The following is a 71,777-nucleotide window of genomic DNA, read 5'->3' as shown; positions in this document are numbered from 1 at the left end:
TACATTCTGCATATGGAACATGTGCGCATGTGTGTGTGTGTGTGTGTGTACCTTTAGACTTGTGAGGGCTGGTTTTCTCCTTTCATCACGTGGCACCTGGGGATAGAATTCAGGCCATCAGGTTTTCCATCTTGTCAGCTCCTGCTGGGATTTCAAAAGTCCTAAGTGTCTGTCCCTAGGATTCAGTTCTGCATAGTAACCCAACCTACCACAAGCGCTTCTCAGCTCCTACACAAACCAGCAAGGCCAGCAGGCAGGGCAGAGGGGGCTCAGCACTGTCATGTGACAATGCGGGAGGTGACGTCTTTGGGAAATTTTAAGCCATAAGTATTTTGCCCTTTTTAGTGGACATATTTTTTTGAATTTTTTATTAATTAAGCTATTTATTTACTTTACACCTATTGCAGCTTTCCCTCCCCTCCTCCTCCCAGTTCCTTCTTCTTTCCTCTCCACAGGCCCCACCATTTGCCCCTCCCCACTTTCTCCTCAGAAAAGAGGAAGCCTCACATGGATATCAACCAGCCTTGGCATATCAAGTTGCAGTAAGACTAGGAGCATCTTCTGCTATTGAGGTGAGATGAGGCAGCCCAGTTAGGGCAAAGGGATCCAAAAGCAGGTAGTGTAGTCAGAGGCAGCCCCTGCTCCTGCTGCTAAAAGTCTAACCAGAAGACCAAGTTCATAGCCTTTACATATGTGCAGACAGCATAGGTCAGTCCCATGCATGCTCTCTGGTTTGCGGTTCAGTGAACGTGTGTTTTTAAAAAGGGTTTGCAGTAAAAGTCCTGTTCTTGTTTTGCCTTTTTAACCTTCCTTCTTTTCTACAGTGTTAAGACAGAACTTGTCCCCACCTAGCATGTGGAGTTACAGCAGGAAGACGACACCTTAGAAGCAAACAACAGACCTCACTGGACACTAAGACTTCTGGTCCTTTGACCTGGAACTTGCCAGCCTCAAGAACTGAGAGGAATAAATTTCTGTTATTTATAAGTGGCTGAGTCAGAGCTTTTGTTTCACCCCCACCTCTGTCCCCACACAGACTAAGACAAGTCCCAAGACTATTTACTACAATCCCATATTTCTTTTTATCGTACTAACAACTCGTGTGACCTTTGAAAAAAAATCCCTTGGGTCTCAGTGTTTTTCATTTTTAAAATTAGAAGACACAAACCAGGAGACACAAAGACAATTTCTGCTTTCATGTGGCCATCTGTTTCCATATATCATATGAGGAGTGTTGGTATTCAGGAGCAAGGAAAAGGCACAAATAGCAGAAACATGGATGTGAGGGCAGACCACACTCCTGTTTGGATTTAACAGAAATGCTCTGTTTCATTGGGTTTGCATTGTCCCGTGCCAGACAGCACTGTGGTTTTGTACTCATCACAGATGTCAGAGAAATTTAAACTTCATCATGACCTAAGAAGACCAGACCACTTCAGTGTGGGTTTGAATTCGCTGTTTCCACTGGTTGCTCTGGTCCTCATTCTAAGGGATATAACATAGTTGTATGATTTACTATACTTCCTAAGTATTGAATACTACCAAACTTCAGGAAATAATCCAATTCCTACCACTTAACTCCCAGGGAAAAGAACAACAATTACAATAACAACAATGGACACACCCATTTCTCTTACCCGAATCAAATTCCCTTCCCCAAAGTAGAGTCATCTTCCACAGAAATCCAGGGGGATGCCTACTGTGGGAGGACACAGGCCGCGAATTGTGGAAACAAACCATGCCTTCTTGCATTTAGAGCTCTAAAGCATAGTGGTGGTCTCTCTCCCACCCCAGCCAGGTGAAGTGAAGTCAGCTGGGGAGTGATCCCGCTCACATACCCTGAGCTCACACATGGCTGTGATGGGCTTGTGCCTGATCAAGCATGGGAAAGACACAGAGGGGGAGGAAAGGAGAAGGAAATGCACCATGGTGCATGCACTGGGGCTGGGACAGGCTGCGATGAGGGACTTGAAGAGACCCATTCCTGGTCAGAAGAAATCAATTTTTAAGTTTGTGTTCTCAGAGCATCAAGAGGTATTCTTTGAAGAGCAAAGGCATTTCATAAGAAAAAGGGAAACAATTGTAGAATAAATAACCCTTAGCATAAGAAGCAATTGTTTAAATTAAACACAAACCAGTGAATGGCTGGAAGTTAAATACAGAAAACCAAGACAAGGAAACAAAACACATCATATACATAAGTGTAAAAAAGAGAAGGTACCGAAGAACAATGTATGAGGTTAGCACCTGCTGAGCAGGAGACAATAAAAGTGTACATTCCTCATACCTGAAGCTGTCAAAGAACAAACTCCATAAAACAATGAAAGTACAGAGTGGAAGAAATTACATAAAAAGGAGAGAAATTGAAAATTTTGCAGAATTAAAGGACAAACGTTAGACTTGAACTATCCTACCGAGTTCCCAGGGCCAGGAATGAGATAGGCTCCAATACATCCGTTGTTCCAGGGAACTAAGAAAATTAAGTACACAGAAAGGAGCTTCCTGTCAGCAAGAATGGGTTTGAAACAAGTTCTGCCATCATCCACAGTGAATGTTAGTGGTAGTTGAGTGGCTTTCTCCAAATTTTGACAATAGCAACTTCAAATTGAGATTTCTTTACCCAGCTTAACTATCAGAAAGATAGGAGAACTTTCTGTATTCAGATAAACTAACAGCAAATCATGAAGGAAGTGTTATACAATATGAAGTATGTACAGACTTAACATTTTACCTGTCAATGCTATTTCCTAGACACAGACTTTTATACAACTGAAGCAAGAACTAAAAAACGTGACACCAACATAACAAGTTTTCCCCAGTGAAACTCCTAAAAAATGAGGGTTACTAGTGCTTTTCATTGCTGGGTCAAAATACCATATAAGAAGCAAGCTTTACTTTGCCTCATAGTTCAAGCTGATCTGGTCAATGATGGCAGGAAAGGCACAGTGGCAGAGGTGTGGGGCACAGCACACTTTACCTTCATAGTTAGAAAGCAAAGAAAGGCTGAGAATTGGAACCATCCTCAGAAACCACAAGGCCCAGCTCCAGAGACATATGTCAGCCTGCCAGCGCCAGCCATGGTTCACATGTTCAAATGTGAGTCTAAGGGGATATTCCATATTCAGCCCACAGCAGAGGGTATGTGGCCTGGAGAGATATCAGAAGCCAAGTAGAAAAAGGACCTTCTAGAGGCAGAAGAAAACTTGGCTAAATAGAATAGATCATGATGGTTTGAACAAATAACAAAATAAACGATGGAAAAGAAGTCAAATCCCTTTAAAATGAAAGCTACTAAGAATGTTCAAGGCAAGCAATACCTATCCTAAAAAGAGAAATGAGACCCGCTATTTGGCTCCATAAACCCATGATCCTAATCTTAGCAAGACAACCACTGCAGCTGGGGCATCATGGCACACTGCTACAGTTCCAGTACTCGGAGGGGCAGAAGCTCAAGGGCTTCTTCATATGGTGAGAATGAGGCTACTGTGGGCTGTGAGAAACGTAGCCCTATCTGAAAACACATGTATATGTGCACATACACACATACGGGGGGGGGGCAGGAAGGAAGGAAGGAAAAAAGGAAGGCAGGAAGGTGCCCTTGGTGGAACATTTGCAATCATATTCCCAGCAAAGCCTCTGAAGGGTCCATGAAGGGTTCACAGAACAGGTGTGAGCTGTGACCATATCTTACAGCATGGGTATATGTTTTGGGGTCAGGACATAACTTTTTAAGAGGTGGAGTAAGGGAGGATGATGTATTATTTTTTCCAAAGGAAGCAGCAGGAAAGTTAAGATGGTGATACACTTGACAAAGCACAGCGGTGAAGGGCTTAAATCAGGCTGTGCGCATGCTTTTAAAGTAGTCCATCGATAGGTAACACCTTAACCCACAGCTAAGTCATGTCAAATATGAGCACATCACTCAGACGCCATCATCTACTGAAGATCCAACAATGAGTACAGCCCACAGGGCTCCTGGCCAGGGGAACAGGAAGCCTAGGACACAGGCTACTGCTCTTTACATCTTCTTATATTGTTCCAAGTCTGTTCTTATACACTATATCATAGCGAAGTTTTACAGCTTTTAACAGTATCATACCATACCACAGCCATGATACCATGCCACACTACACCGTACCATAACACACCACACCATACCACGCCACAGCATGCCGTACCACATCGTGTTATGTCACACCCAATAACAAGGAAACCTCTGCCACCTTCCTGTGGGCTGCAGTGGGGGCAAGCGGGGAGACTGTCCCAGAGACTCGCCGGTGCTCTCAGCTCTGGGTGTACACACCATCCCTCTTTCCTCCCCGGATGATGCTGTCTGCAGGAGGCCATCTGAGTCTTAGGCACAGGAGTCTGTCCCCACCAGTCTCTTCTGGGGACACAGCCCTCATTCTATTTTCATTCCTAGATGTTCAAGAGGATCTGAAAGTTAGGTCTTTCCGTGCTTGCTGTTGAGTGAATAGTTTAAGAATAAAATGAAGGACCCTTTTATGCCAGTATTTGGTGGCACACTCTCTCATACACATTCACAGACACACAGACACACAGACACACAGACACACAGACACACAGACACACACACAGACACACACACACACACACACTCTGGGAAAGTGCTAGGCATCTCGTGGATCCTCCAGGACATGACCTGAGGGGACTTCTCCAGTTCTGTCTGACTCACTCATCTGCTGCACAGGCCTTCCCTGCAGTAATTAATCAGCTGCAAGTTTCCTGAACCTCAGCGCTTCTCCCTGGGAGAGAATCTGGCAAGCCAGACAGACAAACCACGGGCCTGCCTCTGCTGCTCTACTCTAGGGCCTGCTGTGGAGCGGAGCCTGTCACCAGCAGAGGAAAGAGGCTGGGGCTGCAAAGCTGAGCCTGGCGATGACACAGAGAAGAAAGGAATCATAAAGTTAATTACAGTAGTATGCAAAAACGCCTGCCATAGATTACTTCTTTCATGGTGTGTACAAGAAATGTGCCCAACTCAGCATCTATAAATAGTACTGAGTTTTGAGAAGTGCTAATTTACCAGCTCAAGGAATTCGAAACCACATGCTACTCCAAAAATGTGGATCTGAAAAGCTGGGAATTATTACAGAGTGTCATGAAATAGCCACCTTAGGATGGATAATTGAACCAGCGGTGTATATTAAGTTGGGGTCTTTGAGATGACAGTGGCCAGGCACTTTGTAATGGTTCAGTTTGCTGCTGTGGTTAGGTGTGGGGTTGTTGTTTACAACTTTCATCAAAACCAAAGCTGAATACATTTAGCAATGGGCAGGCTCGTGACACAGAGTCACTTCAGCTGGGTGAAGGTCAGCACGGGAAGGGGGAAAGAGAAACAATAACACAGGCCTTTGGATTATGATGATGCCACTGGGAATAAGTCTGTATACATACAGACACACAACTATACACACATATGCACACACACGATACACACAAGTATACACACACACACACACACTGTTGGCTCTGATCCTCTGAAGCATATTGGTAAAATCTAGCATAAACAGAATGTCACATGTGGCTCAGGGAAGCACACAGTGATCAAAAGCATTCCTATTTTTGAATGTTTAATTGTAATTACCTATTTCAAGTTTATGTATAAAAACTGTACATTTTGCATAACATATGCAATGTGATGTTTCCATACAATGCATACATTTAGTAATGATCAAATTTGGGCAAGCTTCATGTTTCCAAAACCAACGATCATTTCCTTATCATGGAAGCACTCAAAATTTCTTTATCCAGTTTTAGAAATATACTCTGGGTCACTGCTATCTAACGCCACCTAAAGCCACCCTGTTTTGCAAGAAAACACCAAAACGTCTCTCTCTTAAGTTTTTACTCTACGTTTAGAAGAGAACATATAAAGGGTTGGAGTGCAGCTTACTGGCAGAATGTTTGCTAAGCATGTGCGAGGTCCTGGGCTCAATCCCTAGCACTGAAAAGGAAAAAAGAGAGAGTGAGAAGCACATGGGTGCACTCTCTGCTTCACGCTGAGGATCAGGGCTGAACTAGGCAGAGGTTTGGCTCTGGCTCTGGTTGGGTGAGTGGCCATGCCCTTAGGGCATCAGGCTTGCTGGTATGTGGGTTTCCGTGTGAGAGAATTTGTGTCTGATCACCAGGGACTTCTGTCATCATTCTGTGTGGTATTTTGCCAGTTTTCAGAGGAGTGTACCGGGAATTGGGAGGTCAAGCTACCTTGGTTATCTCAATTACGAGTGACAAGGCAGATCCGAAATGCCAGCCACCCTGCCCATGGCTGTCCAAGGGCTGTAGTTTGGTGATGTATCTCACAATGCCACTCACCAACCCTCCTGGTGAGCACAGTCTACTCTCTCGGAGTCAGGATGCCTCACTGCTGTATTGCAGGGGTGTGGAGGGAGGGGCAGTGTGTCCCATTGCAAAGCTTCTAGGGCCTGGAGAATACAGTCCTGGAGAATAGCTAGCCTGGAATACCCACGCTGGGAACAGATGCACAGCTGAGTGACACTCAGGTGCAATCATGGTGGGAGGGACTCTCCTAAGTGGGAGGCAGGTCCTTCCAACGTCCAGGAAGTGAGCCAGAGCAGATGCCAGGGCCTCTGATTACATCTTCGCTCTGGTCCCCTGCCTCTATCTGCATCAGAAAAAATGGTCACAATATCCATGTCTCAGCATTGCAGCTCTGGGGAGTGGTGTGCCCAGTCTCAGGGGTGGGCCATGGGACACACCCCAGGCTTTGGAAGTGAGTAGGCAGACATGTTCATGGCTGAGCAGAGCTTTGCATGTGATCCTCTGACCTTGCCTTCTAGCTCCTGCTTCCGACTATGAGCCCAGCGTGTCCCAGAATGGGGCTGTCCTTTTTGCCTGGGTTCCAACAGGCCAAGCTGAGTTGACCACACAGACCACATTCACAGCAGGAAAAAAAAATATTTCCAGCAAGCCAGTAACATGCTAAGGCTGGTTGTTGACATAGCCAAAGCTGAATAATAAATAAAAAATTGGTGGAAAAGTCTCTTTGACTTAAGGTTTATTATTTCTTTTCCCTGGGTACAGCAGCGTATTCTTTTCCTGCTGCTCTGACAGAATAGGCCAGAATGTGTGAGCAGAAGTTTATGTGGCTCGTGGTTTCTGAGACAGTGAAGGGGCTATGGAAGGGTTAGCGTCTCGTGAGAGCCTCTTTTCAGTTGCTTTTGTCTTTTAATTAATTGTATTTTTAAAATTAAAATATAATTATACCATTTCCTTTTCCTTTCTTCCCTCCGATTGCTCCCATGAATTCCCCCACTCCCTCTCAAAATCATGGCCTTTTTTCTTTAATTATTATTGTTATGTATATATGTATGTGTGGGGGGATTGCACTGCATTTTTAGGGCTCACTGCGAAGGTCTTCCAGCTACACACATGCACACACATGCACACTTACACCCACATACTCCCCTCCCCGCCCTTGTACACCCTGCTCAGTTCACCCTGCTCAGTGTGGCTTGTGTGTATAACGATTTCAGAGATGACCACTCAGTACTGAATAACCAATCAGTGGGTTCTCGCTGGGGAAGACGACTTCTCTCAGTTCCTACAGTTCTTTGTCTCTGCGTGAGGCCTTGTGAGATTTCTCCCTTCCATGTTAACATGTCTGTTGGTGTTGTCCTTGTTCAGACTTCATTTTGGCAGGCATATTGTTGCCTCATAGTACATGGTACATGGTGGAAGGCACTGAAGGTTGAGCGAGATAAGTGGGGGAAGGATGGAGAAAGAGAGACAGAGATGGGAAGAGACAGAGAGAGACACATAGAGAGAATATGCGTGAGTTCCTGAGGGGCTGAACTTTATAAGAAACCATACCCCCAGCACCAAACCCGCTTCTGCGATAGCAGTGTGGACATTTTAATGAAGACACAGCCCATGCCCTTTTAAAGTTTCTGTATCTACATGGCAGATCTTATTTCCAACAGACAGACTTATTTAGGCCACATCAGCAAGTGTCTCCCCTGGAGTCAATGTCAAGTCCATGTCCGTTTCAGTCCTCTGGGTGGCCCATATCCACAAACTCATGTATACATTTGCCACAGAAAGTCTGGGGACTGGAACTAGGGCTTCAGGCCTCTGCACTGTAAAAGAGGCTAAGAGGTATCCATGTTGGTTCTGTTTCTTCTTATTCTTCTTTATTTTTTTATGGTATGTATAGATTATAAGAATGGGTTTTATTATATTTTAACAGAGATGTAATATATTTTGGTTGTATTTATCTCCATTGTCATCAGTGGTAGTTTGAATGAGAATGACCCCCATAGGCCCATATGTTTAAGTTCTTGGCACCCAGTTAGTGGACCTGTTTGGGAAGGATTAGGAGGTGTGGCTTTGTTGGATGGAGTGGGCCTTGCTGGAGAAAGTTTGGCACTGGGAGTGGGCTTCAAGGTTTTGAAAACTCACCCCAGGCCTAGTCTCTTTCTTTTGCCTGCTGTCTGGATCAGAATGTAAAGCTCTCAGCTGCTGCCCCAATTCCATGCTTGCCTGCTTCCCACCATGGTAATTATGTGCTCACTCTCTAAAATTGTAACCAAGTCCACAATTAAATATTTTATTTGAAAGTGTTGCCTTGGTCATGGTGTCTCAGTAGAACAGCGGTTCTAGATAACATCCCTTAATTCACCCATTCATCAGATTCTCCCTTTCCAGCTGTTTGTCTCCTTTTCCTTCAATGTTTTCCCCTCTAGATGACACATACACAGAGTGTGTGACATTTGTCTTTTGATACTGGCTTATTTTGCCTAACTTGATGGTGTTCATGTCTATACAAACAATATGACTATCTATGGTTGAAAAACACTCAAGGGTTTCTTCCTTCTACCCCTCCCCCTCTCTCCTCCCCATTTGGGATTACGAAGTTAAAGAGAAACTTGAGATATAAGTCCCAGTCCTCCCTCTCTCATGTTTCATCAGGCATAGGGACACTTGTATTAGTGGCGTCTCCTGCTGTGTCTCTCATGGGGTGTCATTGCTTAGCACTTCCCCCGGTCTTAAGCATACCTTGGTTCTCTCATGGGGTGTCATTGCTTAGCACTTCCCCCGGTCTTAAGCATACCTTGGTTCTCTCATGGGGTGTCATTGCTTAGCACTCCCCCGGTCTTAAGCATACCTTGGTTCTCTCATGGGGTGTCATTGCTTAGCACTTCCCCCCAGTCTTAAGCATACCTTGGTTCTCACCTGCCACATGTCCATAACGGTCACATGGTGAGAAAAATAAGTTCCCTAAAAAGTTTGATCTTCTTGCTAGGCCTTTGCTGTGCTGTGTCCATAGTCAGGACAGCATGGGAATATGACCGCTAACCACTTGGCTTACCCACAGGGGTATTATCTTAATATTCAGTGGTCCATTCAATCACATCCTATAAAAAGAGATAAAGAGAATTCAGATTCAGAGAAGGGGAGATTAAAACAGGACACACATGGCCGACATAGTTGGAAGAGTCAGGGACCAGATCCTACTCTGATGGCTCAAGAAGGAACCAGCCCTGATGTCTGAGAATCTAACTCACTACATTTGTATCCATTTTTTTTTTTTTTTTTACAGTGGCCACAGGAGATTTTGACATTCCCTTCAGAACCATGATAGTAAGAACAACCGTTGTGTTTCAGCTTATCAGGAACTATGTTATCCTTTGTTGAGAAGCCGGGAAGATAAAGGAGATGGAGTTCTAGCCTCTGATTGCTGTCCATAATTATAGTTTAATTTTTCAGTGTTGTGGGTTGAGCCCAGTGTCCTGCACATGCCAAGAGATACTCTGTCATGGATCCCTGCCCTTCATGTCTTTCTTTGTCGAGCTGCTTTCAATTGCCCCTTCTCTCCCTGTGCAATTTGTTCCTACCCTCTCTTCCTTCCTAGGTTGTCTCCTGAGGCCTGGGCATGAGAGCCACCTTTAGTGGCGCTAAGGTGACAACCAGGTGACCCCAGGAAGCACGCCTAGACTTCGTGGTGATTGCTCTTGTTCTCTTGATATGTCTGTTCCAAATCTCCAGAGATGAGCAGGATCAACAAGTCCACAGGGCATCCTGTCTTCTAGGCTGCGGAATGTAAAACAGGCTAGACCAATGTCCACTCTCTGTGCTGTGGGCAGGAAAGAATAGATATATGGCCAGAGACACCAAAGTTAACTGCATCTGTGATAACACCTTGTTTCAAGCCCCCTTCCACTTGGTCCTGTTGTTTTCCAGGGTTGCTAGAGAAGGTCCCATGTGTAACCACAAACCCATCACAGCAGCTGCGTGTCCCTGTGCTGTGAGGGGTGGAGACTCCACTTGCACATTCTCTATGGAATGTCAACACCTGAGAAACAGGACCTCTGGTAGGCATCCCTTCACCCTTCTCCCTGAGTTCTGTCCTTTGCTAGGATACAAAGTGAAAATTTACTTTAAAAAATAGAGGAATTCTATGTCTATGGCACTGCACTCTGCCCCAAGTCCTGTCTGGTGGCTCTGCAGTTCTGGTTCATCCTGTGCTAGCCACTGGATCTCTGGGTACCACATCTGCTCAGTTTCTCATCTTCTGGCCCTGACCTCAGGAAGCATCCCAGGCCTGCCTCTCTCCCAGAAGACTGTGAATGACACTCCCTGCCAGGCTTCTGTTCTATGGGAGTCAGGACAGAGTGCTGAGCCTGACAAGGCTCCCAGAGTGAGCTGTATTGCCACCATGTCTCCCACCAGTCCTCAGGGACATGTCCTTTAAAGTAGCACTGAGTGAGCGTGATCCCAAAGTGTCTCCTGCCAAAGGCCTGGTTGAATGAGTCATCTTGTCTGGCTTTGTCTGGCCTCAAGTGGTACAAAAGCTCTTTCATTAATGCTGGAAGAGCAGGTGTCCCTCAGGGAGGGTAGGGGTGAAAAGGGACAGAATACCTTTGTGTGGAGTACTGTCAGAGCATCCTCAGGGTGTGACGCCAAAGGACATCTCAGAAGCAGCATTTCAGCGGCTCAAGTATTGGGTTTTCAGGTAAGCCAATCCTCAAGGTGTTGCTTCTTCTCTCATGTCTCCACCCATTTGTGGAGCGTCATCTTCACTCCGGGCAACAAAAAGGCGTCAGTCTCCAGCCTCGCAGCACTCTCAGGGAGTCAGGTAGACGACTACTGAGTCAGCAAAGTTTCCCCAGGAATCAGAGCCAAGATAGGCTGGTGCTACAGCTCAGTTGGTGGAAAGCTTAACCAGCATGCACAGAGCCCTGGGTTCAAGGCCCACCACTGTATAAACCAAGCATTGTGCACACCAATGATCCCAGCACAAGGGAAGTGGAGGCAGCGAGGTCAGAAGTCAGCTGCACTGTGAATTCGAGGGCAGCCTGGGCTGAATGAGACTGCCTTCAAAATAAACAATAGTCACAGTTGTGGAGTTTGTAACACGGGACAAAGTTGCACCTCATTTATTAGTGTCAACTTTATTTTTTGCTACAGTTATTATTACTGTTATTAATTTTTTATTTTTTATTGAGTCTTCGTGAGTTTCACATCATGCACCCCAGTCCCACTCATCTCCCAGTCCCCTGGTACCCGCCCGCTGCGCTTGCAACCTCCCCACAAGAGAAAAAAGCACATAAGCAAACAAACAAACAAACAAAAATAAAACAAAACAAAGCATAGAAAACATCTCATTATAGAAGCTGTAGTGTGTCCCACAGTATACCCCTTTGTTCACACATCTTCACTTGCAAATGTTCACTGCACTGAGTCATTGGTCTGGTTTGAGGTCTCTGGCTCCTCTTACATCAATATTGGAGCCTCATGGGGACTCTACCCAGTTATCCTGTTGTTTCCTGCAGCATAGGAGTCCTGCAGCTTTGAGACAGCAGGATTGGCCCATTCACGTACCCCAAAAGTTCACAGATAATGTAGATTTTCGGGTGGGCCTACTCAAAGCCCTGGATCTGGGCTTGGGTGGCAGCTGAGCTGGTCACCCCGATGGTTCTCTCTCACCTACACCACCAAGGCAAGCTCTCCAGCACTGCTCTGGTTAGGCCACCATCGGCAGGAGGCAGATCAGCTCTCCTCCACCTATGCCTCCAAAGCCAGTTCCACTGTGCTGTCCAGTTAAGGCATGAGGCCCTCTCTCCTGCTCTTATAGCCTCAGGCTGGCTCACCTGAGCCCCCCTCCGTCAGGGCCGGCTCTACTGTGCTGATTGGGTAAGGTGCAGTGTTCTTCCATGAAGCCTGTTGAGCTGTTTTTCTCACACTCTGTTCCCAGCCTGTGTCTTTGTGTTGAGAGAAACAGGGTCTATCCTTTTTGGGAGCCCTGGGACTCTGCTGCCGGGGGGCTTTGCATTTGAGGGCCCCCAGTGCTCTTAAGTCTTTAGAATTTCACTGCAGTGGGCCAGACTTCCAGTTCCCTCTCCCATCCCCTCTCTTCTTTTGGGGGTCACCAGCATAGTACTTCCATCTTCTTTTGTTCCTTCTGTATTCTCTCTGAGGCTTATTTTGTCTAAAAGTTTTTGTTTGATGAAACTCATCTTAAAATGTGCTTCTTAGGGGCCTGAACCAACTCGATAGCAGCCAATTTCTGGGAGGTGAAGAAGGGGAGCTTCTCTCCTGCTTGCTAATAACCAGGCCTCTGTTTATACTTACGCAGACATTTATCAGCCCTTCCGAGCCTCCACTCTCCATGGTTACATGTTCCCACTGAGTGTCCTGGAAACAAAACAAAACACAATGCCATAGGTGCCTGCATCAGCTGCCCCTTGTTGGAGGAGTCCCAGCTTGCCGTTTTCAGGAATCAGACCAGAGCAGGCGACCTGGTCCACGTGCGCCATGACCTTCTGCAGCCTTTGCTTTCTGGGTCACACAATGGGAAGAACATACTACAGCATGTGTCATTTCTTTTCTGAATGGCTAAGGTAAACTCCAACGTCAGACGGACATTTAGTTTTGCAAAGGACCAGGAAGTGTCAGGGCTTAAAGCACAATGTTTAAGGCCCTTGTAGGTTAAAATCTTCTATAAATTTCAGAAAAGTTTGTTCTTTTGTGTGTCTATATTATTTGACCATATCCTATTTCTGTAATGTATTTTGTTGTTTGTTGTCTCTTTCGAAATGATGACTTTTTTTTTTTTTTTTTTTTTTTTAGCAAGAACTTGATAGGTCAATTGTACACTTTGTTTGCGGATTGGTCCACAGGCCACTCAGTCAGCTGTGCTAGTAATTTCTGTATTTTTCTTTAAGTCCTCCTCATGTAAGTACTGTTATACAGAATTCAAAGCAGAGCTACAGATACTACATGTAAAAGAAATAATGGAGAAGTATCACTCTTAGTGCTTGCAGTGTATAAATAGATGCAATTTCGATTTCTATTCCATATATCACAAGCTTTCACTTGAGCTCCATGAATGACCTGGTGCCTCATGTAATAGACACAAAAGTGTATTTGTGTAGTCATGTGCTACATGGGTTAAAAATATCTTCTAACGTCAACTAAATTATTTGACCTTCAAACTCTACACTTAGGGAAAATGGCTTAGATTTGCACAGGAGAAACTCATAATTGCTGCATCTTAGGGCTATAATGAATAAATGAGAAAAATCTGTAGAATACGCTAAAAATGTCAGACTGTAGACAGTATGATACTGTTATCACCACTATCATCATCACCATCGATCAGCATTACCGGGTGGCCATGACAGTGTTACAAATCTCATCTTCTGCTGGAACTGCTAATGTGGTGAAAGCCACAATGAACAGCAGAAACCAGCTGCCTCATTCTCTTAGTAGGAAAACTCTTTTCTGTTTCTTTCTTGCTTGCTTGCTTTTTTTCTTTCTTCTTTCTTTCTTTTCCTTCCTTCCTTCCTTCCTTCCTTCCTTCCTTCCTTTCTTTCTTTCTTTTTCTTTCTTTCTCTCTTTCTCTCTTTCTTTCTTTCTTTCTTTCTTTCTTTCTTTCTTTCTTTCTTTCTTTCTTTCTTTCTTTCTTCAAACTTAAGTGAAATGGGTTCATGGGTTCTTAAAATAACTTAGAATGAATAGAAAAAGATATTCCAGTTGACAACAGTAAGGGCTGAGAGTGCTGATGGAGCAATTGTCTTTACAGGAATGGAGAAAAAAAAAAGAGCACACAGTCCTCAGATTCCAAGGTCAGGAGATCAAGGTGAGTCCCGGAGGCAACTCCTGGAAACTTCTGAGGTACAGCAAGCAGACAAAGCTGTGGTCAGCATGGAACAACAGCTTCCTATGTGCACTATGTCCCAGAGTGCCTTTTCATTTACTGGTAGTTCCCGGCCTTAATTCCACTTACTTTTGCAACCCTGTATTACTTACTTTTCTGTTGCTGTGATAGAACACCATGGCCAAAAGTAACTTATAGAAGAAAGACTTTATTTGGGCTTGTGGTTCCAGAGACATGAGTGGACGAATGGCAGGCTGTAGTTTAAAAAATAATGGTTTCAGAAGACCACCCTGCCTCCATCCTGCCGCCCTGTTTTGTTATTTTTTTTAATAAAATGATTTATTATTTATTCCATTAAGAGGTTGAATTGCTTTTCCTATCCCGGGATTCTGAATGTGCCATGACTATGGTGGGACATCCAAGGTAAGATCATGACAGGTGGGTGGGGCTACTTCTACCTGCTTTTCTGAAGCAGAATGATCTATCATCCAAAACTACGAGGTGAGGATGTCCCAAATCCAACAGGGACATCTGCCTTCAGGGGAACTACGGTCTTCAGTCTGAGGTTCAGCTGGTATCTACTAACATGGCAACACTAGAAGGAACCAGAAAGAAAGTTCCAGTGACCTGTGGTGATGCCAACTCAGCTGAAAGGACATGCAGCAGAGCAGGTTGTGGAATGCCACATAAAGCCAGGTGTGTGATAAAATGAAAAACGAAGGATATAAAACCACCAAGACCAGAAGATGTTTGCTGCACAGCGATTTATTAAAAGTTTAATACTTTGCAACCACTTTCTTTTAAAAACATATTCAGTTATTTTAAAATTTTATATGATGATATATTATATACTAAGCATACTCTCCCTCCACCCCTCATGATAGCTAACGATTTGTTTTCACCTACTAAGACCAGCAGTACATCTTCACTGTTTCATCTCAAGGGTATATTAGCTCCCCATCCCTGTGTCATAACTTAGCTCAAAGGGATCTTAATCATCTGTCTCTTTCACAAAATATCACACTGGTCTACTTTATGGATGACATTGCTAATTGGATCATGTGAGCAGAGGTAACAACCATTTTGGACTTTCTGGTAAAGGATATACCATGCCAAATGATGGAAATAAAAACAATCAAAAGTCAAGGGCCTTCTACATTACGGAAATACCTAGGAGTCCACTACTGTGGGGCATGTAGAAATATTCCTTCTAAGGAGAAGAATAAGTTATTGCACCTGGTCTCTTCACTACCGAGAAAGAAACACAGTGCTTAGTGGGTCTAGTTGAACTTTGGAGGCAGATCATTCCCTTCTTGAGCGTGTTACTCCAGTCCAAATACCAAGTGATTTAGAAAGCTAGTAGTTCTATGTTGGGCCTGAAACAGGAGAAGGTTCTTCAACAGGACCATGCTGCTGTGTAAGCTACTCTATCATTTGGACCACATGACCCAACAGACCCAATGGTACTTGAGATGTCAGTGGCAGATAGGGATGCTGTCTAGAGATTTTTGAAGGCCCCTAAAGGTGAGGACACCCTTGGGATTTTGGAGCAAGGCTCTACCATCCTCTGCAGATAACCATTGTTCCTTTGAAAGACAGCTCTTGGGATGCTTGGCCTTACTGGAAACTGAGCATTGGATAACGGCCCAACACACTGCTATGTAATCTGAGCTGTCCACCATGAGCTGGGTATTATCTTGTCCACCAAGCCTTAACATTGGATATGCACAAGTAATACAGTCATCAAATGGAAGTGATATATACATGATCCTGAGAACACAAGCAAATCACATGAAGAAGTTGCCCAACTGCTCATGGTTTCTACTTTTAGTCTGAGCACCAGCTATGGCAGCTTTCCTCAGGATGCTCATGGCAGGTTGACTACATTGGGTCATTTCTTCCAGGAAAAGGCACTGTTTTGCCTATAATGGATGGGTACTGAATAAGTAGCTATGACTTTGCCTTTACGTCACGTGAGGCTTCCTCCAAAACTACGGCAGGTGGAAGTCCACCTTCACGTGTTGCTCACAGTGTTGCTTCTGACAAAGGGATTTACTTTATAGCCACAGAATCCACTTGTCTTATCATGTTCCCCATCATACTGAAGCACCAGGCCTGATAGAAAGATGCAATGGTGCTTTGAAGACACAATTATAGTGCCCGTTAGGTGGGAACAGCCTGGAGGCTGGGGCAGCATTCTCCACAGGGCAGCAGTTTATACTTTGAATCAGAGTCCAATATATGGTATAGTTTATCTCCATGATCAGGATTCTAGATCCTGGAATCATGCAGGTAGAAAATGGAACAGTTCCACTCCATATCACTCCTAGTGACCCACTTGGAAAATTTTTGTTTCCTCTTCCCATGACTTAAAGTTCTGCTGGCCTAGAAGTTTTGATTCCACAGTGGGTAATGCTCCTACCAGAAGACACAAGTATTCCTTTCAACTAGAAGCTCATAGTTCCCCCTGGCCATTTTAGGCTTCTGATAGGATTAAGCCTAAGAAAGGAAGAAAAGTGTTAGAGGGGTGATTTATTGAGATTACCAAGGGGGAACTGGATTGCTTCTCCACGATGGAGGTAAGAAAGGTTATGTCTGAAGAGCAGTCAGTCTTTTAGGATATCTCTTGGCATCAATGGTAACATGGGTCCTGACTTTAAAGTCAATGAGAAACTACAGAAAATCAGTCCAGGCTGGATAACAATGGTCCAGACCTCTCAGAGATGAAAATTTGGGTCATTTCTCAAAGGAAAGAATGAAGACCTGCCGAGGTGCTTACTGATGGTGGAGGAAATACACAATGGGAGAAGAGGAAGATGATTATGAATGTCAGCTAAGGGCACATGACCAGTTGCAGAAATAAGGATTATAACTGACCTAAGATAGACATGAGTGTTTTTGTCCTATTTTGTTAACAACATGTTTGGTCATACATGTATTAAATCAATATTTGCTTTTCCCCCTCTTTCATTATCATGTGATGTAAAAGCGATTGAGCTAGCATCAGAGGTCAAATGCTGTAAGTGTATATTGTCATATTTAAGTTATGAGACATTAGAAGACTAAGCATATTTCGAGGAGTACCGTGAGATATTATAAAATATGTAGTGTGTTTGCAGGTGTGCATGGGATAGTTATAGCACGTTTGTCAGATTGATTATGAGCTAGCTACTGTTTTCTTTTGTAAATTAAGCATGGCATAAGGAAGTGTAATTATGTATTAAGTTGACAAGGGGCGAACTTGTGTTGGTTATCTTGGTTGTTAACTTGACTGCCTTTGGAATAAAGTAAAACTTAAACTGCTGGGTACTCGATTGAGGGTTTTCTTTCTTTTCCTCTGCTCCTTTTTAAGATAGGGCCTCACTGTGTAGTCCTGGCTGTTCTGAAAATATCTATGTTGACTGGGCTTGCTTGGTCTCAAACTCACAGAGAATTGACTGCCTCCCAAAGCTCTGGGATTAGAGGTGTGGGTTGCCAAGGCCAGAGATGTTTCTTAATCAGATTATTAAAGCACCCTGAGTTTATTTCTTCCATATTGTATGAGCAGCTCATACAATATGGAAGAAATAAACTGCTTTTTACCTGCTTGCCTTCACTCTCTCTGGCAAGTTAATCTCTCCTGTTACTGGAGCCTGTACTAAATCCAACCTCCTCAGGACCCCAACAAAGACCAAACCCCAGTAGCTCTTCAGGAATCCTCCGCGACTCCAGCAACAGATTGACTGCAGAGACGTGCAGCCATATGGGCTGCACAACCACTAGGTTCGCAGCCTTTCCACTGTGAGATAGCCGCTGTTGTACTACCATGCCCACACCCTGTCCACCAGTGTAATACCCATCCACGGAAACATATACATGCATTCAATAATAAGTTTTGGGCATTTAAAGAACTGTGATACTTGACTGCCAACTTTACTGTATATGGAATTAACTGGAATCCAGAAATAGAGGGCACATCTGTTACAGAAGTTTTTTGCTTGGTTTGAAGTGAATGGATCCATTTAAGGTAGAAGACACACACCTTTGATCCGTAACTTGAGGTTGGACTTTAATCTGGGCCACAACTTCTGCTGGAAGCCTTTATAAGGACATGGAAGAAGGAAGCTTTTGCTCTTTGCCTGCTTGCTCTTGCCTTGCTAGCACACCCATCCCACCACTGGCATCATAACCTACCTTGGGGATTCCAGCATACACTGAAGACCGGAAAGACATCCAGCCTCATGGACTGAGCAACTACTGGATTCTTGAACTTTCTGTTCATAGGCAGCCATCATTAGATTAGCTGGACTGCAGCCTGTAAGTCATTCTAATAAATTGGGTTATATCTATCTATATCTATATCTATATCTATCTATCTATCTATCTATCTATCTATCTTCATTCTATAACTTATATTTACTTATATTTCCACTTCTTGTCTTTCAGGATTGATTTTCACATCAAAGTCATTATACCCTCTTAATTGATCTGGGAAATACTCCTTTTCTAGTCCCTAAAAGTGTCTGTGAAAGTTTTAAATAATTTGTTCTTTAATATTTGATTAATTTAAAAAGTGAGTTTAAAAAGCAACAAGGAGTTAGCATTCTCTTTCTTTTTTCTTTTTGAAAGAGATTTTTGTCTCCTGGTAGTTTTAATGAGCACGGTTCTATTTTGATTTTCCAATGTAAATACATTTACTTACTATGTGTTTTGTGTCTGTGTATGGAGGAAGGAGGACAACCTGTAGGGTTCTGTTCTCTCCGTCGACCATGTTGGGTCCCGGAGATTGAACTCAGGTTGTCAGGCTTAACGGCAAGCATCTTCACCCACTGAGCCATTTCACTGGGCCCAGATATTTCTTTAATCTTTTAAAGAAAATTGCTTATATCTCCCAAGCTTTTCAGATTCTTTATACACAAGGTTCACTGTAACTAAATTATATTCCTTCTCTCCAGCTCTCTTCTTTCCTTCCCTGATGACACTTGCGCTTTGTCCATTGAAGGAGGCGTGGTACCAGCTAAGAGTTTTCGTTTTCGTCCTTTATTTTCCTCGCCCCTTTTACATACACTTCTGCTGTGTTTTCTCCACTCATTTTATCATGGACTTCAGCCTCGCCCCGCCTCCAGTGACTAGGCCCCGCCTCCAGCAACTAGGCCCGCCCCCGAGAGGCCCCGCCCCCGAGGAAACGGAAGTAGGCTTCCGGAAGCCGGAAACGGGCGGGCACGGTTGAAGCGAAGTCGCTGTAAGCTGCGGCTGAGGGCCGGGTGGAGCCTACGATGGCGGAGAAGTTTGACCACCTGGAGGAGCACCTGGAGAAATTCGTGGAGAACATTCGGCAGCTCGGCATCATCGTCAGCGACTTCCAGCCCAGCAGCCAGGCGGGGCTCAGCCAGAAGCTGTGAGTGGCGGCCGGGCGGGAGCGGGGCTTCGCTGCGGAGCCCCTGCCCTCTGGCTTGGGGACCCCACTAAGGCCCATTGGTGTTCATGCCTGGGCCCCGCAGTGTAGGCAGGCTCCGTACTGACTGGACCCCACAGGGGAGACAGCTTCTGTCTCGATCCCCCAGAGGAAGCCTGCTCCACCCTGACTCCACTGGGGAGCAGGATCCTCCCTGACTCCACTGAGAAGGAGGCTCCGTCCTGACTGCACGGGGGTGGGGTATCTGTAGCTCCATCCTGACCCCATAGGGCCTGGCACAGCTCTGGCCCTACAGGTCAGGCTGTGACTACACGGATCCCACTAGGGGAGGTAGGCACCATCCTCACCCTACTCCCCCCAACCGGGCAGGCCGGCTCCACTCCTAACTTAACAAGGAACATGCATCTTTGGGGGGTCCAGAGCCACCTCCTGCATAGGCCTGACTGTGGAAGAAGGCCACAGAGGGTTGATTTCTTGCCAGTATCTTGTGCTGGCCATGCAACCTGGCTTTGGAATGGTGGGACGGGGTTACACAGATGTTCAGAAGGTCTTATAGGGAACCCCTTTCTGGGCCTTGGGACAGCTAGGTATTCTAGAGTGGGACTGGACGGAGCTGAGGTTTAACCCTGTAGGAGTGGGTTTCTTCCTTGAAGACTGGGTGCTGTACTCCAGCCGCTCCATGCAGCCTAGCCCGAAACCCGATTCAGTGACCTGTTTCCCAGAAAGCTTTGCTCTGTCTCCACCTCCTTTCTGAGTTTAGAAGGAAATGTTAAGTATTTGAGAGAGTTTTGTAAGTTGAGAGGTGTCCCCAGAATCCTGTGGCAACTTAGGGTCAGGAGTGAGCAACACAGGTCAAGCCTGTTAAGACTGGGGGTCTCAATGCCCTCCGATCCTAGCCCCTGCAGCTATAGTGGGTTTTGTGCACTTGAGGGGAGCGTTATAACTTGAGGGCACAGGTCGAGCATGCAGGTAGTCAGGGTTCATCTAGAAGGCTGAGAAGAAAGGGAGCACACCCCCAGCTGAGACATACTCAGTCCAGCAGAAAGGCAAGGCCTGCCTCTAGTGTCTGGATATGAAAGTCTGTTCCCTGTCCCCTTCTGTAGCCCCCTTCCTCCAGGGGTGGGGTCTATTTCTGGAAGGGGAGATTGCCCTAGGAGCCATCCTTACCCACAGTTCAGTCTTTTAAAGCTGGCTGCAAGGATGTGTATAAGCTGAGGTGTTTAGTAGGGTAGAGGGCAGTGGCATCTTGCTGTCCTCGAGGGCTTTGTGGGATGTGAGCAGGCTGGAGCATTGCCTAGACCAGAGCCTGCTAAGACCACCTTTGTTGTTTTTCCCAGTCCCCATCATTCTCTTATCTAGTTGGTGTGCCTCTCTCATACCCAGCTGCCACCTTAGTTATCTGCCCTGGAGTCCCTGACCCAGCCATCTTAACCCTCATGACTTGAAACTCAGTGATCAGTGCCAAGTTGGGGCTCTGCCTGCACTGTTGTTTGAACTAATCACTCTGCCTTTCCCCAGGAACTTCCTTGTTACGGGCTTACAGGACATTGACAAGTGCAGACAGCAGCTGCATGATATCACAGTGCCTCTAGAAGTTTTTGAGTAAGTATCACTATGATCACTATGACCTGGTTAGCTGTGAGTGTCAGGAGCCGGGGAGGGAGGCATGGCCCAGGTGCCAGTCTTCAAGGGTGGCAATGGGCTGGTGGGGTTAACAAAAGGGTATCACTCTAGGGTTGTGTTGTTGAAAATGGCATAGACCCTTGATCCCAGCACTTGTAAGGCAGAGGCAGGCGGATCTCTGAGTTTGAGGCCAGCCTGATTTATAGAGAGTTCCAGGATAACCAGCAATAGACAGAGAAACCCTGTCTTAGAAAACAAAAACAAACAAGAGTTTTGTGTGAGCTATCATACAAAATACAAAAATAGACACACAAAATATCTGGAGAAATAACTTTGTCTGGTCTTTGAGAAGCTTCCTGTGGTGAACTGTGCTGGGGAGGAGGTGGCTCTTCTGTTGGGAGGAAGGAGATCTCAGTCCAGGTGGCTGAGGGGGATGTGATTCTATAGAATGTCCTGTAGACCAGCCACAGCAGAGGCCGGAAGGACAGTGCCCTGCAAACTCCGAGGAGCAGGTGGCTTTAGCTTATTCACAGACAGGCTGTGAACACAATGTGGGAGCAATCTCCAGGTTCCCATGACCTTACCAGCACAGTTTGATGGCCACACAGACTTTCCAGAGCAAGATAAGATAAACTCTCAGTACTTCAGCCAGTGCTCAGCGTTGTCCAACCACGGAGGTCGGAGGCAGCTTTTGAGTCTTAGAAAGCATAACCTCCCCTGGCTGTTGAGGAGCTGATTGTTTACTTAACACACGTGAATGATAAGCTTTTCATGTTCTTTTATTTGAGATGTTTGTTTAGAAGTAACCAGAATTTGCTGCTTTCATTACATTATTAAAAAAAAAAAAAAATACAGAAATGCAGGCAAATGGTGGAAACTAGAAAAGATCAACCTGAGTGAGGTATCCCAGAAGCAGAAAGACACATATGGGATATATTCACTTATGAGTGGGTATTAGACATATAGGATAAACATACTAAAATCTGTACACCTAAAGAAGCTAAGCAAGGAGGAGAACTGTGGGTAAGATCATCAATCCTCACTCAGAAAGACAAACAGGATAGGCATTGGAAGAGGGAGAAAACAGAACAGGACAGGAGCCTACCACAGAGGGCCTCTGCAAGACTACGCAGCAGGGTAATGAAGCATATGCTCAGACTCATAGTAAAACTTTGGGCAAAGTGCAGGGAATCTTATGAAAGAAGGGGAAGATGGAAAGACCTAGAGAGGACAGGAGCTTCACAAGGAGAATAACAGAATAAAAAAAAACTGGGCCTAGGAGTTTTTCCTGAGACAGATATTGCACACAAGGACCATGCATGGAGATAACCTAGAATCCCTGCACAGATGTAGCCCATGGCAGCTCAGTCTCCAAGTGGGTTCACCAGTAAGGGAAACGGGCTCTCTCTGACATGACCTCAGTGGCTGGCTTTTTGATCACCTCCCCCTGAGGGAGGGAGTAGTCTTACCAGGCCAGAGAGGAAGACAGTGCAGCCAGTCCTGATGAGACCTGATAGAGTAGGGTCAGATAGAAGGGGAGGAAGACCTCCCCTATCAGTGGACTTGGAGAGGGACATAGGAGGAGAAGAGGGAAGGTAGGTGGGATTGGGAGGGGTTGAGGGAGGGGGCTACAGCTGCCACAAAGTGAATAAACTGTAAATAATAATAATAAGTAAATTTAAAAATTACATAGAAATGATATGGAAAGTCTAGAGATTTAGGTATTTTTGTTATTTATCAGAAAGGCAATGCATATTAGCCTGAAGTGATTTAGATATTTTTCTTCTTCTTCTCTGGGTTTGTTTTCTTTTATAATTGAACTTGCTTTGATGGTGGTCTTTTTCTATAAGGAATAATTAATACAGCTGAATGATACAGGTTTACCCAGTACACAGAAATATGCAGATAGTCCTTGGTAAAATCTGGATGTCGTGGGCAGTGGGGTTCGTGACGTTGGGATATGATATCATTTTGACAGTGTCAAGAGATAGTTTTGTATTTTTGTGAAACACTGGAGAGAAACACCCTGTTGTATTAGGTCACTAGAGTGTGTAAAATAAGGCAGTATGTTGACAATCCTTTTTCCACCAAGTGGACACTGTGTGTCCTGCCGGTGGCTCCCCTGCTCCTCCTTTTTGGGTTCCCTTCACAGCATGTCCTGAGCAGCCAGGCTGGCCTGAAGTAGATGCCACATCTGAGCTGTGCTCGCTACAGGTCTGAGGGCTGCACTGCATGTAGCGTCAGGAGCTTCTTTATCATGCAGCTGCACTGCATGTAGCGTCAAGAGCTTCTTTATCATGCAGCTGCACTGCATGTAGCGTCAGGAGCTTCTTTATCATGCAGCTGCACTGCATGTAGCGTCAGGAGCTTCTTTATCATGCAGCTGCACTGCATGTAGCGTCAGGAGCTTCTTTATCATGCAGCTGCACTGCATGTAGCGTCAGGAGCTTCTTTATCATGCAGCTGCACTGCATGTAGCGTCAGGAGCTTCTTTATCATGCAGCTGCACTGCATGTAGCGTCAGGAGCTTCTTTATCATGCAGCTGCACTGCATGTAGCGTCAGGAGCTTCTTTATCATGCAGCTGCACTGCATGTAGCGTCAGGAGCTTCTTTATCATGCAGCTGCACTGCATGTAGCGTCAGGAGCTTCTTTGTCATGCAGCTGCACTGCATGTAGCGTCAGGAGCTTCTTTGTCATGCAGCTGCACTGCATGTAGCGTCAGGAGCTTCTTTGTCATGCAGCTGCACTGCATGTAGCGTCAGGAGCTTCTTTGTCATGCAGCTGCACTGCATGTAGCGTCAGGAGCTTCTTTGTCATGCAGCTGCACTGCATGTAGCGTCAGGAGCTTCTTTGTCATGCAGCTGCACTGCATGTAGCGTCAGGAGCTTCTTTGTCATGCAGCTGCACTGCATGTAGCGTCAGGAGCTTCTTTGTCATGCAGCTGCACTGCATGTAGCGTCAGGAGCTTCTTTGTCATGCAGCTGCACTGCATGTAGCGTCAGGAGCTTCTTTGTCATGCAGCTGCACTGCATGTAGCGTCAAGAGCTTCTTTGTCATGCAGCTGCACTGCATGTAGCGTCAAGAGCTTCTTTGTCATGCAGCTGCACTGCATGTAGCGTCAAGAGCTTCTTTGTCATGCAGCTGCACTGCATGTAGCGTCAAGAGCTTCTTTGTCATGCAGCTGCACTGCATGTAGCGTCAAGAGCTTCTTTGTCATGCAGCTGCACTGCATGTAGCGTCAAGAGCTTCTTTGTCATGCAGCTGCACTGCATGTAGCGTCAAGAGCTTCTTTATCATGCAGCTGCACTGCATGTAGCGTCAAGAGCTTCTTTATCATGCAGCTGCACTGCATGTAGCGTCAAGAGCTTCTTTATCATGCAGCTGCACTGCATGTAGCGTCAAGAGCTTCTTTGTCATGCAGCTGCACTGCATGTAGCGTCAAGAGCTTCTTTGTCATGCAGCTGCACTGCATGTAGCGTCAAGAGCTTCTTTGTCATGCAGCTGCACTGCATGTAGCGTCAAGAGCTTCTTTGTCATGCAGCTGCACTGCATGTAGCGTCAAGAGCTTCTTTGTCATGCAGCTGCACTGCATGTAGCGTCAAGAGCTTCTTTGTCATGCAGCTGCACTGCATGTAGCGTCAAGAGCTTCTTTGTCATGCAGCTGCACTGCATGTAGCGTCAAGAGCTTCTTTGTCATGCAGCTGCACTGCATGTAGCGTCAAGAGCTTCTTTGTCATGCAGCTGCACTGCATGTAGCGTCAAGAGCTTCTTTGTCATGCAGCTGCACTGCATGTAGCGTCAAGAGCTTCTTTGTCATGCAGCTGCACTGCATGTAGCGTCAAGAGCTTCTTTGTCATGCAGCTGCACTGCATGTAGCGTCAAGAGCTTCTTTGTCATGCAGCTGCACTGCATGTAGCGTCAAGAGCTTCTTTGTCATGCAGCTGCACTGCATGTAGCGTCAAGAGCTTCTTTGTCATGCAGCTGCACTGCATGTAGCGTCAAGAGCTTCTTTGTCATGCAGCTGCACTGCATGTAGCGTCAAGAGCTTCTTTGTCATGCAGCTGCACTGCATGTAGCGTCAAGAGCTTCTTTGTCATGCAGCTGCACTGCATGTAGCGTCAAGAGCTTCTTTGTCATGCAGCTGCACTGCATGTAGCGTCAAGAGCTTCTTTGTCATGCAGCTGCACTGCATGTAGCGTCAAGAGCTTCTTTGTCATGCAGCTGCACTGCATGTAGCGTCAAGAGCTTCTTTGTCATGCAGCTGCACTGCATGTAGCGTCAAGAGCTTCTTTATCATGCAGGCTGTTGGAGAGTCTAAAGGTACTGTGTGTATGTGTGTTTTCTTTTTCTTTTCACATAAATGCATTTTGAACTGTAAGTGCTGAACAGATGTAAAGGAATATGGCTTGTGATACTGTCTGGGTTTCTTAAGTGATCATTACTTGATTTCATGAGCTGCTAGAAGAAATAGAAGGAGATGCTTGGAGAAAGTCAATAATTTAAATGCATCTGGTTCCTGGACTGTGTCCTGTGAAGGTGTATCTACTCTCATTCTTTTTCTCTATCTCTCCCTCCTCTTCCCCCATCTCTCTCCTTACTCTCCCTTCCCTCCCCCACTCCCTTCCATCCATTCTATCTCTTCCTTTGTTCCCTCCTTCTCCTCCCTTCCCTCTTCTTCCTTTTTTTTTTTTGTCCTAGTTCCTAGAGAACTAAGGTTAGGTGAGTCTGCCATGTGTTAACTGAAATGTTCTTGTTTCCAGATACATTGATCAAGGTCGAAATCCCCAGCTTTACACCAAAGAGTGCCTAGAGAGGGCTCTAGCTAAAAATGAGCAAGTTAAGGGGAAGATTGACACAATGAAGGTAAGACAGAAAGGTTTTTCCTTACTCCTCTTTCCACTGTGACACTCGCACAGAGAATTTGGCCTCTGTGCCTGAAAGAGGTTTAGGGAGCTAAATTGACCGTGAACTGCAGCTTTCTTACTTCTGTCTGAAATGTGGTTCAGACCATGCGTGCTTTTCTCTGGACCTTACTGGCTTCCGTCGGTGTGCACTGTGTGGCTGCAGTGATAGCACTGTGTGCCCCTGTATCTCTCGGACTTCTGCTAGCCACCAGGCCCTGTTCTGTGTTCTGCCTCCTTGGTCTAGAATTCATGTTCCTTTTGCACGGCGAGCCTCTTAGCTCAGCAGGCTTTGCTTCCTCTGAGAGCCTAGCCAGGCCTTCTCTAAAGTTTCTTTCCCCAGGGTGCTCTTCACACACTGTCTATTCTGCCTGCTAACTAAACTCCAGCATCACATGCTCTGCCCTGTGCTGTCCATACCCACCTGATGTCAGCCTGGCACATGCGTGCTGGTTGTGTCTGCTCTGTGTAAGCCAGCCCAGAGAGCCTGGTGCTTTAGGTGCTTTAGGAGTAGTGGCAGGAGTGAGTAAGGAGCTTTGTCAGATCACATGCCACACACGTGGGGTTGGTCTAGTTAACACCAAGCCCATATATCATCTCCTGTCAGCTTGGGCTGAGGAATTCCTGCTTTCTACCCAGTAGAAAGCCCCTTTCTGGACACAGTAACCGTCCCCTGGGCTGGAGCTTCTGGTTGCAACGGTGTCTTAGACCACTTGGGCTATGCTGGAGTGTGTTGCCCACTGATGGCTGCCTGTGTGGTTAATCTTCCCTGTATACCAGTGGCACTCAGCTGAGGTCTGCGACAGTCTCAAGGCACCCAGTGGGCACCAGTCACACGTGTGAAGTTTTTCATTGTTGCAGTGAAGTAGCATGTGTCTTCCTGATGTGTTCCCTGAGACCCCTAAAAGTAGAGACTTTGGGTGCAGGCTTCTTGCCAGCTTTTCAGACTAAGATGAAACATGTGAGGGCATAAGTGGCTTCAGAAGCAGGGAATGCTTTTCCAGGGCTTGGGGAAGCAAAGCTGTTGACACATACAACCTGTGTAAGATCAGGGAATGCATTGGGGAACCTTAGGAGATGTTTGCACACTTGACCCCATGAGTCATTGCATTAGTGAGCACTGCTTAAGGTTCTGGTGTGAGTGCTGCCTTTAGAAATCATCTCTGCTGTGGTGGAGCACCTGCTTGGAGGTGCTCACTTTTCTTCCTAAAGCAGAAGGACAGCATCATCTTAAAGGTCTAGTCCCCTTGCAGAGAATTGGTGTTCCTGAAACACAGTTAAGTGCACTCTTGTAGTTGACTCTCTAGGTGTTAGGCTTGTGGAAGACAAGTGACCACATCTCTTTGGGTGGCTCAGTGGGATACTGGGCTCCAGGGAGGGCATGTGTTGTTTATAACCTGGATTGTTTTGACACAGCTATTTTTATTTGTAGAAATTTAAAAGCCTGCTTATTCAGGAACTCTCTAAAGTGTTTCCAGAAGACATGGCCAAGTACAGGAGCATTCGGGGAGAAGATCACCCACCTTCCTAAGTGTGTGAAGATCCCCACATTTTTACAGTTGCCGGGACTGATCCAGTGAGAAGCTGTGCCTGCCAATGCTGCCTTCCAACCACATGAACTGGCCTTGTCCCTACCTCCCTTTTCCATCATTTGACCTTGGGACTCGGGCTGGAGGAGGAGAGCTGTACCCAGCTGTCCTTGCAGCTCTTAGACCTCCTTTCTCTAGGGAAAGCAGGCAGAAGGACAGCCTTGCTGACATGTGAAATGTGCTCGGGATTCTACTTGACAGTTTCTTTTTATGTACTCTCCGTTCTGTTACACTACCCATAAGAGAAAACTTGGTTTTATATTTTGCAATTTTAGATGTTCTGGTAAAAACATAATTGTTTTCATGGGTTTCATCTAGACATAATAAAGTGTCAAGTTTTACATGCCTCATTCCATGTTATTATTTCTGTGACATTCTTGAAAGGTAGGACAGCATATTTTGTCAACAGAAAACTTAATTTCCTTAAGTGTTGGGATATTCATAAAACGGTGTTTTCAGGCATGTAGGTAGAAAAGCTAAGTGCATCTGAACTCCCTTTCCTGCAGCCTCTTTGTTATAAGCATGTGTTGGAAGCTGCTGCAGAACAGTGCTTCTTGCCTGTAGTGTGGGCGGGCCATGGGGAGTCTGATTCTCACCTGTAGTGTGTGGTTGGGCTGCAGGGAGTCTGCTACAGGTTCTGCTTTGTTTCAGTGGATTTGTGGTCTGGGAGGGCATCAGAATATACATCTGAGACTGGTTGCTTTTTAAAGATGGACTGGGAGCCTGCTGCTTCATTTGCTTCTTCCTAGTGATGTTGCTTAGGGGGAGGGATATGTGACAAGATAGCATATAGAAGCTAAGGTCTGTTTTTGCACAGTTGTGAAGACTGGAGTCTGATAACCTTGTAGAGGACATGGATATCTTTGTTATAGTCATAATAGAAAGAGCAGTTATTTGCCTATCAACAGTGGTTTAAATTGTGTATTTGGTGGAGCGTGGTGGTCAGAAAACGCCCGTGCACTGATATAGGAAGATGGCCAGGGTGTATCATGTAATCAGTGTGCACTTGTTCAGGAAACATTATCTGGGGCCTTTGTATTCCACATGTGCCTGAGTCATCTGCCTACTGTTGGGAGGTTGCTTTTGCTCACCCTCCACCCCTGCCACTGAGATGTTGGAGCTCTCTGTGCTGACTTCCTCAGGGCAGCTGTTATACCCCTGTGTTGCCAGGCTTGTCTCTCTCATGGTTCCATCTCAGGCCAAGGTTCCAGGTTTTCTCTGTAATTCACCTAAGTGTGTCCTAGCCTTGTATTAATCAATTTGCTTTTTATTTCCACACAACTATTTCTCAGGAGCTTGCACACAATTCCATGTGCATTTACGCCAGACTCCAGTGTAAAGACACTAACATTAGCCCACCTCAGACCATAGGCCAGCTGTAGTCATAGTGCCTTGCAGTCTCAAAATGTTCAGCGGTGCCTTCATTCCCAGCTTGCTTCTCTGTCTGTGCCATCATGGTAGTTCCCGGGGTTACCAGCCTATAGGTTTCCTTAATGACATGGATTATCATATTATCTAGTAGTGTATTCAACTGTGCCTTGGTGTCCTATGAACCCTAAAGATGCCTGTGTCTTCATTTTCTGTAGCTATTTTTATTTGTCTTACCTGGCAGAGGCTAGGAGGTTGCAGCTGTGAGGACCTGCTTAGGTTTCCAGAGGTACCCAGTGGAGCTGCAGTGATCTGTGCAAGAAGGAAAGATAAAAAGCCGAGATGAGTAAAAGGACAGGGATGGATCTTAAAGCTGCCACAGTTCTGGGTTTGAAGGAGCAGCCACAAGCTCAGGAAGCTTGGCGTGTGTCCTCTAGACACTGAAAAGGGAGAGAATTTACCCAGGAAAGCCTCCAAAAGAAGTGCAGCCCCAGCGCCATCTGCATTTAAAACCCTCTACCCTCCAAAGCTGTGGGTGATTCCAGCTTTTGTGTGTGTCAGTGTGACAGCCAGAGTAAGAAATGACCTGTGCAAATCTGAAGTCAGGCATGTAGTTTCATCTTCACCCCTTTTAACCAAAGGTTCTCCCAAATACTTCCTAGATAGGAAGATGCCACCCACAAAAAACACATTGCTGATGAGATACTGAAAACAAATACACAGAGTAGAAAAGAGCAAATGTTGATAGATTTGTGGGTTGGGGGAGGGGGAGTAGTTATCTGAAGTCAAAGGATAGCCTGAGATTGTAGTGCAGGCTCCTAGGAAGGAGTGAGGTCCTCAGGATTTGAATCCTTTGTCCCTGCCTCGACTACCCTGGGGGTTACCTTAACAGCATGAACCTGATGCCTTTCCCGCCATTGTCCCAGCCATTGACCCATCTAAGCGAGACCTCCCTACTCAAGGTGTGGCCTGCTTCCTCTGGGGCCTCCCTTCCCTTTCTGTCTCACAGCTGCAGATGTGCCTGAACCTCACTGCATAGTTCCCGTCTGGAATCACCTTCTTCCACATGGCCTGCCCTGGGCGTCTGAGGACACTGTCACTGCACACAGAGTATAATCCAGTCCCCAGATTTTCCCATGACATCTGCAAAGACACTTGATTTCAGTTGGACACATTCCTTAGGGAACACCACCCAGTCCACCATGTTGTCCTTTTGGCAGGCCTGACTTTGGTGGCCTGTGTCCAGGCTCATTCTGATTCTCATGCCTCTGAAAAGTCAGCCTGCTCTTCCCAAAGCAGATGGCTCAGGGCTTAGGAGGAATGGACCAATGACAGCGAAAGCACTAAATGCAAGTCTGTAGAGAGACAATGTTTGATTTGTCTTTGGTAGGAGGGAAGAAATACTGTGGATGACAGAGCCATAGCCTGAGAAGGCAGGAATTCCTGCAGATGGCCTTTATGCACACATACCCGAGTAAAAACCCAATTACTGCTGCTTTGCTGGGGGTGGGACAGGCTGCAGCTCATAGGGATAGTGAGGCCAAGAGTGAAGATGCAGCCAGCTTGGTTTGGGCAGAGTGCACCTAGGGGGCCTGTCGGGGAGGGGCGCAAAGACACCCACTGGCCACACCACTCTAGTCAAATAGTCAAACCATGGTATTCACATTGCACCTTTGGAAGAAAAATCCGCACGTGAAGGCCTGATGTCCCCCCTCTGCCTCCCCTGCCCTCCCCCATGTGAATCAATGTCAAGGCTCTTTTCTGATAAACACTGATTAGGCTTGATGCACAGGCTCTGCCATACTGATTTAAAAGCAGTTTTAGAAGCCACATGTAATGGGTTATTTCTTTTTGTTACATGCATAGTAAACACAGAGATGAGATGCACACACACACACATATGTCACTTTAAACATGTTGGCATGTGGGAAGCGCTGGTGGAATCAGGGCTGACTGGCAGTTATTTTCATGAACCAGGCTGCTGTCAGCACAGTTCTGTCCCCACATAGGAACACCCATTGTTCTGCAGGAACCGAGCTCTTGCATGTGTGCGTATTCCAGCTCATGCACAGACTACACGGAATGGCGATTTCCTCACAGGGTTAGTTTCTGGTCCAGGTGTGTAGAAAGGACATTACTATTTTAGAAGAGCCTGGAACTTACAGGGCATAAACCAGGTGGACTGATGTGTCCATGACTGTGTGGCTGGCTCCAGGGCTGGGCTTCCCACAACATCCTGGCCTCACTCCTCCAGGTTGTCTCCACTGTGTCCTGGGAGCCTGCCTGCTTGCTGCCTGCAGGGATTTCCCAGGTCAGTGAAATAAAGAGCCCCTGCCCACTGCAAAGAGAGGCACAGCCATTGTCCTCAACAGTTAAAGTGGAAACACTGACTCCTACAAATCAATCATTGTTGGTGTGGAGCCTCAGTGCTGACCAGTTGGGACTGCTTGGGTAGGCTCAGTTTGGGGTCCAGCTTCTCCATCTCACTTGAGATCCTTCAGAGCCCATACGTTCTGTGGATATATGTACACATAAGCATGTGTGTATAGATTCACAAGCTTGCTCTATTAACATGTCCTTATTTGTATGTGCATGTGTGTATATGCTTGCTCTGTGTGTGTATGGGCTTATGCACGAAGAGCTATCCAGTGGATAATGGAGGCTGCACAGGATTGTGGATTGGCATCTGTACTGAGTTGAACAGTGGTTTCCCATCAAACCCAAGTCCACCTGAAACCTCAGAATGTGACTGTCTGGAAGCAGCCCTTTCAAAGCTGTAAATAAACCCAGTTATTAAGTTAAGTGAGGCCGATCTAGGACAGGGCAAGCCATAAACCTAAAAACTTACATCCAGGAGAAGGTGGAGCAGGAGTGCAACCTGGGAGTGGGTGCGCCAAGGAGGGCCCTGCTAACACCTTTATAGAGAGAGTGGCTTGCTGAGCCTTGGTGTAGTCCTACGAGGCCTGCTGAGAGGGGCGGCATGCTGAGGGGGGTGGCCTGGTAAGGGGGTTAACCTGCTGAGAGGGATAGCATGCTGAGCGGGGACATCCTGCTGAGGGGGGCAGCCTGTGCAGAAGTGGGGCATGAAGGTGCTGCAGACTTCAGGCAGGGTCGTATGGTCTACCTGGGATGCTTTCAGGGAGAACACTCAGACACGGTGGCAGGAGGGAGGGCTGAGCCCACTCCTCTCTATAGCACTTGCTCCATAGTGATGCATCAGTGTCAATCAGTCCATGGCAAACCAATGACTGAGGGACCTTTCAGCTTCCTTCCCCTTTCTCTTGAGGGGGTGCTGGTCCTGGTTCACAGATATTGTTGGACATGGACTTTTTTTTTTTTTTTTTTTTTTTTCAGATCACACATCCATCCAACACAAAAGTTGGACACAGCATTGGCTCTGTGAGGTGAGGATGCTGCTGTGTGGATCCCAAGACACAGGCCGGTATTATCCATCAGCTGTTACATAGCTTATTGTGTTTTTTCTCTAACTCACCACAGCATGTACTGGAGGGCAGGAAGGAGACAGAGTGGCCACGGTTGTGGTGTGGATGCAGACAGCTGGGGTCGAAGGAGTGTTGTGGCTGTCGATTTTTATGACATAGCCTCCATGATAATGAGGACAGGAAGGATGGCAGCTGCTGCCACTGAACACGAGAGGCCATTGTAGGCACGGACTGAGGAGACAAGGGGCCACTGACAGAATATTGATTTCTGGCTTTTGTTTAGAGCGTCGTCTGGTTCAGAATCGGCCATCAGCGGAGCAGCATATTGGTGGAGTCACTACTGTGGGGGTCTCCAACCCTGCCACCATTGCTGGCCTTCTCAGGCCCAGCAGACGCCATTTTTGTTTCTCTTCATGTGCCAGCCCTGGCTCTGCCCTTGATTCTCTTGCTGTTTGCTGCCAGCCGCTGCTCTGCTCTCCATCCTTTTGCTGTTTGCTCCTGCAGTTGATTCTTCACGGTTTTATGATCACGTCACTTCCTGCAGCCCATCTTCCTGACCATCAGAGAAGGTAGCTGTGTGATGTGTGAGGACAGCAGGACTCCTGTGCAGGAGGGCATTTTCAGCCTGTGGTTTGTCTGGGGATAGTACTCTCAATGTGACTTGGACAAAAGTTGTTCAGGACAGATTTAGGAGCAGTATTTGTGAAGGATTCAGGGAGTGAAAAGTGGGGGGTTTGGGGAGAAGATTCAATGGGCAAAGCGCTTGTCAAGCAGCCCAAGGACTGGGGCGACTAATGCTGGGTGGGTGTACTGACCGGTCTGTCCCAGAAGGCAGAGACAGGGCATTCCAGAGAAGCTGGCTATCAAGCCAGGTGGAGCTGACAAGCGCCTATTGAGCGGGTCTCAGGGAAAGCCTGCGCATGCCAGCCTCGGCCTCCATACCAGCAGTCATGCATGTGGGCATCACCTGCACACACATTCACACATACACATGTGAGCACACACACACAAATGTACAACACACATACACATGTGAAGAAGAAAGATGAGGTACCCAGCACAGCGCCTTCTATACTCCCCCTGTCCAGGCTGCAGCCCCTAGCTCATGCAGGGCAGGATTAGAGGTGCTCTGCCCCCCAGGCCTTCTCCTGGTGGCAGGAGTACACAGACTTTGGCCAGCCCTGCCTTTCCTGACTGCCTTCACCTTTGCTCCTGACCACCATGGCCCTAAGTCAGGAGCAGAGATGCTGGCCCAGGCAAGGTACAGTCAGACAGGAAGCAAGCCGAGTATGGGGTCTAGGCTTCTGAGTCTGAGGCAGGGGAGTGCCTTCGAGGTATAATATTCCAAGGAGCTTCCTGAGCCCTTGCACTGGTGAGTGGGGAGAGCCCGAGGCTAGCCCACTCTTACGGTGTCACTGCTCCCATGAGCCTAACCTTCCAGAGTTGGACTCTGTAAACTTCCCCCTTTTCTTCAGCCATTGCTGTCTGTCCCTCCTTGCTGTTTTATGTGTCTTCCTCCTCTTTCTTAGGGATGGGCTCTGTGGGTGCATGGCCACCTCCCCTGCATCTGCAGTGTCACTTTGCTTCCTGTCTTATCTCTCAGTTCTTTTTTTTTTCTGTGTCTTTTTTTCTCTCCCATCCTTTCCTTTTGAGAATTATAGCTCTTCCTGGTGCTTTTTCCAGAGTCTGCCTGGGGACCAAGAATGGCAGAGAGTAGTCCTTCCACCCTCAGCCCCCTCCCCCCGCTCCAGAGTACTGGGGAGACATATATCTTCAGGTGGCCCCTGGGCAACCAGTTAGTGCAGTGCTGTTTATTAATCTGAGTATGCAGGTTAGAGCATCAGTGCCCTAGAGGGACATTAACACAGCATCCACCAATCTCATCTAGAGCAGCAGCTGGGTCCCAAAGGGGCAGAGTTACAACACCCAGGCACAAAGCGAGACTCAGGTTGACTTCTGTGTCCACTGTTACCCGGCTGCTTTGGATTGGGAACATGAGTGAAAATCGAAGGCGGCTGTTCTGATGTGCATCATACCCCGCTGTGAAAGCTAATTGTGTTGCAGGGGTAAATGGCGACTGGCTGTTATCATCACTCTTATTAATAACCATTTATTAGCTGTCCATGGTGAGCAGCCAAGGCCTGAGTCAGCACAGGAAGCTGAGCCTCCCATTTATCTAGCACAGCTTTCAGGGCATCGATTGAGCCTGTTTTTTATTGTTCCTCTTGTTGAGTTTAAGTAGACCCGTGTTTGTACAAATGCTATTTATACACCTGGCAGAAAGAGATTACATTGAAGAGAGTACTGTTTCACATGTCCTCTTTGCATGAGAAAAACCACTCAGGATGCAGCATTTCGGACCCCGAACCATTTCCCCCTTACTACCCATGAGACTAGCAACGCAGATTTATGTTTATACAAACACAGAAAGAATGACATTATGTGCATAGTCAGCATTTCAGCTTTCCACTTCAAATGTCTTTAGATTCTTCCCTTCTCAAAATAAGTAAGATGGGCTCAGGTCTCCAGCCATACCTGAGCCTTCTCACAGAGCCTTCTGGCTTTTCTCGGGCAAACAGTGCCGAGGGTGCCCACATCTCCTCTGCGTGTGTGCGTGTTTGTACACAAGACAACCTCGGCTGTCATTTGATTTCACAGGGATATTTCCCTTGTTTTTTTTCCGATCACTGGAACTTTCCAAGCATGCTAGGCTGTGCTTCTATGGAATCTGAAGGTTTTTGCTGGGCCAGGTCTTCCTCCTCTGGGCATTCCAGAGCTATTAAATGGTTGGAACTTTATCATACCTCAGGATAGGCCGAGGTGGGCTTTTACAGAAATGCAGATAACTTGTAATTCAGATCTGAGATTTAGGCTCATGAGACCAAAGGGCATCTCCCAGGAAATGTGGCCACGAACTGCTATGTTGTCCCACTGGCATTTGGCCCAACACCCACCATAAGCTCCTGTGTGCATGCCACTGGCTGAGGGACACTCCTCTCTGCTGCACAATCCAGCATCCCAGAATGAGATCCCCATGGTTTTCATGGACTCCCCCAAGACCCCAATGAAAAACTGCTCTGGAAGCAGCTGAGAAACCTGCTTTCCTTGGCTAAAGCCCAGCGATCACTCTACAGGTACAGCACCAGGTCCAGGGGTTGGAGAAAACCTTGGGACTATGCTGACTTATTGGCTGGCCCCAGCATCCTGTGGCCTTGGGCAGGAAAGGGAGTCCTGGCTTCCTCTGATACATACACAGCAGAAGCCAGCACTGCTGTCCCCTCTTGCTGTGCCCCAGGGCTAGCCCTGTGGGGCTGCACACTCTTATCTGTGGCACTGCTCTGCCTCTCAACAGCTGGAGCAGTGAGTAGCTGCTCTGGGGGGAGAGGGTGGCTCAGCTACAGTCTTTGTGGTCAAGGCTCCCTGGGCAGGGATGGCATATGCCTGAGCACACCAACTCAATGTGATTGACAGCCACTTATGAGCACGAATGCAGAGTGTTCGCAGAGCCTGTGCAACCTTGGGAAGGAAATATCTGATGTTTACCAGGGAATGCCCTCCCATTAATCCTGGGAAATGAAACCCCCAGCAGAGTCAGCACAGAGGGAGCCCTTTCTCAGTTCCCTTCGGACCATTGTTTAGTCCCAATTTCACATGCTCCTCCTCTGCTGTTGCTGCTTTTATCAGAATCCCAGCCAAAAAGGGAGAAATACTTATTTTTTTGGGGGGGAACAACCAAATCTCAGGCATGGAGAAGATTGCTTCTGCAGTGCTGTGATTGCTTCTCTGAGCAGGGGATATTGTTAGGATTATTTTGAGACCAAAAATGCCACTTATTATTAAATAGTTTGCAAGAGAATTTTAAAGCGAAGTTAGTTTCCACATCCATTAGCTTGATGTGTGTAATGGCTTTGAAGCTACATTTAGGCCAGTCTCCCACACTTAGCTGTGCTGCATGTAAGAAAAACACATCCCCTGTTCTCTAGTACCTTAGAGTAGAATGTAAGAGTGAGGATAACAGGTTACAGATGGATGTCAGGTTGACGGGTCTCCTTGACGCTTTCCCCCAGTGTTGTTTTCAATCTTGCCTGATGTTTTCACACACACACACACACACACACACACACACACACACGTGTTCTCTTTCTGCTTTCTATAACACTTTATACATTGATAACTACATCTTAATACAGTACTATAGACCATGTATGGAAGACAGATAAAGACTCAAGAACTGTCGCCAGGGTCTGTGCTCCTCAAGTCACAGGAAGTCTGAGTTGTCCTGTGGCACAAACAGTACTGCACCTTTGAGACTGGGGACTGTTTCCTGGCCACCTCCTCTCCCAGCTTCAGTGTGGGACAGCTGCTGAACCTGCCATTTGTGTGGCACTTAGGATTCAAATCCGCTGTGGCCTTCCCCCCAGGAGATGAGCCACACACCTTCTCACGGTGCCTCTCTCAGGGAGGGTAAATACGAGTGTTGCTCCTGTGCTTGTCTTCGTGGGGTCTACTCAGCCAGTCTGCTTTCACTGGTTGTCTTTCTCTAGCTCAGTTTTAGGGTGGGTAGATCCTGTTGCTTTTGGACAAAGCTTATCAGTGCATGTTCAAAGGCAAAGGAAATCCTTAGTTCTTAGTGTTGGTCATGTGTGTCACTTTCTGATTCTGGGAGGAGCTTGTCAGAGGACCATGTGGCAAGGCCACTCCCTCATACATTAGCCCTTAGATGCAGAGGAACCCAGCAAATGGAGCCTCCACCAAAGCTAAGATTGTTCATTCCAGTGGGAGATGAGGGATGTGATAGTGTAAAGCAGCAGGAAAGTGGGGAGCTGGAGGCGTAAGGCTAAAAAGCATTGGAACTTTCATTGCTCAGTGCTTGGTTCCTCCAGCTCAGCGAGCAGAGCTGGGCTGAGGTCTCAGACTCCTGGGTCCCAGCCCTTAGGTCTTCCCGTAGCTCCACTCTGCTCTCTTTTTTAAGGGAGGGAAAGACTTTTGAGCTCCCAGCAGTTGGGTCTTAGTTTGCCGTCAAGGAATCTTGCCTCTTCAAGGTTCTGAAATCCAGGAGTGGAAGGTGTCCGAGGCTTGTTGCTGAATCAGCCCTGGAAATCTTTGCCTGGGTCTCAGAAGCCATGTTTCCTGTGCTGGTTCCCAGTTGGAGACCAAAACCCAGGTCTCCCAGCCAGCCAGTGGGATAGAGTCCTGACTACAGCTGCCAAACACCTGCTAAGGGTTGGGTTGTGTCTTGTAAAAGTAGAGTGCAGCCCTAAGCCTGGCTGCTGTCAATGGGACCTTATTTGGAAACAGGGTCTTTGCAGATATAATTTGTCTAAGATAAGATTAGGCTGCCATGGGACCAAAACAAGGCATGGTGAGGATTATGTAAGGTCACACAGGGGAAGGCCAGAGGCAGACTGGACCGGGGCTTCAGTGAGTCAAGGAAGAGAGGCTAGCAAATGCCTGCTTAGCACAATAAGGTCCTGAGTTTTACACACACACACACACACACACACACACACACACACACAAACAAACATGCACACACACAGTAAGGGGAGGGGCAAGTGAATGCATAAATGAGTGAGCTCATCCATGGACTTTTACACCCTCAGGAGATAAAAGAATGTTCAGCTTTCCACACTGACTCTGTTTGGAAGAAATGACAAACAGAAAATCTGGGAAAGGCACTTAAAATAGTGCCCTCCAATGTCTAGGAAAATACACCCTGCTTGCTTTGCTAAACCTAGCAAAAATATCCTTGCAATCTAGAGAAACCCGATCAAGATACATATTGGTCAGCTGTTTGGCCCAGATCGTTAACTACAGTTGTGAAAAGAAAATAATATAGAATATGTGTTACTATAAAGACACATTTTAGTAATGTTCACTGCAATTGTTTTAATTCTAATAGAAACTTGTGGCAATTAAACTTATTTTATTCCTGAACTTTGTGGCATTCCTTCTGCTACCATTCAACATAATTATTTTTGTCTTTTATGTGTTCCCTACCTCAGGGGTGGTGGTTGTGAGTAGATGTATGTGTGTCCAGGAAAAGTGTTACATAGCACTTGAGGTGGCTGAGAATCTATTACCAAAAGTCACAAAGATTTCAGAATTGTCTCATTCACTGGCTAGAAAACATTTTACAACATATAATGATGAGTCCACGTGAGACAATGCAATGAGCCCCAAGCAGAGACATTTCCTGTCTGAGTAAGATGAATTCAGGCACAGCACCAGATTTCTCTTTGGATATTCTACTATGTCTTCATGTCACCCTAAGTCAGAAGAAGAAAGCTAGCATTGTGTTCTTGGGGTGTGGGGGGTCTGGGATCCTGACTTTGTATGTGGAGGCTGAGGACATGGAGGCCACAGGCCAGGAGCCATTGGAATGGAGAGAGAACAGGAGAACCAGGGTGATGTAGGCAGAGTTGGGTGCACCACGCTTCAGTCTGCACTCTAAGATTACCTTGACCTTGGAGGTCCTGGAGGACTGGAGAGGGGACTTAGAGGAGGGCTTTTAAAACCTTAGATCCCTGTGTCCTAGGAGGTCCAATGGAGATAGGAAAGTTTTCTTCCTTTACTTATTGTATGTTTTTTTAACAAATCTTTTACATTCATTATGTAATTTCAAAGTTGTATTATCCTGAAATTACTCAGTGACTATTGGATATGAAATTTCTGGAAATAGAAAAATACAGGACAGTGATTTTTGAGATGATCAGCCTGAAGACAATGGTGGTGGTTCTGGCAGGCTGTGAGACTCAGGGGAAGGGATGTTGGCTGTGCACAAACCTGCAGCCTATATGTCCAGCTGGGAACCAGGAAGAGGATGAGGTGGTGCCCAGAAGGACTTTGAAAATGTGTTGTGCAGTCATGCATGGTATAAGATCATAGCATTGTCTATGAAATTGTAGTGCAAAAAGATAAGGGCTATAGACAAGCATTTAGTTTTTGCAGATGGGAAACTGAAATTGGAAATTTTATGTTCAACTTAATTGAGAGTTTTTTTAAATGTACTGTGTCACTCTCCATCCATCCATTTATCTTTTCTCACTTATACCCTTCTATCCATTAATAGATGGACTTTAACCTATCTACCCATTCCTCCCTCTCCTTCCTTCTAGTATCCTGTTGACTATGGATGGAATTAAAGCTACCCATGTTCCCATTAATCCATTCATTCCTCTACTATTCTGTTAACTAATGGGTGGAATTAAATCCACCCATCCATCTGTCTTCTATCCATCCTCTAACCATTTATCCATCAATCTATCCATCTACCCTCCATCCATTCTCCATTAATTTATTCCTCCTTTATCTACCTATCTTTCATCAATCCATTTATCTATCCTCTATCCATCCATCCATCCTCCATCCATTTGTCCATCTATCTTCCATCCATCCTCCATCCATTCTCCATCCATTTGTCCATCTATCTTCCATCCATCCATTCTCCATCTATCCATCCATTCTCCATCCATCCATCCATCCATCCATCCATCCATCCTCTATTCATCCATCCACCCTCTATCTATTCATACATCCTCAATCCATCAATTGTCCATCCATCTGTCCATCCATCCTCCATCCACCAATGGATGGAATCCAATTACATGTCTCCACCTACACACCATACACTCTATCCTGTCCACTTATGGGCAGAGTGCAATTTTGTGCATCCATCCATCCATCCATCCATCCATCCATCCATCCATCCTTCCTTCCATTCACCCTCTCATTTATACTTACTGAAAAAAAGTCAATATATCTGAGGTCTGTGTACATATCACCCATTGGTTCAATATGCCACCTGGCAGAACTCACATCTGTTCAGAAGGCAAACCAGTTCAGGTGTCTGTGGAATTCTATCTCTCCAGGCCTAACCCCAATCTTTCTATTGTTTGTGGACTTCGAGCAGGGTGCAAGACATCCATTCCCATACACTCTGTCACCTGTACCTACCCTACATGAAGACTGGGACAAGTTACTACACAGTGCCAGGGGAAGGGTCAGAGAGACTGACCCAGCCCCAGAGCCTGTAAATAGCATGAATTCACATGCTACTTAAATTCAACTTCAGACCTTTTATACAGATTATTTTACTCTAAAACATCTAGGTATCATTTGGACCATAACTGATACATTCTAATACACATGTACTGCTGAGCTGCTAAGAGACCTACAAAGCTGTGGTTCTTATGGATTTGTAAATCTAATAACTAATACAAAAGAAAGCACTGGGAGTTTATAAACAAGCTACAGGTGGCCAGACCCTGATTCCTCTGCTACTGTCCCTGTGTACCCACCAGAGAGTCCCTTTAGTCTTGTTTCTTGTGTCACTTTCAGAGACTGTGATCTGGACTCCTAAGTGAGATCATTCTGTATTTGAGTTTCATGATTTTTCAGAGAGTGACAGATACACTGGATTCATATGGACTTTTGGAGAAACCCCAAGTCAGTGTCCTTTGCTCTGATGAGATTTTCTTGGCCTTAAATATAGGGATCTTTTCTGCCTCCACTCTCTCTTGATCATCCATTACCCACATAATTTCTATCCTCCTGACTCCAGAGGCAGTATCTAGTCCTTGTTCTCCAACAGATTTCTGGCTTCTCTGCTAGGGGCTCCCATGAAACCTGGGGCTGCACAGAATAATTTCCTTTGCCTCTCCTCTGCCTCTGCCTGGGGCGACTTTTCCTTTTCTGGTCTCCTGAAGGTTTTCCATGCATAATGCATCTCTCTGTGTGTTCCCTTCCCATTATGACTTCCTGTTCACTTCCTTGCTTGTCATATCCCTCCTTATTTGTGAATTCATGTTATTCACAGGCTCCAGTGCTGGGTCAGTCTCTCCGATCCTCTCCCAGCACTGTGCAGTGACTTGTCCCAGTCTTCATGCAAGGTGAGCACAGGCGACAGAGCATATGGGAACGGATACCTTGCACCCTGCTTGAAGTCCACAAAGATGTCACTTAACAGAACTTTGACAACTGAAGGTGGTGGCTTATAGCTACACGATGCTGGAAATTGCTGAGTTGATGTGTGGATATTGATCCATTTAATCCTACAAAGAAACACTTTATTTTCCTTGTTTCACAAGTTGAGAATCCAAGGCCAAGCAAGACTGGTTACACGATTGGCCTAAATTACCCAACTTGTGAGTTCGAGAGCCAGGCTGTGAAGCCAGGGAGTGTGATACTTAAAGATGATGGCCATGTGTGGTCCACTCCTCCTCTCACTCCTCCTCTCACAACATCCGAGCTCACATGAGCCTTCCAGCACAATAGCTTGTTCTAGCTCTACTCCACCCCGTGCCTCCTTCTCTAACCTCCTGACCATCCTCTGCACCACACCTCACCTCTGGTGATGGTTACTCTTGGCTGCCAACTTGTGTGGATCTGGAATCAGTTAAGAGATAAGTTTTCAGGGTAAATCCTTTAGTGAAGTATGTAGACCAAGATCATATCTAGAGGATTTTCCAGATTACATTCACTGAAGAAGGGAGCCACAGCTAAATGTTTGCAGCAATTCAGCAGCAATTCAGGTATCAGGTGGTCAGAGGGAAGGCTTTTGCTTCTTGCCAACTTTGCCTTTGAGTCTTTCTGGTGAGTTCATCTGCTCTGTTGTGATCATTCACCCTTTGCTGCAACCACCCAGATTCTTTGGACTTCAGTGGACTGAAAGCCAGAGGCTCCTCAGGAAGCTTTTTGTGCCTTCAGGGCAAGATGTTACTGCTGAGGCATAGGCCTTGCTGACTAAGCACAAGTACCTTGTGAAGACAGTCATTGGATCTTCTAGACCACATGGTATAAGACAGTCTAACGGGTAACCCCTTTAATCGTATTTATTTCTCAAGAGAGCCCTGAATGATACATGTCCTCTGTGAGTTTCTAAGCAGGAAGGACTGGGAGCCTTAGAGCATTGTGCTTAGAATGCACTTATGAGTTAGTTTATGATTCTTCACAATACGTCATGCATGTCAACATGTGGATGGTTAGAGGTTTTTTGATTATGACTTTGCAAAGGATGATAAGAGGTTGTAGTTGCATGTGTAAAGTGAAGTAGAAAATGTAGGCAATTATACAGATAATTTAAATAGAATGTAACACTTATTTTTTGGGGGGGAATTCAATTATGTGGATTTATCTGATAGAAATTTAAAAATCATAATTAGCCAGATTCAGGCCTGAGTGCTCATTTCTCTCAGAGTGGGTCAAAGAGAGCCTGAGTCATCAACTCTGCTTTCACTGTGGCCCGGAGGCCTGTGGGATGTGTGCAGTTCTCCTTGCTCTGTTTTCTTTCTGGACTGATATAGCTGGGCTGGCTTGGGTTACATAATCAGCCTTCTGGTGTGTATCACATGACACGCTGGTTCTCAGACCTCTGTGTCTTAGCGCTCAGCCTGGGCTTTCTGTGAGTCTGTGAACTCTGTGAAGATCCTGGTCTTGCATTCTTGGCTCTTGTGTCTAGGGGTGGCTCTAAGGTGTCCACATAAACATGTGAGTGATGGGTGGGTGTAGTGAGCCCCCCATTGTAAGTACTTGATGGGTGGGTATGGTGGGCCCCACACACCGTAAGCATGTGAGTGATGGGTGGGTATGGTGGGCCCCCCATTGTAAGTACTTGATGGGTGGGTATGGTGGGCCCCACACACCGTAAGCATGTGAGTCATGGCTGACTATGGTGAGCCCCACACACTGTAATCATGTGAGTGATGGGTGGGTATGGTGGGCCCCCCACTGTAAGTATTTGATGGGTGGGTATGGTGGGCCCCACACACTATAAGCATGTGAGTCATGGGTAGATACGGTGAGCCTCACACACTGTTCTTAAAAGCGTTGCTACTCTTCCAGCTGCTTCTTCAGGCCCCTGCAGAACTCCTCCAATTATTACATTAGAAGGGCCTGAGACAGTCCTAAGGGAGGTCCAGAGGTGGTCCCTGACATACCTTCTCCACTCTCCTAGATGAAAGTGTCTCTGAGAGGATGAAGAGTGGGAGTGGGAGCCTCACTGTGAAGCTCTGGGGAATTGGCCACAAAACCAATGAAGTGGAGTGCTGACCACTATTCTCAGTATTTTTGGTTATACAGCTCTTTCAGTTGTCTGTGTTGTAGAGAAAGAATGTGAGGAAGACTCCAGTGTTTATTAGCTTCAAACGTTAAAGAGCCAAATAGATCAATTCTTGAATCAATCTTAAAGGTGCTTACTTTCTCAGCACAATTGATGAGATGTCCCCTGAGTGAGATACTGTCACACTGAAGGAAAACCGTTGAGCATTAACACCAGTAGCTGGTGCTGGTGCTCACCGTCCATGTGCCGTTTTGAGACTGCCTCGTCCTGGAGATGCTTTCAGAAGACCATGGTGGACCATCCAGCATGAGTGATTCCTTTCAGTTATGTGGTAGGATCTCTGGGATCTTCTAAAGCCTGAAAAGAGGCAATCACAGGTTTAAGATTCTTCAACCAAGGACCATACATGGAGATAACCTAGAGCCCCTGCACAGATGTAGCCCATGGTATTCAGTCTACAAATGGGATCCCTAGGAAGGGAACAGGCACTGTCTCTGACAGGAACTCAGTGGCTGGCTCTTTGATCACCTCCCCCTGAGGGAGGGAGCAGCCTTACCAGTCCACAGAGGAAGACAATGCAGCCAGTCCTGATGAGACCTGATAGGCTAGGGTCAGAGGGAAAAGGAGGCGGACCTACCAGTGGACTGAGAGAGGGGCATGGGAGGAGAAGAGGGAGGAAGGGAGGGAGGGAGAGAGGGAAAGAGGGAAGGAGAGATTGAGAGGGGGTGAGGGAGGGGATATAGCTGGGATACAAAGTGAATACATTGTAATAAATAAAAAATAAAAAAGAATGATACTAAACAAACAAACAAAAAAAGATAATTCTCAAATTCTCAAACTTCGGCAGCCAGCGCCGTGGGCAGTGCCAGTGTGAAGGTGGTGAGGCCGCACTTGGAGATGTAGGGGTGAAATCTGGAGATTTTGCCTCAGCCAGCACGAAATTCAGCAGTTTCTCCTGAAGTCTTGTGACCTAGTTTCATCCAAATTAAAATACCAAAGAGAGAGCGGAGAGACTATAAACTCTTGGGTCATCGTTATCCAGGTGGGACTCTGAGATCAGTCCACAGCTACAGAGTTGAAGAGGCCCTGGTTTGTCGTGCCCAGATGACCTTTGATTCTGCTCTAAACACAGCAACGTGTTTCTGAGTAACAGCCCAAAGCATCATTTACATGTGGAAATGTCAATGTGTGCTTCCCTTCCACAGTCAGTCTAGATATGCTCACAGGTGTGTCGGGGACACACTGACTAGGTCGCTGTGACTGCTGGGCGGCCAGCTTCTGCATGGCACCCTGTCCCTGGGTTCCAGCCGGGCTCACTGAAGAGAATGGCTCATCAGCCACTCTCCCTTCGCTTGCTTCTGCCTGCTATCTTACCTCATTCCTCCTTCAGAGAAAAGGCCTTTTAAAATATATTTGTGATTTCTCACAGGAAGGGCGGGTATGAATGTACCTGTGTGCTCTGATGTATATAACCTGTGACTTATTTATTCAGGTTATAGATTCTCACAAGCAGAGAAACATTAAAGTTTACGGAGCACACCGGGCATGTTTTAAACTGTAAGATGCCCCTGAGTTCTTCATTATCCCATGGACACAAAACATTGAAGACAGTGTTATTTTCTCCAAGCCCTATTTCAGGACATCTTACCTGCATAGAGAACATTTTTCACCTTTTCTAGAATGAATAGTTTTTTTTTTTAATACTTCCTACTGCTAAACAATATTGCTGTTTCCTAAATCACAGAGAAACTGTGCGAGAATTCCAGTGTCTGCACCAGATGCTGTGGCCATCTACAGCGGGCTGGCCATCAGTGGTAGGCTGTTGATTATTAATATTTATTATTGATTTACCTTTTAGTTAAACAGCAGTTATTCCTAAACCAGCTGTACACTCAAATCACCATACAGAGACTAGGATTTATTTAATTATCCTAGAACACAATGCTGGGCAGTAGTTACTCCATCCTAAACCTCCAAGCCCGAATGGTTTCCTCCCATTCAGATTTCCCACATTATATTTGCTTTTAGTCCTATCTTAGGTCTGGTTCATCTCTCCTCGTGTTTCCAGTCCCTCCTGCTGATCTCTCCTCTTCAATTCCCCCCACTTACTTTCTTCTCCTCCCGTCTGGACCAGGATGTCCCACTCTAGTCTCTCCATTGCTCACCATTGTGGCTGGTTGTTTAATTGACAATACAGAGAACAAATGGTGGCATGTTTACACAAACATTACAGGTGATGTTTAGAATAAACATCACAATGCAATGTCTGGATTGAAACCAGATAGTGGGGTAGAGAAACCAGCATTTGAATGAATAAGGGTAAATTGTATACATCCCACAAGAACATTATACCAAAAGTGGTCCTTGGTGCTTCTGATGACCCAGATGTGACTGTATGAACCTTTCCACATGAGCATTATCCATAGGTGCCCTTCTCCCTCCCAGGTGGTGAATAACAAGGAAGAAATTATTGTAGTGAGTGAGTTTCATCCATCACCCATTTGTGTGTGCACATGAATGTGTGTATGTGTGCATGTGCATGTGTGCAGGCCAGAAGACCACCTCAGGCATCCCTCAGGTGTTTGTCACCACTTTCTGTCGTTTTTCTTGAGCTAGAGTCTTTCACTGGCCTGGAACTCACCATGTGGGCTGGCCTGGCTGGCCACTGAGCCCCAGGGATCTCTCTACCTGTCTCTGCCTTCCTAGTGCTGGGGTCATGACCATGGTTAGCTTTCATCTTTATGTGGGTTCTAGAGGTGGAGCCGTTTGTCCAGACTTGTCAGCCGTCTCATCTCAGCTTCTGGTTTCTGTTCTTAGACACTTTCAGGCTTCTTGGGGGAAACCAATTTTGGCTCCAAATGCATTTACTTCCTGTGTATATGTGAACGAAGCAACTGAAGGTGGTAAAATATCTAGCCCTTAGAGGGTTGAAGGCAAAGGGTTTGGAATTTTATTTACAATGTTAACTTATAAATAACAATTTTATTTTTAATAATATTTTGTTTATTCTTTGAGAATTTTATACATTTATGCAATAATGTATTGTTTTGCAATGATATGTTTTTATCACATTCACCCATTTTTATCCCTTCCCACTTCTTCTAGATTTCCCCCAACACATCTCCCTCCCAACCTCATGGCCTTTCCTTCCCTTCCTCCCTCCCCCCTTCCCCCTTCCCCCCTTCCCCCTTCCCCCCTTCCTTCCTTCCCCCCTTCCTTCCTTCCTTCCTTCCTTCCTTCCTTCCTTCCTTCCTTCCTTCCTCTCTTTCTTCCCTTTTTTATAATAGCTCATGAGTTCAATTGGTGCTGTCTGTGTGTGCTGTGTGAGGTAAGCCTACTAGGGCCATAACTACAAAAACTGACCCTCTCTCTTCTGCAGCAGCCTCAATTGCTAATAGCTCTTTTTCAAAAATTTATTTATTCATTTTATATCCCAAATGCAGTCCCTCTCTCCTCTCCTCCCATTACATCCCACCCTCTTCCCCTTCTTTCTTTCCTTCTCAGAAAAGGGGAGACTCTCCCCCCTTAGCTCGAGATTTGTCCTCTTGAGAAGCTTTTACCCTCACCAATGCTGGAATTTTAATTATTTTTGTCCTGTGCATGTAGTTGCATCAACCATGAGTTCATAAGTACAATAGCCATGCCATATACAGAAAGCAGCATGTCATAAAAATCTTCCCCACCCTCCAGTTCTTGCATTGTTTTGTTCCCTTTTCTCATGATGTTCTCTGAGCCTTGGAGACAGGACAGGTTGATACAGATGTCCCACTTAGGACTGAGTACTAGCAACTGCTTATTCTGAGAACTTCTATGAGTTTTGAGTCTCTGCATTAACCATAGCCCACTCCAAAAAAAAGGAAGCATCTTTGACCAAGTTTCAAAGTAGCCCAGATCTGTGTATATAAACATATTTGGAATGCTGTTTGACAATATGACCATTTAGCACAAAACAATAGTAGGGCCTCCTCTAGGGCCCAGGAGCTCTCCAGCCATAGGCTTTTGACCAGGTTTCCAGTGCCAGACATAAAACAATGTCCGATCAGAAAGTGGTAAGTTACACCTGTAACAGTCATGCCACAGATGCACCAGTGGGCAACACTTACCTAGAAGGGTGATTTTGTAGGATGAAGAGTGCAGTGCTGGATTAGACCATTGGCATCTTTTCTTCCTCAGCAGTCTGCAGAGCACTTTCCAGCACCACGGAAGCTAGTCAGCAGGGGAGAAGTTTCCTGGGTTTGAGACTGATTTCTCTATGTCCTGAAATGGAAGGGTGTGGTGTCTTCAGCAATAGTGTTTTTCCAGGCAAGTGTAGTGCGTAACCAAGAGCAATGACATATAGTCCTTGTAGTTCTGAGACCTCTGAGACTTCCTTCACCAACAACTTGCAGGGAGTGGTCCCATGCTTGGCACTGAAACTTTTGCTTAATAATCCATGTCTTCTAGGTGTAGCACTGTCCAGGCATGGAAGGTACCTCCATTCAATCTCCTTCTTAAAACCCATATTTTAAAATTAGCTTACAAAGTAATGTGTTTCTGTAAGACTTTTCCATGCACCCTGTGTATGTAAGACTTTTCCATGCACCCTGTGTATGTAAGACTTTTCCATGCACCCTGTGTATGTAAGACTTTTCCATGCACCCTGTGTATGTAAGACTTTTCCATGCACCCTGTGTATGTAAGACTTTTCCATGCACCCTGTGTATGTAAGACTTTTCCCTGCACCCTGTGTATGTAAGACTTTTCCCTGCACCCTGTGTATGTAAGACTTTTCCATGCAGCCTGTGTATGTAAGACTTTTCCATGCACCCTGTGTATGTAAGACTTTTCCATGCACCCTGTGTATGTAAGACTTTTCCATGCACCCTGTGTATGTAAGACTTTTCCATGCACCCTGTGTATGTAAGACTTTTCCCTGCACCCTGTGTATGTAAGACTTTTCCCTGTACCCTGTGTATGTAAGACTTTTCCATGCACCCTGTGTATGTAAGACTTTTCCATGCAGCCTGTGTATGTAAGACTTTTCCATGCAGCCTGTGTATGTAAGACTTTTCCATGCAGCCTGTGTATGTAAGACTTTTCCATGCAGCCTGTGTATGTAAGACTTTTCCATGCAGCCTGTGTATGTAAGACTTTTTCATTCACTCCTAGTGTTGCTTAATTGGTCCCTGATTCCTTCTCCTTCTCCACTTAAACTTTTAACCTCAAGTATTACCTGTCTCCTTTTTCATCTCGTGTGTTCTTCTGTTCCATCCAATAACATTTTTAAGTGAGTAGTAAGAATGCAGGCTTCCATCTGACTTTTCTCCACATCCTTCATTTTGGCCACCCTGCCCCTCATTTTCCACATTCCCCACTCTTTCCTTGCTTGAATATTTCTTCTTCCAAATTCTTGCTCTCTGCTTTTGCCTTACCCGTGTCTGCTTCCCTTCTTTCTCTAGAGAAACCCTCCTTATCTCATTTTTACTTTCTTGGCTTCCACATGCACTCTAGGTTGAATATACCAATCAGAAGACCTGAAGCCAGGAACTTCATATGAGAAAGAACACGTGGTGTCTGTATTTCTGGCCTGATGACCCACTCAGCACAATATTTTGTTTTATCCATTTACCTGCAAATTTCAGAACACTTTTTCATTATAACTGAATAAAATTTTATTGTGAACATGAGCCATGTTTTCTTTATTCATTCGTGGGGAGAGGGCCACTTGGTTGATTCTATTCCATAGCTGTTGTGAACAAAGCTGCAAAGAACATGGCTGTGCTGATATCTCATGCTAGAACATAAAGTAGTCTGTGTACACTCTCAGGAGTGGCACAGTTTGGTTAAATACTAGCTCTATTTTCGGTGCTTTGAGAAACCTTCAAATTGGTTTCCAAAGTGGCTGCACTTCCCCAATAGGGTACAATGTTTCTTCTTATTCCAGATCCATGACAACATTTGTTGTCATTTATATTCTGGATGGTGACCATATTGACAGGGGTGAGAGAGAATCTTACAGTAATTGCAAGTAATCTGATTCTTGTCCAAGTGCAAAAGGGGTACATATGCACACTAACATTAATTAAATATTAGTGTTTATCACGTGTTATTAAATGAAATCTACTCGATCTTTCACACACCTTCTTGCTACACCATGTCAGCAAAACAAATGGCTGACAATCCCATATTCAAGTCCTCAGAGTGATGAGTACTTCTGAATTCTCTCTACCTTGCAGCAACAAATATTTACCCAATGAAATCCTATGGGTCTGAAAGTTGACTGCAGACTTCTGGCCTCTGCTAATTTTTGCTGAGATTACTTAGGTCCACATAAAACTGGCCATTCTCCCCCAGGAACCAGGCTATAGAGACGTTGGGCCATAAAGTCATGAAGGAGAGCAGAAAGTAGTGGTGCCATGCACAGCCTCCCTTGGTAGCAGGCATGTGTTCTGCATGCTGGCACAAATCACACAGCTGAGACTGGAGTGCATATGTGATTTGCTTCCAGGCTTGTCTTGCTTGGGGCGGGGTAGAGTAATGGGAAGGGTGATCCAGTCACTGAAGCCTTTGTGTAGATCATTAGATCTTGATTTGCATATCTCAAATTCACCCCACAACCTCCTTCATCTCTCCCCTGCACCCTAGTCCTCTTGGAGTAAGCCTCCCCCACTGTCTCTCAGAGGATGAGTATTCTCTGCTCTTTTACCTGGCCATTACCTTTCACAGACCCTTCTGTATCCTTCTACCAGGATGATCTACCACTGACAATAGAGTGAACAACAGGTGTGTGCTAAAATACACATTGTGTTCTCCTCACAGGTAAGGGAGAAACAACTCTTCTACCATCTCGGTGGTAGAATGCATGGCATCTGATTTCTGCCTGGCCTCTGATGTCACACTGGGCAGTTCCCTGCATGCTTTCTCATGTCTTCTTGATCTTTCTGTCTTTTTAGCTCTTATTGCTCTCTCTGCATGCTTTCTTACAATCCTCCCTGTTCATTCTTGCCTTAGGTCTTTCTGTCCAATCTCCCAAGCTGTATTTTGATATCGTACATTTTCCCAGAGAAGTTTAAAGTGGACATCACTCTCCAATTTCTTTGCAGGATACTTGGCATCATCTTGATAGTTCATTTTTTCCAACCATGGGTCGATTATTGGGAATTTCTTCTCATTTCCATAGCATGAAAGCAAGTGTGCTGCCTGTTGATACTCCAGTCTCTCATGAGATTTCTGTCCAGCATAAATACATGGTGCACAAGTTGAACAAATTCTGGAGGCTGGAAATTTCTGTTGGAATGTACATCACATTTTTGTTAATGCATTTTTAGAAAAATGCACTGTTTTGAAATTGAGCATGATGGCACATGTCTGTGATTTTTTATCATTCAAGAAGTTGAAAGTAGAGAATTTTTAGTTCTAAGCAAGACTTGGTTACACAATGTTACCGTATTTCAGTTTTTTAAAATAGCATTTTAAGTGAATGCGTATCTGGAAGGTAGAATATTGTTAATATCTGTGGAATTAAGACCCAGGTCAAATGATGCAGTGGAGAATTAATTCAGAGTGAGGAATGACCTAACACCTTCTACAAAAAAGAGGAATCCACAAAGAGCATGGACAGAGAGAGAGAGAGAGAGCCAGAAAGATCCGCAGTCGCAGTGCACTGACAGTTTTCTGAAGGAAGCTTTATAGATATTTCATGCATTAAGGATTAAGAGCAAGAGTAGATGTAATTGCTTCCTGGCCTGAGGTAGACAGATGTTCAATGAATACTGGCCTTTGCAAAACTGATTCCAGGTTCTGCCATGAGGCACCTTTGTAAAACTGTGGTGTATTAAAATTCTAAAGTAGAATTTTTTTTTCCTACAAGAGGAAATAAAAACAGAATAAGTTTTGAGGCAGTAAAGGTGTTTTGCCAAGCTCTCAATCAGGGTTCATACCTAAATTCTCAGCACTCAGATATGAAGGCAGGAGGATGCTGAGTTCAAAATCACGCTGAGTATTGGCACAAAACAGAGAGTTGAAGACCCAGACCTAAGTCCATACAGCTATGGACACCTGATTTTTGACAAAGAAGCCAGAAATATACACTGGAAAACAACAACAAACAAACAAACAAACAAACAAAAAAACCAAAACCATCTTCAACAAATGGTGCTGGCCAAAGAGGATGGCTTCAGGTAGAAGAATGCAAATAGATCCATACTTATCAATCTGCACAAAACTCAAGTCCAAGTGGTCCAAAGTCCTCAATATAATACTAAATACACTAAATCTAACTGAAGAGGAAGTGGGGAAGAGCCTTGAATGCATTGGTACAGGAGACAACTTCCTGAACAGAACACCAACAACTCAGGCATGAAGATCTACAAATAACAAGTGGGACCTCATGAAACTGAAAAGCTTCTGTGAAGCAAAGGACACTGTCAGCAGGACAAATGGCAGTCTACAGATAGGGAAAAGATCTTCACCAACTCCACATCTGATAGAGGGTTATGTCTAAAATATATAAAGAAATCAAGAAACCATGCACCAACAAACCCTACAATCCAATGCAGTACAGATCTAAACAGAAAATTCTCAGTAGAGTAATCTCTAATGGCTGAGAAACACTTAAGGAAATGTTCAACATCCTTAGCCATCAGGGAAAGGCAATTCAAAATAACACAAATGACAGCTTATGCTGGCAAGGATGTGGAGTAAGGGGAGCACTCCTCCATTGCTGGTAGGTGTACAAACTTGTACAGCCACTGTGGAAATCAGCGTGGCAGTTCCTTAGGAAGATGGGAATGGACATAACTCAAGGTTCAGCTATACCATGCTGGGCATATACAGTAAGGAGACTTTACTGTACTGTGGAGTCACTTGCTCAGTCATACTCATTGCTGATCTGTTCCTAATAACCAGAAATTGGAAACAGCCTAGATGTCCATCAGTGAATGAATGGGTAAATAGAATGTGATACATTTACAAAAATAAATATCACTCAGCTGTTAAAAATTGAAATTGTGAAATTTGCAGGTAAATGGATGGAGCTAGAAAAAATCATCCTGGCTGAAATAACACAGACCCAGAAAGACAAATATAGTATATATCTGCTTTTATGTAGATATTAGCTGTTATATCTCTGATAAGTAAGTTACAATCTGCATAACCACTGAGGTTAGGGATACAGTAAGGGAGTAGGGACAAGGATGGGACCTCCTAGGATTGGAAAGTAGAACAGATAGTTATGAAAGGACAAAGGTGGGGGACAAGAAATTGGAGGATAGAATGGATAAAGAGGGGGTGAGGGAGGGAATACAAGGAGGGATACCTAAAATTAAGGGCCATTTGAGGGGAAATATAAAAACCCAATACAGTGGACCCTTTCTAAAATGTATACTTCTATAAAGGCGATCTAAACAAAATTGCCAAATATCAAGGTAGATGGAGCCCCAAGTGGCCATCTCTTGTCACCAAATGAAGCTTCCAGTGCTGGGAATGGGTTACATTTAAATCAAGATGTCTACCAACGGAACCCCATGGGAATACCCAAACAATCCCAGCTGTTGGTTGCTCTCTAAAAACTGGCAGTAAAACCCTGTTTCTAAAGACTGAACATGGAGAATTTGAGCTGTTGACAACCTGGAGCCTTCACCTCAGTGGATTAGTGCTCACAGTACTGGAAGGTACTTTGCATGCTACCGAAGGAGAAAGGTAAATCCTAACACAGCTACAAACTCTTTGATTTACAATAATTACCTGTCTGCATGTACCTAGTGCGATAGTGGCACAAAGCTTGTGGGAACAACCAACCACTATCTAATTGGACTTAAGGCTCACTCTATGAGTGGGACCCATCCTGATACTGCCCTGGTGTCTAAGAACTTGAGACTAGATAGGAAGAAGACAAATTATACTGTTCTGCTATAAGAACATTGCTATCAAAAGATTCCTAATGATATTTTGATATACTCCTATCAAGCCCTTATCCCTAATCCCAATGCTATCGCCAATTGACAGCCTCTTGCAATTGAAAAATGAGTTTTCTTCAATTAAGTTTCACTGGAAATACAAACATTTTAAGGCTAGGCCTCATACCCAGGAATAGATGGCAGCTAGGACAAAAAGAACTCAATGGGCATTTTTGGAGGTTATTCATTTCATAATGCTTTTTCAGGGTATTTTTTTTTTTTTTACATACAGGTCCTTTGCATGTGTGTTATGGTCTCTGTTTTTATTGTATTCCTGTATATGTTAACAAGGGGTCTCTGTGTTTATATATGTTCCTTGTGCATTTTTCTTTGGCTCTTTTTCTTTTGTTTGTTTTTTTTTTTCTATTTTGGCTTGCTTTTGTTTAATTTAATTAATTTATTTATTTATTTTTTCAGATACCTGTTTGTTTTCTAAAGGGAAACAGAAAGGATGTGCATGTGGGTAGGGGGGTAGGTGATGAGATTTCAGAGGAGTTGGGAGAGAAGAAACTGTAATCAGAATATTTTATATGAAAAAAGACAATTTTCAATAAAAGAAAAACAGAGGGAAAGAAAACAAAACAAAGCCCCAATTCAACCTGAGTTGCACAGCAAGGCCCTATCTCAGAAAAGTAAGTGCTGGAAATGTTGCTCAGTAGAACATTTTCTTGGCATGGCTCTGATCAATCCCCCCCCCCCCAACAATCAATCAATCAATAACTGAATAAAGAAATAAAAACAAAACTTTTCTTCAGGGAAGTCACTGTAATCAGATCAATTACAACACTGTCTTCTCTTGAGGTCCCAACAGTAGAAAGGCTTCTGTGAGTCATCTTGTGCCAGCTAGTAAGAGGCTTTCTATGCCTTCTGACTTGGGATGTGGTCCTACGTCTCCTCTGAAGGAGGCTGGCTGGGCAGCTGTTGGCCCTATCTGGAGTTCTGATAACAGGAAATCAAATCATTAGTGGCTTGATGACATCACATTGACTTAAGCCATGTCTGTGATTATTGAAACAAAAAGTCAGCTGTGTAAGGACATCTAAGAAAGTATTATTCTTGGGCTAAGAATGTGGTGAAGTAGATGACAGCAATTAGCCATTTCTGTCTCGGGTTCACAATATGTTATTTCCCTCTTAGCTTTTGCAAATCGATGAAAGGACGTATCCTTTGTATTGTTGTGTCTGGTTAACTAATTTGACTTCAAGCCAGAGTCCCAGCAGTCCCAGAGGCATGAGGATGCACAGTTTAGAAGTGAAAGAGGAGCTCTGAGGTTCAGAGAGAAACTACTGGGGTCTGGTGGTTACTAACTGGCCAAGGAAGTTCCTCTGACTTCAGACTCTTTGTCTGTAGTGAAGCTGTGATGGGTCCCCTGGCTTCTCATGGCTCCTGAGAAACAAATTTAAGCTTAGCAGCTTAACAGTACAATTTTATCATCTTAGGTTTCTGGAGGTCAGAAACTTACTGGGACTTTCCCTGGAGTAAAGTCAAGAGGAAAGTTTAAGCCCAAATGTGGCTCTCACTGGGACAATGTCATGGTGTTGGGGCGGACCCTTTCTGCTCCCTCACCTCTCTCACTTCTTGGATGAGTCACGTTTCTTGGCTCATGCACTTCCTTTCATCTTCACAGCCAGGAGATCTCACTTTTCTACCTGGTTCCAATCCCTGCCAGGCACCTCCTTATAGACTCAGGCCCCCTGTTCTCCAGTGAGCTCACCCTTGCTCAGTGTGGGCACCCATGCTCAGCACCTGCCTCTCACATCTGACTTGAATTTCAGAAAAACAGAACAAGTATAACTCTGAGACATTTTCTATTCAACTTCAAAGCTGTTTCTTAAAAATGACTTTGGATAACCGTCATTAAAAGGAAATAGGCACAGTTTGAAAAAAAGTACCTCATAATATCAGAGTGACTCCATTTCCTCTGCGCTGCCACTGGCTAAGAAAAGCCAGCAGGCTCCCTTGGCAGTTGGAGTAGGTGTCATCACCGAATTCGTGTCCTGCTGGTCTTCATGCTAACCACCCACAGCGCCACTCTCAACCCTGTGGCATCAGCACAGCCACAAGGGAATCACTTTGCAAGTGCAAAGATTTCCTCTGGGGGGAAAATCACTGCCCTGATAACAGTGACTTCGCAGTCTCACAGGGTAGCTGTTTCTCGTGCTTTGTCTACAGTTCATCCTCTGCCGCCCCCACCCCACCCCCAATGCTTGTCCTCCTCCAGGCTCTGCAAACCTTAAATCATGGCTCTGAGCTGTATGAATGGAGCAGCAGACATGTCGTCTTGAAATCCCCAGTGAGCAACATGATGTCTGGTGCCAGATTCACTTGTTGCGTTGAGTTGACATTTACTTTCCTCCCATACCCATTTCCAGTGCTCTATCCAATCCTCACTTTAGGGCTGCTTCCCACTCAAGGGATGACTCTATGGATGGTCTGAGTGAGCACTGCCTGCTAAGCAGATGCAGAAGTAGGCATCCCCAATCACATTCACACAGGGACCTTAGATTCTACACTCATCAGGCTTTTATCTTTTGTGATGGCAACATTTGCACAGGCCTGGAAGCCTCCCTCAGGCTCCTGGAGAACCCGCTGGAGGCTGCAAAGAGCTGGAGGAGGGAAGCACAGGATAGGCACAGGTCTAAGAGCTTGCTGTCTCCTCAGCCCAGCAGCTTTCTAGAACATGTATTAAGGTATGTTCTCTTAGTGACCTGAGTGTGTGCTACCCAGGCTTGAAAAAAACAAAAACAACAACAACAACACTATGGCTGCTCCTAGGGTCTTGCAGTGCAGCAGGAAGGGCATCCCACAGGGCCGGTCATTGTGGAGGTCAGGCAAAAGGAAAGGCAAAGGCGCTGGGACAGTTTGGGAAGAGTGACATTTGGGGAAGCAGCGTCTCTGTTTAGTTTTGAAGGTTGCTTTCACTTCCTGCCTTCTTGTGGAGGATGAGAGAGAGAGTTCATGTACAGGAAAGGGCCAGCTTTCCCTCCTCGCTCCATCATGTGCTGGATGCTTTCCTTCTGAACTCATGGTAGTTTTCAGAGTCTTTGCTTTTCCCCTTAAGGTCTTCTAAGACCCATAGCTGCTCTATCAGAAGGTTTAAATGCAACAAGATCTGTGTGCACACAGGTACACGCACACATAGGATGAGATCATATCTGTGCTTCAGAAGTGCTCATGTATTTGATTGAATGATTGAGCCAGTAATGAAGTGCTTGTGTCCAGCATCACCAAGGAGGTTCTGTCTTGGGGAAAAGACACATCTGTTTTACAGGGAAATAGTGTGAGAGAGCCTAGTGTGTATCTCCCAGGCTCATTGGGCTGACCTTACAGGCTCTCTTGGACTCTTGTGGCAAGCAATCTGTGGTCCTCTCACAGTCACACCTTTTCATCTGTAGACATTATCATGAGAGGTAGCTGGAAATACCATAATTCTGATAAGCCACCATTGCAGGCCGACTTCCATGCCCTGAGCGTGGAAGAGAGGAGCCTGCAGTTACTCCTGGCGGCTTACTTGATTCCAAGAGCACACTCAGAAGTGATAGGAGGCCCACCTGAGCTATGTGCACCGGTGTTGAGAAAAAATAGAAAGGAACTGTAGATAAAACATCTGAGGAAAGATGGAGAAGATGAAGTAGACCAAGAAGCTGAACTCCCTGGTGCCAGAAAAGGCTGAGGCTGTGCAGAGGAGAAGGGGGAAGGGCACACATCCAGGAGCTGCTGAGCTGTGAGCATGAATGCCAGCCATCTGCAGGAAGCAGCAAGAGTCCGTGACAGGGAGCACAGATCAGGGCATGCTCCACTGCTGACAGGGGTGCACACGAGTCTCCTTACGCTTTACTTTTCAAAAGGAGAAACTATTTTCTGTAGATGTTTCTTTCTCCCAGGGACCAGCAAGCACCTAGCAAGAACCTTTCAGAGCATTTTCATTTGTCTTCTGAACATGACTCTGTTCGTCCTTGCTGCTATTTGAACATGTTCTAATCATGGGCCACATCTTAGATGCGTCTTAGATGGACGAGAGCTTAGGTTGTGCTTAGTGAACTAACAGATGAATGGGTCAATCATCAGCCTGACAAGTTAGCAGCCTTGGAGGCTTACAAGCATTTTTCAGACTTTCTTTGGTTATCTTTCCATAAAGGTATGGGTATCTTCATTCCCCTTTGTGTTTGAGATTTATATAATTTGGTGAATAGAAAGCAATAAGAATGGTTGTTATTCCTCAGCCTACACTTAAACAAACAAACAAACAAACAAACAAACAAACAAACTTTGAGTTTGTATCCCTTGGACACTGTTGTGGTTTGAATATGAAGTGTCCGTCAAGACTCGTGTTTGGAATGCTTTGTCTTCAGCTGCTGAAAGTAGCTTATTTTGGAAGCCTAGGATGTGGGCCTGAGTTGAAGGCAGTTAGTAAGTCACTTTCAAGAGTATATTATTCATAACCACTTTCTATTTTGTTCTGTTTGCTTGTTTCTGTTGCTGAGATAAAATGCTTTGACCATAGCATCTGAAGGGCAGGGAGAGTTTATTTGGTTTACACTTCCAGGTCATGGGCCGTCACTGAGGGAAGTCAGGGCAGAAACTCAAAGCAAAAATCATTGAGGGGCATTGCTGGCTTCCTCACTGTCTTATGCTCAACCAGCTTTCTTACTCAGTCCAGGACCACTTACATAGGGCTGGTGCTCTCTAGAGTGGGGTGAATATTCCTGTATCAGTTAACAATCAGGGACTCCCCATTCATGCCCAAAGGCCAGTCTTATGTAGACAATCCCTCAGTCGAAGGTTTTCCTCTGAGAGTACACTGTGTCAAGCTGAAAACTAATGCTAACAAGGATAACTACCATGATATGAATGAGCTATCTAGCCACGCCTCTCCTACCATGCTGGTTGGGGCCCTCTGAAAACATGAACAGAATAGATGGTTTCTGTCACGTGTTTAGTGACAGGGAAACCTGGCCTGGGAGCCCAGCCACCAACCTACATGAAACCTGAAACTGCTCATTGGAAGGGCCCGCACAGAGAGGACCAACCTGCCACCTCCGTGATACACAAAGTCCAACTGAACGGCCTCAACCGTCACTGTGTGGAGACAAGCCCACAATCCCTGCTTAGCGATTTCCAAACAACTTCAAAGGAGGGAGCAAAACAGAGGAGTCTGTTTTAACTCATTGAGCTTTGGAGTGATAGATCACATAGCAATAAATAGCTGGCCTAGATATCTGGGGGAGGACTGTGATACAGAACCTGGATGTCACAGCCATTCAGACATTTTGTTAGTGAGGTGAAAGCTGCATTGGCTTAGAGGTCAGAGACTGTTGGGGTGGAAGCCTGAGGCTCCTTATCTGTAGAAGCAGTACCTATCATGTGTTGTGTAGAGAGAAGCAGCACCTATCATGTGCTGTGCAGAATAAGCCAGATGTGCAGTGGCTGCTAGGGCTTCAGCACAGCAACATCCATGTAGAGAGTATTCATTTTCCTTCCCAGTTCTACTTTTGTGAAGGTCAACAAGTTTGTTGTAGCTGAAAAGTAACAAGAACTTGGTGGGAAGCATTGTTTTGGGCAATATATAAATGGGGATCCTAAGAAGAGGAGAGAAAGTATTTTTCATAAAATTTCCATGTCTTAAAAACCATTTTGCAGGGGTTACCCTTCAACCAAAGGAATCACAAATAAAAATATGCTAACAAAAGCACCCTGAGAAAGAATCTTTACGGAACACTTCCTGAATGGGAAGTGTGTCTCTGGCTGACTTGGTGACACAAATGTCATTTAGTGGGTTCCTCCCCCAGTGCTGGGAAATATCAGCTGTTGTCCCACACACTGGCTGGGAGAGGGCGCCTTTTCCTTGGTGTTAGGTGGCCTGGATTTTAAGTAGGGTGGGACACAAAACACGCACCTGTGCCCCAGTGTCAGTGTCACTAGCCCATGGTGCCAGCGTCCTCACGCCAGGACAGGATAGAGCTGGGAGTCAGCTGTTGATCATGACAGATATCATCCAGCATCCCTAGCAAGCTGGTTAGTCAGCCCGTTGCCAGCAATAGGAGACATGGAGCCTCTTTTCAGCCTGTCCACGATCCTCTTGCTCCTCCTGTCTTCTCCAGCTGCTGCTGAGGTACCACGGTGACTGAGGATATGCTTGAATCACAGCCTGGAAGGCAGACATGGCTTCCTGCCATGGATGGACATGTGTCATGCTCAGGTATTCACTAACCATTCTGTCCATTGTCTTCCTAAAGATGGACATTTGGAGCATAGAGCATTGATACAATCATCTCCCATCAGAGGGACACACAAGGATATCCTGCTAGCTTTTATTCCCTCAGACTCTCAGGGAGCAACCCCTTCCCTGGCTGTGTGAGGTAGTCACTGAGGTATGGGATTCTCTGCCTCATTTATAGAACAGAGCAGTGTGGTCTGAAATACAGAATTTTCAAAGGACCATCTCAGGAGTGCCAGCATCGGGTTAAAAATGGCAGCTATGCAGAGGAAAGGTTCATGTTCTTGTTGATAAACTTGTTGGCATTTTTAGGATTTTCTTTGCTTCGGTACTTTTATGAGCCTTTAAAATTCAGTGTGAGTGCCCAGAAAGCATGTCATAGTCACATGAGTCTAGCCTTCTGTAACCCATTTCCAGGAGTCAGTAGGAAGGCTAGGGCCGGGCTCCCCATCAGCTCTGATACCTATGTTCTGAGATCCTGTGGAGATTTAAGAGAAGGCGGAGTTTAACCTTAGCATCTCTGACTTTTCTGTGGTTCTCCTAGTTACTCTGTCTCTCTACCCAGATGTGAGTGCTTGGAAGATGTCATCCTGATAGGTTTTTAACAAACTGTTTGTGTAAGGAGACAGAGTGCTTGCTTCCAACTATGCCAGTCATGCGGGATCTCCTACTGCTGTTAAGATGCCTCTGCTCCTGCAGTTCAGAGACGACACAGGCAATTGGGTACTCATGTAGATGGGCACATTTGGCCCTTGGTTCTTGGTTTCCCTAAACTGGATGGAACACATATGCAGTGTAGGTCACCTCTGAACATATTAACATTTGTCACTTTATATCCTTCTACCCAGTTTTATTTCATTGCATCCAAAGAGTGAAGACTGCCCTTGAACCCAAGTCCCAGTGTAATGGGATTTAACTGTGACAGTGCCTGTGTGTGTGTGTGTGTGTGTGTGTGTGTGTGTGTGTGTAGGCATCAGCTGGAGATAATGTCATACTGACAGGCGTGTGTGTAGTGGTGTGGCCTTTTGAGGAATCAGTGAGAGAGAAGCAAGTACCTTCGTCACCAAGCAGTGGTTTCTAGTTATTTTGTTGGGGAAGTGGTGGATGGTGGCTCTGAAGGAAGTCTCTGTGACCACCTTTAAAGCTTCTTGTGTGGTTCAAGGATCTTTCTCCTCCCTTCCTTCTCAGCTCCTGCTGGTAGGCATGTAGAAACTGAAGCTAGCAGTGCCAGAGCTAGCTTGCCTTATCCAATTCCCTCTGCCCTGTTCAAATAAGAACAGATGCCAGTTGGGAAAATGCACCAAAGCTGGGAATACGGCATTGAGTTATTGAATTGTTTTGATGGGATCCAGAGCTTAATATAGTCACACATGGCAGCCAAAGCCTCAATTTCATCTGGTTGTTTATTAGCTTTGGAGTGAACTGTAGCAGAATTCCTTCCTGTACTGGGGACTGGTCTTGGGCCCCAAGAGCCCTTTGACCATCTGTGTACCCAGAAAATGTTGCAGGTGAGGTTGATTGGAACTACCCTGGGCTTAGAGTCCTCCCTTCATCCTCCCCTGTTATCCTGAAGGCAGCCTTATTTCTCTCCTTTTTTCTCTCTCTCTGCTAGCACATTGACACATCCCATGTCATGAGTTACCAGGGCAGATTTCTCCAGCAGCAGTTGGAGATCAGGGATCTGGGTCATTTAACAATGGGCATGGACACACCTGTCCTGTGGTCTAGAGGAGATGCTACCCATCTCTGGTCCTCCCAGTCTAGGTGTCATGGACTTATGTGTCTGATGCTTCTCTGTGCAGGGACTTTCCTGGGCATGATAGGATGTAGGCAACATCCCCTTCATATACCCAACAAATGCTTTTTTGTACATTAACATGAATTTTTCCCTTATAGTAATTAAAAACATCCCTGAAAAGAAGGAGCTTTCTCAGAACAATGGCAATCAAGTTCTGTGGCTCATGGGTACTATAACATGCCTTCATGGGCTGGGCACTCATCCTTCAAGCAAAGCGTTTCTTTATCACTGCAGATGGAAAGAATGTAACTCAGAAGGCATTTACTTCTCCTTGTGATCAATGCCTTCTTATCATTTTTCCTAGTATGTAGGTCAGGAATCAGAGATTAAACCAAGACTCACTTGGTGAGGTGTAATGTTAAAATTCACCCATCTGCTGAATATTATATTCATACAATCTTCAGGTATCTACAACTGTGATGATGACATTTGATTGTTGACTTAACGTGATGTAGAATCACCTGGGAAGAACATCTCAATGAAGGTTGTTCTGTAGGTACATCTGACAGGAGTTGCTTTGAATATGTTAACTGATATGGGAAGACCTGCCCCCTGTGGGTGACATCATCCTCTAGGCTGAACTGAGTAAGAGCTGACACAAGCATACACACATTGGTTTGTTGCTCTCTGTTTCTTGACTGTGAATACAATGTGATCGGCTGTCCTAAGCTCCTGCCTTTGTGACTTCCTTGTTATGACAGGACAGGTAATTATGTGTGACCTGTAATTATGAGCTAAAACAAAACTTTTCTCCCTAACTGATTTTATCAAAGTACTTTTTCAATTTTTTTATTTATTACAATTTATTCAATTTGTATTCCAGATACAGCCCCCTCACTTATCCCCTCCCAATCTCTCCTCCCAATCCCACCCACCCTCCTTCTTCTCCTCCCATGCCTATCTCCAAGTCCACTGATAGGGGAGGTCCTCCTTCCCTTCCATCTGACCCTAGCCTATCAGGTCTCATCAGGTCTGTCTGTGCTGTCTTCCTCTGTGGCCTGGTAAAGCTGTTCCCCTCTCAGGAGGAGGTGATCAAAAAGCCAGCCACTGAGTTCATGTCAGAGACAGCCTCTTTTCCCCTTACTAGGGAGCCCATTTGGAGACTGAGCTGCCATGGGCTACATTTGTGCAGGGGTTTATAAAAGATTTTACCACAGCAACAGGGAGTGGCCAACAATACAGCTAAATGTTGTGTTCCACTGTCAACACTGATGATGGCAGTATGTTGGTTGGGTGTGATGGTGGCCTGTGGATCAGGTGACTTATTGGACATTGATAAGTGCAGGGACCCAGCAACACCACTTTCACAGGCATTTGGCTAACTTCTTTCTGAATGCAAACAGGATGCTAACATAAAACACCAAGGCTTGCATTTCATTTACCGAGGGATTATTCATGTTATCCTGGGACATCTGTCCACTCTACAAATCTGGGCTTAAGGCAAAACCTGCTCCAGGTGCAATGCCAAGGTTCAATAGTATACACATTCAGTATTTAAATTCATCCTCACTAAAACAATTTTTGTTCATAAATTGTTTTGTAACATGTCAGTGTGTAGCGTTGCTAAATGGTTGCCCCTTAAATCCCACTAAGAAGACACTGAAGTTTACATATAATTTGTGCATGCCCACATCACCTAAATGTACCATGAATGTCCCCTTATATAGAGCTCTACCTCCTGAACAGTGACAATTCTTTTGATTTCCTTTAGTGAACTTGGGTTCTGATAAGCTGGATTCTGAGCAGACTATGGGTCAAGATTCAAGTTGTCTACTTGGGAGAAGATTATAAAGCCATAACACTAGTGCTTAAAATACAATGCAGGGGACTACTGATCGGCGGGGTCTACCGGTTCGTTTACCTGCTGTCTTTCTATTTGGTAGTGTAAGGTCATGGGTCGCACAACCAGTTTGTCTGTTTTTTCAGTCGTCGGATTTAATTTCTTTTGAAACAACATTAAAGAATATTTTGCTGTTTATCGAACAAGACCGTGAGTTTAACAATAAATACCCAGTTACTGGGTATTTATCAAGCAAAAAAAAAAAAAAATACAATGCAGGGGCCAGAGAAATGTGGACTGCTACAGTGGCTGGAGGGATTGTGTCTCAGGACTATTTATGGAAAATGGAAAGTGTCCAGGGGCACTAACAGTCCCCTGTCCCAGGGCATTAACAGTCCCCTGTCTGTTCTATCCTCACATCTGTCTGCAGCTTCGTGGTATGTAATTGTATTTGGGCATGATCTAGCCTTTATTTGCCCAGGGGAAGGAGCTATCTGTGACTCCAGTGCTGAAGTTGGGTGATTGTTGAAGTCCTTGTGTGTTACCTACTCTATGTTGACTACAGAAGTACAACAAAACTTCTGGGTTAACTTAAAGAGACCATAAAGGATCATTTATATCTCAAAGAAAAAGTCCTGTGACCATATAGGCTTTTGACTGTTTTGCCTATGGCTGCATCTCCTGGGTTTATCACATAGTAGCAAACAACCACAATGACAACAGCAAAGCAAAATACACTGATAATAAGGTGTATGAGCTCATACTACTCTAAGAGCTTTGCAGAGAACCCTGACCTTCCCTGCTTCTTTGTCACTTGGCTTCTTTTCTTTAGTAAAAGAGGAATTATGGGAAAGTAGGTACAGGTCCTTCTGCCCTTCTGCAAACAACTGCTTTAAATCATCCTTACTGCAAGCTCTAATGTCAAAGTTGAAGGGGGTAGGATTTATGTAGGGTTGGCAATCTTGTGCCCAAAGTAGAGGGTACAGTGCAAGAGTGTTTCCCTGGAAAGATCCAATAAGGGTGCTAAAAAATCTCTTTCTTCACATATTTGAATGACAAAGGTTTGAATGTTCACCTGGCAGATGAATTTTTACAATGCATTTTTGTGATAAACAGCACCTGTAAAGTTTAATCAGAATATGAACTGGAGCGGCTTTGCCTTGGTTTTAATCTCTACTATGCTTTCTCCCAGGAGTCTTGAGATGGAAATTACTCAGTGCTCTGGCCAGTGGCATATAAACACAGTCTCTTTTCCAAGCACAGACTTGGTACAAGCTTGGAGGAGCTTATTAAATTAGTATGTGGGATTTGATTTCATCCAAGCAATAAAATCTGCAGCTGCTTTTAAAGAAATGAAGTTGTATTATAAATGATCTCTTTGTCACTGGCAAGAATAATGCCAGTGAGAGGCTTAGTCTTCCGTTTTTTCCAGTGCAGGTGCTTAAATCTGAAGATGCAGAGCATCTGGAAGGCTTTTTTCAGTAAGGTGAATCAGCCTCAGGATGGATGCACTCTTGGCTCTCATAGCATACACGCTGCTGCCTCCTTCTAGCAGGGGTTGGAAGTCATGTATCTCATTACCACAGTGCATTAAGGGCCAAGGGGGGTGGGAAATCCAATTTGCTACTGCCTCAGTGACTCTGTGTTTTAATCAAATGGATAAAAAAAGAACCATTAACTGATGCTCAGATTGATTGGAAATTCAGGGAAGAAGAAAAGAAATGAGACTGTGGAGAGCAGCAGAGGGTCACTTGATCACCAGCCATCCTCAGCCTGCAATGTCAATGCTGAGTATTGCTGAGATGGGAACCAGAAGCCACTGCTAAAGAATGGACCATGAGGAGTGGATGACCTAGTGTTACTATAGCAGCCCAAGGGCCTCCCTACGATGGCAGTGCTACCTTCCTGTAATGGCCTTGTCAGGGAATTATATAAGACTCCTTCTTCATACTGATAAAAAAAAAATCTCTTTACCCTGCACTCCAGAATCTTAATTTAAAATTTCAGGAACCTTAAGCCATCACAATGGTGATGATCTGTGCAGAGTCGCTGAAGGCAGAAAACAGATCTGCAAGCTCCCTGGTGGCCATGAAGTGCTGCTTGGCAGTAGAGTGCCTGCTGCTGTATCACTCTTGTTGTTATTAGTTTCTGTTCCCTGTTATCCCTGTGATTGCTGCTCCTGCTACCGTGACATTTTACATGGCACAGAGTTTTACCAGCCTGCTCCACAGACAGAGAACAGAACAGTACTTGGCCAAAATGAACCTTTTCAAAGCATATTTCTTCTGCAGACCAACAAGGAGATATCTCTGGGAACAGCCCCAAGGCCTGGGTGTCTCAGGGATCCTGGTCATGGAGTGTGGTGTGTGCATGCAGAGAAGCTGCAAAGGTGAGTAGCCTTTATGAATTCTGGGTTCATTCCTTCATGGTGTCCTTCTTCATCTCGTCCACTCTGGGTTTAGTGCTATTGCCACTGATGGCCACATTCCTCATATCCAATCGGGAGGCAAATTCCCTCCTGATTCCGTCAAACAACGCAGGAAGGGTGCACCTGGTAAAATGGGCTGTGCTCACATGAAGGCACCCAAGTAACCTTGCAGATTGGAAAGTGAAGCATGAACTGTGAAGACGTGAGAAGGGCTGAGAATCTACAGGAAGTGTGTGGGAAATGCAAATTCAAAACAGGCCACAAAAAGCAGGCAATTAGAAGTGCAAACTAAAAAAAAAAAAAAAAAAGAGTATCGAAGCAGAAGCTGAGACTCATAGCCAAACTTTGGGCAAAATGCATGGAATCTTATGAAAGAAGGGGAAGATAGATCTGGAAGGGACAGGAGCTTCAAAAGGAGACCAACAGAGCCAAAAAAAGAAAAAGAAAAAAAGAAAGCAACCTGAGCCATGGGTGCCTTGAGGAGAAAGAAACCCCAACCAAGGATATGCATGGAGAAGGCCTAAAACCCCTGCTCAGATGTAGCCTGCAGACTCAGTCTCCAAGTAGGTACCCTAGTAAGGGGCACAGGGGCTTTCTCTGGGGTGATCTCAGTGGCAGACTCTCTGATCACCTCTCCCTGGGGGGTGCAGCCTTGCCAGGCCACAGAGGAAGACAATGCAACCAGTCCTGATGAGCCCTGATAGGCTAGAGTCAGATGGAAGGGGAGGAGATCTTCTGCTATCGGTGGACTAGGGGAAGGGAGGGGAGGGGAGAAGAGAGAGGGAGTGTGAGATTGGGAGGAGACCAGGTAGGGGTCCATAGCAAGGATACAAATTGAATAAACTGTAACAAATGATAATAAGAAGAAAAAATTTAAAATGTCATTGCAGTCTTTAGCTTATTCCCAAGTACAAATTTTTCTGGATTTTTATGCACATATCACCAAACAAACATTTGTATGCATGTCTGATAAATGGGGTAGAAAGAAAGATAAAAATTATTAAGAAGCAAAGATTTGTGAAAATATAAGAAAAGAAAAGGAATTCAAGAAAAGAGAAAACAAACAAAATCCCTGGTGAAATCATAGTACTGAAATGAAAAATATAGAACCACATGAATAATAATGTATAATTTTTATAGAAATGTGACCTTATAACATTTCTAAGCATAAAAATCATAGCAATACATACTGACATATGTTATTTGTATTCAGTGGTTCATGTTCATTCTTTGATTTGAAACACATCATAACTATGTAAGAGTACTATAATTATCAACTCAATTTTAAGATATTTAAATGAGATTAATAATGACACATATAAAATATATACATGTATTGGTTTATTTTAATGTTTACAAAGTTATTATGATGTGGCTATACTTCCTATTATCCTAAAGTCTAAAATAAATACATTTAGATTAATATCTCAAAAGAAGAGATGTGTAAACTAGGGGCAAAAATGCCACTGTTATTATGCAAGCTGAAACCTGAGGCCAATGCAGATGCAAATATATTTCCCCACAGAAGAAGTTGTTGTTGAATGAAGAACTGGACACACAGCCCTCTGGGGACCACAGAGAAAGGGAGACACAGGCGATTGTTGCTTTTCCACTCCGGCTGCAAAGTGGAAGCCAAAATTCTGTGGGTTTCCTCCTATTCTTTTCCTACTGTCCCTCATCTCCATCCTTCTCAGTGTAGAGCTCTACCTTATTCTCAGCTCAGGGACTGGGATTTCCCCAGGATGTCTGCCCACAGGCAAAGGGGCACTGCTTTTGAAGCCCTGGTATTTCCTCTTGCCCTTATGAGAGGTGTTGAAATGCGCCCAGTACCAAGGTAATTATGGTTGAAGACCCTCTTGTGGAGTCCTGTTTTCTGGAGCCAGCATCCAGTGGGTGAGCTGCAGTGTAGCAATATATGTGGGGTTCTCATTCCCCACATATCTCATCTCCCCATCCCTTCATATATGCCCTCCACTCTTGCAACTTTTTCCCTGAAAGAAAATAAAATAAGATAGAATTTAGAAAAACCATCTCGTCATGGAAGCTGTAGTATGTCACCGTGTGCCACACAGATTACCCCTTTGTCCACACACTTTTACTTGCAAATGTTCATTGAAATGAGTCGTTGGTTTGGTCCGAGGCCTCTGGCTTCTGCTACACCATCAATATTGGATGCTCACAGGGACTCCTCCTGGATATCCTGTTATTTTCCTGTGTTGTGGAGATTCTGCAGCTTTGGAGCTGCAGGAACAGCCTTTTCATGCATTCCAGCATATCATAGATGGGGTAGATGCTGGTGTGGGCCGACTCAAAGCTTTGGATCTGGGCTTGGTGGTAGCTGAGTTGGTGAGCCTGCCAGCTCTCCTGCGCCAACATCACCAGCATGAGCGCTCCAGCACTGCTCCAGCTAGCTTACCCAGTGCTGCAGCTGGCAAGGGTCAGGGCCAGATCTCCTACGAGAACTGCATGGCCTTTGGTGGTAACATGGGCCTGGGAAATCAACGCAGATCCTGTTGCCATAGGACTAAAAACTCAGACATGGCTCCCAGTAGCAGCATAGACCCAGATGTCCTCATGGCCTCAGATGGCAGTGCAGGCCACTCAGATCAGCATGTACTGAGGCAGCATGGTCCTCCTACATCCACATGGTCTCTGGAGGCAGCCCAGACCATGAACATCCACTTGACCTTTGGTGGTAACTCGGACCACAGACTTCAATACAGAACCCAGCTGCAGCAGGACTATGGGCCCAGATGTGGCCCTTGGAGGGAGCTGGGCCAGGACCTCACCATGGCCTCCTCCTATCTGTCTATTATTCGTTGCCATCAAATCTTCCGTTCTACCTTTCCTCATAGTGTATGAAACCTTTGGCTCTGCTTTCTCTTCTATCTCTCCACCGTGTACTCCATCTTTCCCATCTCTCCATCACACATTTGTCCATCACAGTGACAGCCATAGTAGGTATTTGGGTGGGGTGTCTTTCTTTGGGCTGCCCCTGGGGTGGGAGCTTGAGTGTCTTTCTTTAGGGAGTCTGGTCTGGCATGGCTGGCGCAGGTGCTTGGGTATCTTTCTTTGGGCTGCCTAGACTATCATGGCCGGGGTCTCTTTTTTTTTTTTACTTTTATTCTTGATTTTTTATTAATTAATTCAATATACATATCAGTCATAGCCCCTCCCTCCTCTCCTCCCAGTCCCACCTCTTTTCCACATCTTTTCTCCCTTATTTTTCAGAATAGGGGAGCTCCCTACCAAGACACTCCAGCTCATCTATTCATATGAGGGTGAGTTCGTCTTTCCTCCTCTGTGGCCTGGTAGGGAAGTCCCACAGGGGGGAAGTGATCAAAAAGCAGGCAACATAGTCCATGTCAGAGATATCGCTCACTCCCCTAACTAGTGGGCTCACATGAAGCCTTAGTTGTCTATCAAATTTATCTTCTTGGGGTCTGTGCATTATAGTATATCTATCTTCTACTATGGTACTAAAATCTGCCTATAAGTGTATCTTTCTGGGTCTGTGTCACCTCATTCAGGATGATCTTTTCTAGTTCCATCCATTTGTCTGCAAATTTCATGATTTCCTTTTTAATAGCTGAGTAGTATTCCATCGTGTAAGTGTACCACCATTTCTTTATCCATTCTTCTGTTGAGGGACATCTAGGTTGTTTTCAGTTTCTGGCTATTATGAACAAAGCTGCTATGAACATGGTTGAGCAAATGTCCTTGTATCTGGCGCTTTCTCAGAAAACTGGGGTTTTCTTTCTTAACCACTCTTTCTGCTTTTTACCTCTCAGTAGAAATAGTATCAAATAATAATAATAACTTTTGCTATATACCTAAAGTTATGAGAGAAACATTTATTTTTATTTTCATTTCTATACAGGTGAATAATGAGATATTTAAGAAGACCTATAAAATGCCTCACACAATAATATAAATTGCTACTTCTTTGATTTTGATGGAAAACAAGCCTGCGGGTGGTATCCCAGGTGCTTCATGGCATCATGGGGGCAATATTTTGTCTTTTCAGCTTTGGTGCTTCCCATGAGCTTCATTGGTAGAACAGATGATTCTCACTTTGAGTAAAATCTTAACGACAGATGTTTTGATCCTCGGAATCTATCTTGTGGGTCTGTTGTACTGAAACATGGCATGCCCTCTGACACCAAGGGCTCTTTCAGATGCCTGGTTTACATTTGTGCCCATGGCCTTTCAGTGAGGGTTCCATAAAGGTTTGGAGTGCTTTGTCCACGTACACTCAGAGGACACAGTAGTCCAGGGGCCGTCCCTTTGGGCCGTAGTCCTGGGTTTACAGTGACTCCTGGGGTCTCAGTGCTCTGCTCAGCTCAGCCCTGCAGTGCTCCCAGGCCCCTCTGGTGACATCACACACAGCAGCACTACACTTCTGCCACACATGGCCATCCAATCCCAATGACTGCCAGAGCCTGCTCAACCCCTATATGTGCTCCAGACCACCATGCTTTAGTACTACATCCCACCCACTGTCTGCGGTCCCTTAGGCTCTAATGTTGTCTTGCCTTCCCTGATACCCGCATGATTACATGCAAAGTGTTGTCCAGTGATTTGAGTTATCCAGCTTTGCCAGAGTGAGCACACCCTATGGATTTCATTGTGTAGCCCAAGCTTTTTGTTTTAAAGGCTTGACCTCAAACAAAAGTATATGTGGAGACAGAAAGCTTTAGGCATAAGGATAAGAGGAACCTTCTAGTTGGGTTTCTCATCTGTTTGGGACTTTGGCATTGTAAGGGTGAGAAAAGAGGAAGATCCTCCTTTTCCAACTGCACACACAAGGCCAGGCCAGGGGAGAATGTGTCTAGAGACCTCTGTCTCTGAAGGAGAGCGTCACTGGTTACTGGGCATGCTGTGCAATGATTGTAGCTTTGCAGCCTCCCAAACAGGGAGAAACACATTTCTGTTGTCTAAGCTCCACAATTCATGGTATGTATTATGAGAGCCTGGGCTGACTAATACACCAGTTACAGCAAAATCATGTGTCATTCATTCAGCCTGTGGGGGTCATGTGGCCCTTGGAGAGAAGTCCATTTATTCTCATAATTAGATTTAGGAAGCAACAATAATATGGAAGTGCAGTTTCTGAATCCACTATTATTTTTCCTTGCTAAAGATTAGCTTGACCTTTAGCCATAACAGACTCTCAGATTGCTCAAAATCACAAGGTCTGTGATGAAGCTGTGAAAAATAATTCAAAAGATTTGTTTTTCTAACCCTCACTCTATTCATCTGATTATATTGTAACCAATATTTGCTGCAATCCCTGTGGATGAAAATTCTTCACAAACTACAAAGAAATTGCACAGCCATGAAGAAATCAACTTGTTAAATGGGCCATGTTTTCTCCCCTAAGCAACAGAAGATGTGTAAAACACTTGTGAGGGGGAGGCATTGAGATAGTGGAGAAAAATGATTGGAAACTGTGAGCTTTCAAGTTGCCAATGTGACAGTCCCTCCTACCGAGGGCTTGTTTTAAGGTACAAGGTGTTATGATGCCATTTATCATACTTGGGGCCCCTTTCAGAATGATAAAAATTAATTTCAAAAGCACCACTGGCAGGGGCATGCACATGCCAGCCTGATGGCATCGATTCACTGGCAGGCAATGAACTCAGCAGCCACTGGAGAGTCATAGCAGGCCTCACCACTCTCTAGAATGCTCCTGTTCTGGGGTGGGAGCCATGCTCCATGCTAGTGATCTAGAAGCAGGGGCCCACTCAAGTTGTCTATCTGCATAATTGTGAATAAAAGGGATGCATGTTACCCCGCAATGAGCCATCCTGCAGCTGTAATGACCCAACAAGATGGGGTCTTCACTGAGAGGACGTCTGGAGGAAGGTACGACCAGCAATAGGTGCTACGACCACCACAGAGGGATCCCTTGTTTCCTGTATGAGGAGAAGCACTGCACACAAACCTTCCCAACTCCCCTCCCATCAGAAAACCTCGGTTCCACCACTGCTCGGTGAATCCTGGTCAGTGCCATCATCTGTCATTAATACCCGTGGCTTCTGGTTAACTTAAGTAATACAGACAGCGGTAGAGTATTGGAAGATTTTGTCAGTA

At 45.3% G+C, this 71,777-nt stretch overlaps 1 protein-coding gene and 1 long non-coding RNA gene across 3 annotated transcripts; both read left to right on the top strand.

Moving 5' to 3' along the window:
• Window positions 1-19,322: 19,322 nt before the first annotated feature.
• Window positions 19,323-27,994, top strand: Med10 (mediator complex subunit 10). 2 transcript variants are annotated; one of them, XM_021640242.2, is made up of 4 exons: window positions 19,323-19,520; window positions 21,057-21,140; window positions 25,924-26,026; window positions 27,497-27,994. In XM_021640242.2, the coding sequence occupies exons 1-4, from the start codon at window positions 19,399-19,401 to the stop codon at window positions 27,593-27,595; spliced, it is 408 nt and encodes a 135-aa protein (XP_021495917.1). In that variant the 5' UTR covers window positions 19,323-19,398; the 3' UTR covers window positions 27,596-27,994. The 2 variants fall into 2 exon arrangements, with proteins under 2 accessions (XP_021495917.1, XP_060236347.1); XM_060380364.1 differs by lacking the exon at window positions 25,924-26,026.
• Window positions 27,995-32,392: 4,398 nt separating this feature from the next.
• Window positions 32,393-68,938, top strand: LOC132653109 (uncharacterized). The gene is made up of 3 exons (XR_009590820.1): window positions 32,393-32,425; window positions 65,545-65,642; window positions 68,913-68,938. It is a non-coding gene; the product is annotated as an uncharacterized LOC132653109 (long non-coding RNA).
• Window positions 68,939-71,777: the final 2,839 nt, after the last annotated feature.

This window comes from Meriones unguiculatus, chromosome 3, assembly GCF_030254825.1.
Source record: "Meriones unguiculatus strain TT.TT164.6M chromosome 3, Bangor_MerUng_6.1, whole genome shotgun sequence".
NCBI classification, from domain to species: domain Eukaryota; kingdom Metazoa; phylum Chordata; class Mammalia; order Rodentia; family Muridae; genus Meriones; species Meriones unguiculatus.
The sequence above is the reverse complement of the archived record's forward strand: the minus strand, read 5'-3'. Positions and strand labels throughout refer to the sequence as shown.

What these genes read in the sequence shown, in the direction of transcription:
- Med10 (XM_021640242.2), top strand. Translation starts at nt 19,399, where the DNA reads ATGGCGGAGAAGTTTGACCACCTGGAGGAGCACCTGGAGAAATTCGTG. An exon ending in GCGGGGCTCAGCCAGAAGCT is followed by an intron (nt 19,521 to 21,056) that starts GTGAGTGGCGGC and finishes GCCTTTCCCCAG; the next exon opens with GAACTTCCTTGTTACGGGCT. An exon ending in GTGCCTCTAGAAGTTTTTGA is followed by an intron (nt 21,141 to 25,923) that starts GTAAGTATCACT and finishes TCTTGTTTCCAG; the next exon opens with ATACATTGATCAAGGTCGAA.